This window comes from Denticeps clupeoides, chromosome 2 (assembly GCF_900700375.1).
Source record: "Denticeps clupeoides chromosome 2, fDenClu1.1, whole genome shotgun sequence".
In the NCBI taxonomy this organism is placed as follows: Eukaryota; Metazoa; Chordata; class Actinopteri; order Clupeiformes; family Denticipitidae; genus Denticeps; species Denticeps clupeoides.
In genome coordinates, this window is record NC_041708.1 from 26,277,636 (window position 1) to 26,346,252 (window position 68,617).

At 41.5% G+C, this 68,617-nt stretch overlaps 1 protein-coding gene across 2 annotated transcripts; it reads right to left on the reverse strand.

Moving 5' to 3' along the window:
* Positions 1-546: 546 nt before the first annotated feature.
* Positions 547-13,946, reverse strand: anks6 (ankyrin repeat and sterile alpha motif domain containing 6). Of its 2 annotated transcripts, none has more exons than XM_028967936.1 (16): positions 13,559-13,946; positions 12,373-12,914; positions 6,959-7,003; positions 6,076-6,280; positions 5,640-5,746; positions 4,945-5,093; positions 4,274-4,517; positions 4,040-4,086; positions 3,742-3,948; positions 3,483-3,654; positions 3,178-3,377; positions 2,151-2,334; positions 1,910-1,977; positions 1,507-1,623; positions 1,302-1,398; positions 547-1,149 (listed from the first exon to the last, which is right to left on the reverse strand). In XM_028967936.1, exons 1-16 carry the CDS (start codon positions 13,828-13,830, stop codon positions 1,100-1,102), a joined length of 2,706 nt encoding a protein of 901 aa, XP_028823769.1. In that variant the 5' UTR covers positions 13,831-13,946; the 3' UTR covers positions 547-1,099. The 2 variants fall into 2 exon arrangements, with proteins under 2 accessions (XP_028823769.1, XP_028823770.1); XM_028967937.1 differs by having other exon boundaries at positions 13,540-13,652.
* Positions 13,947-68,617: the final 54,671 nt, after the last annotated feature.

Here is a 68,617-nt window from a genome sequence, read left to right on the forward strand (position 1 = left end):
GTTTCACTTATAAAACATTTTTGTATAATGATTAAATAAAGCTTTTCTGCTAAAAACGAAACCATCAGCATAGTTTTACACTTACACATGATCAGTATCTATGCTTAACTGCATAAGGAGCTTTAACTGAACTGGGTATTCTGCAGGGGAATGGACCCCATCTAGTGGATTCCTGGTGCACAAGATTTGGTTTGACTTGTCTTGGTTATCACACAGAAAAAGAACTTTGACACAAGAACCGTTAGCATCATATATTTTGTCTTTAAAGCTCATAGCATCGATATGTCATTTGTCAAACAATGTTTCCAAAACCAGTAGTCTGCAGAATAATCAGTGGTATGTTTTCCATCGTTCCGGGCACCGTGAACAAATGATGTGCACAATTGTGTGCTTTCTGAATACATTAAATGGACCGTGAAATTGGCACAGTTAAAAAATGATGTTCATATCTTCTGCAATGCCAATAATGCTTTCGGCTGATATGAAGAAAAAAGCAAAACAAAAAAATTCAGATGTCATATAATATTTAATTATGCTCAGGGTTGAAATTACAATCATGTTTGTCATCCACATATGCTTTTATATTTGCTACAAATACATGACTACTCAGTTACAATTTGGTTCAAAATATATAATTTCTGTTCATAATATGTAATGTAAAAAAAAAAAAATTCTTTCATAATTAACATCACCATTATACAACCCACCAAATTACCCACTAAGCATTTCTTTAGCACATTTCTCATCCACGTGACGCTTCCGAAATACCCAAAATGACCTCCCGCCCCAAATTTTATCCAAACATCTGTCATGTGCTCCCTTTCGCCACCTGGTGTCCACATTGGGCCACGACAGCCCAGTCCACCACCACGTTAAAGAGATAAGAGGCTGCACATTGCTTTGTGCTCTGTCTGAGGACGGCTGGACTGGGGCCCTAAGATTCGTCTGTTCCCCCGATGGCGCCCCGGTAAGGATTGTTCTGCTGAGCTGAAGCATCCTCGCACACATCTGCCACACATCCCCGGCTCATGGCCAAGGGTTACGGGACTCAGGTGAGGTGTCTACGTCTGACACCCCTGTCTCTCCTGGCGAGGCCATTCTACCTCTTGTTAGGAGTTCGAACTTGGCGTCTGGTCCACCCTGTTGGAGCTAAAAACAAACAGCAGCCAATTTTACGTCAAAGCTGAACAACAGACCTGACTGTCATTCTTCTCATCTCTCTGCAAAGTCTATGGTCTTTTTTGAGAGCTCTGACGATGATAATATACACTGGAACTGTACAAAGGAACTGTACAACTCACATCGAGGATAGCCTGGTGGCCGGGGGTTGCTGGCGCTGCTCCCGAAAGAAGACTGGAAGTTGTGAATCGTCTCCTGCAAGATCTGTCGCTCTCTTCCCTACCAAGATGACAGTAATGTCAGCACAGGTCCAATTTGAAATGATCAACATGTAAAAACACGCGAACAGACACATTTCAAATGATGGTATTAACAAAATAAACACACCTTTCCGGCGTTCAGTTCAGAAATGGCTGCTAAAATTTGCTGTCGGGGCCCATCAGTCTCAATTCCCAGCTCCTTCAGATCGCCGTCTGTTAGGGTCAGGAAAGCCTCCATGTCAACCTGGAACCATAACAACATCCACAAATTCAACTCAACATAAACATGATGACATAATATGAACAAAATACATGTGATGTGAAATTTCTTTCTTGGTTGTGGAGTTGTACAAAGGAAATCGGTACAATGATTGAAGACAGCTAATATCGACAGTATAAGAAGCTATGTGTTTATATCAAGAGCACAATTTTTTTTGTATTAAGAGTGTTTAAATGGTATCGACGTCACTGTTTGAAAGAGAAAATGCAGTACAGCTGAGGGTTTTAAATGTGTGCTGAGGAACAGCCACCTCCTGTTCTTCAAAGATGGGCTGATATTTCTCCAGGGAGAGTTTCTTCAATATGCCCGACAGCTCATCTGTGCACAGGAGGATAAATGAGGAGACTGAGCAGTGGGAAATAACAGTATATCAGAAAACATGGCACAGTTACAGAGACGTCAGTCACCCACCACCGCAGATTTGTGCATAACCATTCTGAAAGCATCAGTGACAGGCAGCCATTTTGGCCTGGCCCAGTGCTGTGACCTACCCTCGTCGGTGATGGTGCCACTGCTGGACCCACCACTGCTCTTGGACCGCGGGTGAGAGGACGCGGAAGAGAACGAGTCCACGGCAGGAGGTTTGGGAGTTGGTGACGGAGATGGGGTCAGTGTTGGTGACGTGCTCTTGGATGTTGAGGAGTTGCCTGACTGCGGCCGCTTCTTAAAGGTCCCCTATTATGAGAATTTCACTTTTAATTTAACATTAATTTGAGTTCTCCTAGCCTGTCTATGGTCCTGCAGATAGGTGTAAATAGAGTTTTGGCCATTTAGAGAGCGGCGGGTCAGGCGGTCGGATCTGGAATTTGTCCCCCTTTGTCGTCATAAGGAGAAAGTTTAAGTCTCACATTGTAAGTAGCTCTGGATAAGGGCGTCTGCCAAATGCCTTAAATGTAAATGTTTACCTCCTGTTTCTCCTGCTGTTTCCACCCAGAGTAACTCAACCGACCATCATGGCTTCCAAACATGCAAAGAATTCCAATTGCTCGATGATTGGATGTAAAAATTAGCACAAATGTGTTTTTTAGTTCTGTGGGTTTTAGAACTAGGGGGTTCATGATTTTTTTTTCTGGAAAAATGCAAACACTCCCTGGTTGCGGCAAACATTGTAGTTGGTGAATGGTGTTGATGACGTAATTTCCACAAATGCCCGCTCACTTCACCTTTTTCTGGAAGCATGGAAGTCCAACCAAATGTGTAATTTATCAATGTTTAAAAGTTCCAGCATTTCCCATATCCTAATATTATTCAGCCATGCACAAAACATTAATGTGCTTATTGCAACAATATCAGGTAAGGCATTAAGCTAAAAATAAAAATGCAAGCAATGTAGAGAATTAAATTAAGGTTACAACACTTCAGTTTCCTTACAATCATTTTTATGACTATATGTTATACAACATCAAAATATTCAATGAAGGCTATAGCATCAAATACATACTGGCAATCTCCAAAAATAAGTTTAACTTTTCTTCAGGTAAAACTTGCATGGCTATAGCTGTTTCAATCAAGTATTACCCGTCTAGAGTGGATCTCATTGACCACCAGGTTGGAGGTGCTGTGGATGTCTGGCAGGCTGATGTCAGGTAAAGCAGGTAGAACCGGTAAGGGCGTGGGACTGGGTGTCTCCGGAGTTTGGGCTTTGGCATCCAACAAGCCAGCTGCCCTCTTCCTCTGGGCAGCGATCTGAGAGAGAACACTGTCGGCACCGCTGCCCCCTGTGGAAATAACAGGAAATGCATCACTGTTAAGCACCGTTTCAGGAATCAATATGGCTGTGAGATTGTAAACAACGTTATGTCACATTATGACATAAGCTGTACCAGAGCGATTGTGCAAGTCAGCAGCATGTCGGTTAACCCCTGCAACCCCGTTGGAGCCTCCTGAGGAGTGCGGTGAATTGTAGTTCCCAGAGTTCGAGGGTGAAGATGAGGGTCCTTTACTTATGCTGGGGAACCTACTGATGGATCTGCTGACCACTCGGCTAACAGAAGTCTGAGATGCAACAAGACATACACACACATCAAAACCAAGTTACTGGCTTCTTTTCAGTGTCCTGATGTAAAAAGAAGCAGCCCTCACAATGTCTGAGTTTCCGCTGCTGTTAAAGTTGCCCTTGCTGGGTCTCTGGGGCATGGGCAGACGCAGCGGCTCCATGGTCTTCCCCTCCTTCAGCACCCGGGAGCGGTCGGAGTTCCATGGCTCAAAGTTGGACGGAGGCAGGAAAGGTGGGATGACAGCTTTCAGCTTGTCAGTGGGAAGCCGGGTGAGAGGAGCACCATTCCTTAACTGTGGAAGAGGAAAAATAACTGGTGAACATATTCTTAAGTTTGCTATGTCAATTCTTTTCATACAAAAACTAAGAGCACAGCAATGATACCATTGTGGTAATAAGTAAATCGTCTTTTTCTGATGTTCTGCCAATACCTGAAAAAAAACAAAAAAAAACAAACAAAAGGGAAGCAATTTACAAGAGAACAATATCAATATTCCTGTTTATTTTATGCAGTATAAAAATATAATATTTAATGAAATTAATATTTTTGGTAATTTTTAACATTTGGTCATTTAATATACATTCTATAAAAATTTCGAAGAAGAATTTTTTTAATACCGCTGTCCTTGCTCTTGGCAGTCCAGGCCGTGCTTATTTCAGAGCTTCCTAACCCAGCAGGCGGTGCCACGGTGCCATTGGGCCCAGTACTGCTGTTTTTCACGTGGTCAGCCTTCATGGTGGCATCCAGCGATGCTTCCGATTCGTCCGAAAACGGGGCCAGTCGATTGGTAGACAGCCCGTGCCTGAGGGTGTTAGTCAGCTTCAGCCGCCGAAAACGGTTAGACATCCTGTTCCACCAGGACTGCAATATGTAAGAACAGACAACGGTATCATAAAAGCAGGTTTAAGTTTATGACTGAATTTCCATGAAACGCAAGCTTTTACCTTTGAGAAAACATATATACATATACATTATTGTGTGTGTTTTCTATATGAAAGAAAGTTAAGTGATTGTCATTGTAAAAACTGAAGCACAGCACACAGTGAACATGTGTCCTCTGCTTTTAACCATCACCTTTGGTGAGCAGTGGGCAGCCATCACAGGCGCCCAGGGAGCAGTGTGTAGGGACGGTGCTTTGCTCAGTGGCACCTTGGTGGATCGGGATTCAAACTGGCAACCTTCTGATTACGGGGCCACTTCCTTAACCGCTAGACCACCACTACCCCAAATGTGTGTGTGTGTGTGTGTGTGTGTCTCCTCTAAAAGTAGGCATCCTTTTTGTTTTTACCTTTAAACCCCCTCTATCATCAGGAGGAAAAGGCATGTTGAGGGAGTTGCGGCTTTTGGAGCGGGTGAGCGGAGGTTTGCCTCTCTGCTTGATCTTCTCTTTGTCGACTTGCATGCAGACAGATGCCAGTAGCCTGACCAGCTCTGTGTCTGTATGCCGATTTTGTGAAGCAGAGGTGGGGAAGAGAGGAAATGATGGTGAACCGCTGCTCATCTTGTGTGGTCATCAGCATGTTTCCTTTCCATTTCATGTACATGAACTCATTTATGTGATATTGTTCTCCAGAGTGACTGCGTTACAGCAATTCCAGGGCAATGCCCTCTAAAGTGTGTAGTCACAGTGCATGTTTTTTTGGACAGATATTTGACAACAAAGCTAGTCGATGATACTGGTAGTAGCCCAGTAGGTAAAACACTTACCTGTAAACTAGATGTCCACAAAGTGACATGTTTAAAACCCACTTACTAACACTGTTTCCCCGAGCAAGACACCCTGAGTGTCTCCAGGTGGACTGTCCCTGTAACTACTGATTGTAAGTTGCTCTGGATAAGGGCCGTACAAAAAGGAAATGCAAGCCTTTCGAGAACTCATCTAGAAAACCGATATATTTACATCAGGCCCTGAAAGAGTCCCTCAAGTCCTCAAGGATCAACACATTTCTGATTGCTATTTTTATACATTGAACGACATCTTACCGGGATCATTTAACAGCATGACCAAGTCAAAAGCAGTGTGTCCATTTTTGGATCTGAGATTAACGTCCGCTTTCTGGCTCAGGAGAAACTTCACCACCTCTTTATTCCTGCAAGGAATACAGAGCAGAGATTAACACATTGGAGCTCTGAAAATGAAGTGTCGCAGGGCAGTTGTGGCCTAGCAGGTAAGGAAGTGGACCCGTAACTGAAAGGTTGCAGGTTCCAATCCCGAACCCAAGGTGCCACTGAGGTCCCCTTGAGCATGGTACGGTCCCCACAGACTGCTCAAGGGGCGCCCTTCATGGCCCACTGATCACTGAGGGTGATGGGATGAATGCAGAGGACACATTTTGTTGTGTCACCGTGTGCTGTGCTGTGTATCACAATGTGTATGTGTATCACACTTCACTTCCAGAAGATAAGCTCTGCGTGTTACCCATGGTAGGTGGCCTGCATGAGGGCAGTCCAGCCATGAACGCTGTCCTGCTTGTCCACGTCCGCACTTTTTTCCACCAGCAGCTGCACCACCTCCAGCTGCCCGCTGACGGCTGCAATCATCAATGGAGAAGCTCCATCTGCGTTTGCGATGTTAACCTGAGAGGCGTCCTCCTCCAGAATGTCCTTCACCAGCTGGGCATTTCCTACAACACACACACCCTTTTCCTCTCAGTGTTTCTCTCTCCTCTTGTTCCATTAGGACCATCCAATCAGCCATGAAAACACCAAGACTACATACAGGTTACATAATCTGTATCATAGCACAGAGGCATTTCAGTTCCTAACACCAACAGCCATCCAGCAGTCAAGGATTCATCTCTTAAACAGGTACAAAAGAGCCACCATTTGTTTCTTGTGCTTGAATGATATTAACCAATTTATTCGATTCTCTTGCTAATTTAAGTTCATCACCTGTTCTGCTTGGTTAAACTTGGTTGCCTTGTCCTGAGGGCTTCAGCACCAAATGTCTCTACAGCGATTTTAAGACAGTGGCTATAAGGTCTGATTTTTATCTTACTTAACACTACTTTACACTAGGTTTTCTCAATAGCATTAGAAATCTATGCTAATATTCAGTAGATTTACATTTTGTATTAAATTTATTCTACATTTACAGCATTTATCAGACGCCCTTATCCACAGCGACTTACAATCAGTATTTACAGGGACAGTCTCCCTGGAGCAACTCAGGGTTAGGTGTCTTGCTCAGGGACACAATGGTAGTAAGTGGGATTCGAACCCGGGTCTTCTGGTTCATAGGCGAGTGTGTTACCCACTAGGCTACTACCACCCTTATTCTAGCACATACAGTGGGGACTCACCTAACTTTAGAGCTCTGAAGACATCCGGCCTTCTCTTCTCATCATCTGCAAAAATAAAAAATTAAAAGGCAAATCACCATGAGACAATCTGCAAATGATTTAGTGGTCACAAAGCATCTACTGCGTTTCGGAAAAAAAAAACCTATCCGTGCCCCATAAAGCCACAGCAGCGCTGTTATTTTAAATGGAAGAAATGTGCTTAGGCCCTCACAAACCTCCTTACACTGACACGGTGAATGTTCGCCGCAGGAATGAGTAAAATCTTCAAACCAGACAGGATTTCCCAAGACAAACTAGACACTTAAGAAAATAGAGCAGAATTTCTTACTGTACTAGCCGGTCTGTGGTTTTACACGTTTTCTTTTGTCTTGCACCATTTGAAGCCTATTTTGTGTCACTAAAATTATTCGAGGCACAATCAAAACGTATCTACAGTCTGACCCCTTGTTGGCCCCCAGAATCTCTATTTAGTCACAGGCCAGCCCTCCCAACCACTGTGCCCCCCTGCTGAAGTTAAGACTGGGTAACTTGAGGACAGAGGGAGGCCGGGATGGAAGAAATTTGGAAGGTTCTGCTGGTTTGAGTCAATAGAGGCTTTTCCAAAACTATCAGAGAATGGACCACAATCTCACGAGGCTCAGCCTGTGGGGTGTTCAGTGGGGTGATCATGGCCTTTGGATCGCATTGAGAAGTTCATTATTACCCCTTGAACTATCCTTGTAACTTGTTTCTGAGTTTGAATTGCCATGCAGCAACACGACAGTCCCAATACCGCTGTGTTGTGGTTGTTGTTGCCATTAATCCGTACTAGCTGTGAGGTAGCGCTGTGCAGTATAAATACAACTTTGGCCAATGGGAGATAATATCTGCTCCTCGCAAAACCACGCCTATTTGCAGCACGAGGCATTCATTATGGAATGTTTGGAAAATATTCTATATAATCACTTGCATCATACAAATACCTGGTTTCAAAGAATATATATATGGGTGTAACAGAAAGTCACACCCAATATGCCCAGATACTGTTTTATCTGGTATACTGTATATGTGACAATATGCCCAGATATTGTTTTATCTGGTATACGGTTACGCTATATGTTGATGTATCTGTAAAAAGTTTATTATACAACTTCCTGCTGCAGTGCCTTTGCTATGGACACACGTTACCCTTTCAAAAACAGTGACATTTAAATCAATACAGATCAAATTATATACCACAATATATATAGCGTATAGTTCAATTTATACCACAATATGAATTTTATGCCATGTCGCACAGCCCTACTGTGAGGATTATGAAATACTCCACAAGGTAAATGAAAATAAAAGCATTTCTGCAAGAAGGCTTAGTGGAATGTAAATACTACTCCTGATTTTTAAAAATATATTTATCAGCATGTTTAAGGATTCACAGTATAGAATAGTTCAACTGAAAAATATTTTCATTTATGAAGTCAATTCCTGGTTGGGGCTGAAGGTTTAAAATGTTACTTTTTTGAATTATGATCACAACAGATTTTTTTCAAATATATTCGTATACTATTTTGTCTTGTGAAATGATTTCAATGCTGTGGGGCGCATTCGCAGACATGACAGCTGAGGAAAGAGGGGTGTGGGCATTTGGGCCGACATCAGCTGACGGGAGGATAGGGAGTGTTTGGGTGCGGCAGCGCTGAGAGCACGCGGTGTGGTATTAAGTTGGTGGTAAGGGGCAGGCGAGAAGTCTTCGGGGGAAAGTCGGCAAAGGAGAGATCAAGAACACAAAGGGTTAGAGTAGAGGTGGCGTCGGGGGGAAGGTGTGTGGTCACGAACATCAAAACAGTTGGCAGGCAAGGGGCAGATCCAAAAGAGTAGTCAGGTGTATTTATAGTGGATGCCGACCTCTTCCTCGTCTGTTTCTGGGTGGTCTCCGTTGCTGATTGCATAATGCATAGAAATTCATTTGAAATAACTATTTGATCCTCTTTCAATCAGTAAGATTTCTGGCTCCCAGTTGTATTTTATACAGGTCGGGTGCCGACATTGGGAGCTTCTGAACTCATTACCTGTACAAAAGATTCCTGTCCATAGGCGCAATCAATCTATCCAGATTTCAAGTTCTGAACCATGGACAAGAACAAAGAGCTTTACAAGGTTGTCAGGGACAAGATTGTGGACCTACACAAGGCTGGAATGGACTACAAGACCATGGAATTTTTAAGTGGTTTCTATTTGCTTTTGTAGGGCAGAGAAAATATGCTTGTATTCTTTTTGTACTGATTATTTCCCTTTAAAATATCTGGGTTATGGATAATATCTAAGAGAAATAATAGACAGTCTTGTCACAGTTGTCTGTGTGTGTGAGAAGGTGACATCAGTTGGTGCAATTAATTGCAAATGGCAGAACCTTAAAATAACTGCCAAACTTCCTCGGTCTGAAGCTCCACGCAAGGTCTCACCTCGTGGAGTTTCAATGATAATGAGAACAGTGTGGAACCAGCCCAGAACTACTCACCAAGAAAACAGAGAAAACAGTTGGTAACACACTGTGAAGGACTGAAATCCTACATAGCCCTACATAGCCCACAAGGCCCCCCATCTAAAGGATTCAGGGGACTGGGTGAAAGTGTTTTAGTCAGATGAGACCAAAATCAAGCTCTTTGGGATCAACTGAACCCTCCGTGTTTGGAGGAGGAGGAAAGCTGCCTATGACTCCAAGAACACCGTCCTGACCTTCAAACATGGAGGTGGAAACATTATGCTTTGTTTTTCTGCCAAGGGGACAGGACAACTGCACCGCTTAAAAGGGAGGATGAATGGGTGAGAACCTCCTTCCCTCAGCCAGAGCATTGAAAATGGGTCTACCATGATCATAATCCAAAACATAGGGCCCTATGATTTCCATTTTCCACAATGCAGAAAGTGCAGACGGAATCAGGGAATCCAACAAATAAAACGCAACGTTTAGGCTTGGCTCGTTGGAAGACCGATGTCCTCAGATTACGGAATTTGACTCTTAGTGCTAAGTTTAGAGTGAAACAATACAGAAACTATTTTTTTTATGAATCGGAATAACTACTCTTTTGTAAGAAAATATGTGAAATCTTGCAGTCAATAACTCGAAAAGAAGCTAAATATTGCAAGCTAGTCATGTAACAAATCAGATGATTCAAAACGGGATTTTATTTTTCAGTTCATTGTACAAGTGGGCACAACTTTTTGCATTCCAGGTCTCCTTGCTGAACTCCTCTGCCCCCCCATACACTCCTGATAATCACTGTACTACCCATTTTTGCACAATCATTGCAGTGACTTTTTTATAAATATGTTCATATTTATTTTCCATCTCCTGCACATACAACTTTATGTATATACATAACTTATTTGTCCTGTATCCTGCACTTGCTGCTTATTGCACTTCTAGTTAGACCTAAACTACATTTCGTTGCCCTGTACTTGTACATGTGTAATGACAATAAAGTTGAATCTAATCTAATCTAATCTAATGAAGCATTTTTCTCTTACAAACGGAAGAATGTGTAATATTGTGAGATAGTTCGTATTGAAATGTACGTATTATTTACATGTAAATGGTTTACAAAAGCAAAGAGTAAATGTCTTTGTTGTCTTATTGCACTTTGTGTCATATTACAGGTTATTTTTTCCCCACCCACTCCATAATCACAGTTTTTAGGTGAATAAATATGTTTTATTCATGTATGCAAATGAAAATCCCCTCTTCACAGGGTCTCCGATCCCAATGAACTCTGTTCTCCTTTGTTGTCCCTGGCAGGTGGAACAACTTGCCCTCCTACATTTGACTAGCCAAGACTACTACCACCTTTAAGAAGCAGTTGAAAACCCAAGTATTTCAGATTAATCTAACACTTACACATGCACATGCACACACACTGCACAAAATAAAAAAAACAAAAAAACATTTTTTTCTTTGTCGAGCACTTAACAATTTCAGAGCATGTTCTATTTCTGACAAGTTAGGCCTTATCAGGGCTCTTAGTTTTGTAAACTCAAATCTATAGAATTCGAACGAGAATTGCTGGTGTCTTCCTCTTGTAAGTCACTTTGGATAAAAGCGTCTGCTAAGTAAAGTAAAGTAAAATAAAGTAAAGTAAAGTTATAACGGAAAACATGGAATTCGGAAAAATTTAAATGGAAAAAACGGAATTTAGGAAAAAAAACGGATTTCATAGGCCTGGCTCAAGAAGAAGCATATTAAGGTCCTGGTGTGACCTAGTCAATCTCCAGTCCTCAATACCATAGAAAATTGGTGGAGAGAGCAGAAGATCCTAATTGCCAAACATCAGTTACAAAACATTAATGACTTAGAGGATCTGAAAAGAGGAGTGGGACAAAATCCCATATGCTCTGTCCCTTACGGTTCCAATAAAGCAACATTTAAAATGATAGACTAATCATTTCTTTTTGAGTGGAGAAACCTAGGACCCAGTTGAGGAATGCTTTAAGGAGCTGCCGTCATGAGTAGCAAGGTTTGTCTTAAAACTGTTTTATAGCCGGTGATTGCTGTCTTGAGCAAATGAGCAACACATCAAAGTGTGCAGGTGTCTGCAGGCCCAACCAAACGACCCTAATTAACGTTGCTCTCAGTAGGTGTGTTTTCACAAGGCAGACCCTGTCAAACTACAAAGACGTGCCTCTAGCTACACGTCCCTGTCCACCATGCACCTGCCAACTGTGAAAGCCATGGCTGAAGCCTGAAAGGCCCAGGGTTCTCCTCAAATCTCCTGCTTTCGGACCCCCTCGTCTCAAGGCCCACTTCTTGACCTTACAACCTGTTATTTGCCTGGAATTATGAGTGTGTGGAAGTGGCCGCAGATTTTGCATGCCTCATTCCAACTTATTTACCCAATTTTTCACAAAAATCTGCTAACTGCAAAAATCTGCTAGGGGCAGTGGTTGGCCTAGCGGACCTGTAAATGGAAGGTTGCTGAATCACGAACCGCCAGGTTGTGTCACACCGTCACACGAAAGGCGCCCGGGCAGCAGTGTGTGGGGACATTTTGTTTTGTGTTTTGCCGTGTTTTGCACAGTGGCACCTTGGCGGACCGGGATTCGAACCTGCAAACTTCTTATTACGGGGACGCTTCCTTAACAGCCAAGGTGCCAGTGAGGTTCCTGAGCAAAGTAAAGTCCCCACACGCTGCTCCCTGGGCGCCTTTCATGGCTGCCCACTGCTCACCAAGGGTGGTGGGTTAATAGCAGAGGACACATTTCGTTGTGTCACCATGTGCTGTGCTTCTCAATGACAATCACTTCACTTTCACACATTAGAGCCACTATTTTTTAAACTGGTGCAAAGTAAAGCGCTACGCGCTAAAAGTTAAAAACAGTGGGATAAATATAATAACGGACTATTAATTTTGATATCAGCACAGATCAGACTGTTGACACCATACCTGCCTGTGGCCTCACTGTGGTTATGGAGTCCAGGTAACCTTTGACCTCTTTCTGGCCAAGTTGCATGGCCACTTCAAAGGCCGTCTTGGCCAGGACGTTGAGGTGGTCCGGGTCAGCCCCGCGTTCCACGAGCTGCTGGACGACCCCCACCTTACCCCCTATGGTGGCCAGCATGAGGGCACTCCAGCCGGTGGTCTTCTGGCAGAAATTGACATCGGCGCCCCAGTCCAGCAGGAGCCTCACCAGGGCTTCGTGGCCCAGCTGTGCCGCCACCAGGAGGGGCGTGGCGCTGAGGAACTCTCTCCCGCCCTCGCTGGACAGGCACTCTTCGCTCAGGCGGTGATTGTTGTTGCTGTTGCCCTCTGTGAAGGACAGGTGGTCGTAATCGTCCACAAATGCACCCGACTCCAGAAGCAGCTTAGCCACATGCACGTGGCCGCCCCGTGCCGCCATGCTCAGGACGCTGGCACCCATCCGGTTCCGGGCGTTCATCTCTGCGCCATTCTCCAGCAGGATGTGTGTCACCGTCAGATGGCCAAACCTGCACAGTCCGGAACACATTCGGTAAAATTATCTCTACAACAGACTCACGAAGACTTCATTAATATTTCTTCATTAATATTAATAGAACAGCCCAATTCAGATGCACATTTCAGTGGGCATTAGTGGGCATCTAGTGGGTAGCACACTCGCTTATGAACCAGAAGACCCAGGTTCAAATCCCACGTACTACCATTGTAATTACTGATTGTAAGTTGCTCTTTATAAGGGCGTCTGATAAATGCCATAAATGTAACCAAATGTAATGTAAATGTAACCAAAACATTTCTCACCAAGGGTGATGGTTAAAAGCAGAGGACACATTTCGTTGTGTCACCGTGTGCTGTGCATCACAATGACAATAACTTTAACTTAAAGTTGCAATAATGATGCCTATATTACACACTTACATTAGTGTATCGAATCAAATATGTGTTCAAAATGATCAAAATTTGAAATAGGCTAGACCCCGATCAACAGAAGCACAATAAAATGATACAGATATAGTAAACACACACACACACACACAAATATGTGAAAATATAACTACGTAACAACACAGTTGACATAATAATGATGAGCAGATTGAACTTTTTCCCCCAGCTCGGGAAACTCGCGGCACCCACCCCCTCCCCATCCGGGCACCTCGCAGCCTGCATCAGCGGCGTCCAGCCGTAGTTGCTGCGCCCGTCCACCGAGGCCCCCTTCCGCAGCAGGAACCGGACCAGGGTCTCGTGGCCGCCGGCTGCGGCGAACTGCAGGGCCGCGTTGCCCTCCTCGTCCGCGCGGTCCACGGGCACCGGCGGCGGCGCGCCGCACTCGGCCGCGCCGGGCTCCAGCAGCCGCCGGACGGTCTCGCAGTCGCCCTCATCGCATGCCCGGAACAGGAGCACCTCGGGCGGGACGGAGAAGCTCATATCCGGCGCCCCGGCGAACCGTGTCTGAAGGACATGGCGCAGGGGCTCCAAGGAGCGATTTAACGCTCGTCCCGGTCGACACCGCTCGTTTTCTGGGAGCCCGCCGGACGGGAGGAAAGTGTCCAGCGCGCATGCGCAGACATTCCAGCTTCCCCTCCAGCGGTGCGGGGGGCAGAAAGGGGGGGGTTCGGATCTCGGTCGGTGCCAAGTCGGCTGTGGTCTCGTTATTTGAAGTGCTTCTTCAACGATGTCCTCATTGACGGATAACAATAAAAAAGTAATCTAACTTTTTCTCCACGGAGACACAAACAGCCCAACTAAATACGAATATGATATCAATCTGTATAGGTCTGTGGCGTTCATATAACTGGTTCATATAACTGTGGTTTTGGGACAGTTTAGTTGACAGGTTCATAACACATTCATCGTTTATTTATGGGCCAATATGAACACAGTTTTCACCACAGGTTCTGTCATACGCATTAAAATGCAAACGTATAATGTACTGCATCAAACATAGTCAATATCTGCATCAAACATAGTCAAGAGCATGTGCCTTCAGTTTCCAATGGTTACCCAAGGTTCTTCCCACCAGCCAAAGGAATGCTCACTAGGTGAATTGGTGTGTCAAACAGGCCATAAATGTGAGTGTGTGTGGATGTGCATGTGCTGCTGTGGGCTGCGGTCCAGTTCTGTCCTAAACTGAATTACTAAAATTATATTGTTGTTGCTTATTTCTCCGTTCTACGCAGAAACAAACCCCGACAGTGGCTGTGAATACATTTACATTTACATTTATGGCATTTGGCAGAAGCGAATTACAACGTTCTTTCATTTTACCATCAGTCAAGTAATCAGTAATAATTTTATTCACTCGGTTGTAGTTTTTCTTCCATAAGTCTAGATGAGATTCTTCCTCGTACCTTCAGTGGTGGAGGGACCAGGCGAGCGGTACTGGAGGGCCGGAGAGTATGAGGTATAATAACGGCTCTGATGTAGGATGGTGAAACTCCAGCATCGATATTTTGATGTGGGCAGCTACTGGGAGCCGGTTATTTACTGTACACAGAGTCTCTCCAGGGTCTCTGGTTCATTCTTCTCTTCATGATGGAGATCAGTAAACAGACAGCGTTGTCTGAATCTTGGCTTGTTACATCATTCTTTTGAGTCCGTTTCATTTCAGTTCGGTGAGCCCTTCCCCTGAAATGCACATGCTGGGATTTATTGCCAGCTTATCTGAAGTCGGGCCTTACACAGAACCTGGAATTCAGTAGTTTGATCAAGCTTTTGGTTTAATTAGGTTTAAATAAGGCTGGCCATTTTTTTCAGGCCAAATATTGTGGCCAGACTGTACAACTGTACAACTCAACAAACATTGAGCTCTTGGGGTTTTGGCCTAAATCAATAAAGGCATATTGATAATGCTTATTAATGTAATATGAAATGACATGACATGACAAGATCTGTTAGAAAAATAGGATTTTCATCTGATGACATTTTGCTTCTGCAGTCTTAAAACTGAACACTAGGGGATATCCAAACTCTTCAAAAAAAAGTAATTGCAGCCTTTACCCTGCCAGGGAACACACTTCCCTGCCTCTCCGAAATTGCTCCACCACCTTGCTCGTGGCTAATGCAGTTAATTTAATGTGTGACATCAGAGGATGACTACACTGGCAAACGCCCAAGAACAACAGCCCGACGCCTCTGGTTACGGCCTACGGTCTATTACCTTGTCAGAAATTGATGCACTGTCCACGGCACATACCACCCGCCTCTGCAGGACACCATAAATAAAAAGCGTTGAATGAACAATAGCAATCGATTGCACTAACAAAAGGACAGGCCTTCATTCTCATGTGACTCTGTGTGTCCTTAACCACACTGTTGTACTCTGGGGGTTTTCAGAACTGCCCCAGTTCAATGACACCGATCCAAGGGCATCGAAAACCTGAATTAACTTTAATTAATATCGGTTTTGCGGTTTGCTACATGTGTACCCTAATAAATCCGTTGTTAAAATGCCAAATAAATTATTCCTAGATGGGTCTGTTTAAATTCCCCTAGTGTTTTTTTCTCATATGGGATGCAAAAGTAAACAACTCTGTAGAAAATTAGTCATCGCTCTGTGACATTTAATTACTCTTGCACATTAGTGCGCTAATTTTCTTATGTAAATTGCAAATGTAAATGAACTGTTCCTGAAATGCCTTCTCCTTATTGGCAGGTTAACACATGACCTTCACACCATTTCACCATCTTGTCATTGCCACTAGCTGGACACTGAGTCAGAATCCCCAGTAATGTCACCTCCACACCTCTACAGGCCAACGATTTTATTGAAATCCAACAGTTGTGTTCCTTTAATTATGCAGTTCTGCCCACTGTAGTGTACATTTTTCATCTCTCTGAATCTCAGACACACTGCAGGGACGCGTGTCCAATCAATTTTCTACCTTTTACGATTAGAGCTCTTGCAAGCCACGTCTCTTGTTGTTCTCTCAAAACTAGTCCATAGACACCTCAGCTGAGAATTATTAAGACAAATGACTGTTGACAAGTGAGGTTTTTCCTGAGCCTCTCAAAGTGAATTAAGCCGGGGATAATTGTGCTGACGCTGATGAAAGGGATGCGATGGGGGTGTTGCGGCAGCTCGGAGCCCACGGCTCATCTCCTGAAGTCTGTGGGTGTGAAATTAACGTTTATGCTCCTTCCAGACTGCTCGCTCGAGTAGGGTTTAGACCTGTTTTGTAGCACATTGGGAGTCCTGCCCGTACAAATGAGGAGCAGGATGAAGATGCAGTGCTCTTGCTTTGGCACAGTCAAGCACCTACATTCCAATGCCTTCGTTCCACACTTTTCTATATTGAATGAAACTTTGCAGCGCCTTCAAAACTGTTATTTTGAACAAATGCCTGTCTAAATAAGATCTACACGTTAAGCAACACTGTATTCTCATAACCAGTTTAAAACAACAATGGCAACAAACAGTTGGATTTGTTCAGTGGCAAATGCACCAAAAGCCATGTATACATTGCTAAATATGTCTCCAAAATATCCTAAATTAGTATATCCCACTTCAAGAGCTTTTAAATACACGAAATGTAAACATGATGTAATCTAATTAGCATTGTCAAAATTAATGCATTAATTTTCAGGTGCACTTAATCGAACGCGATAAAGTAAACCGATGCCATTAAGGCAGCTGCATTTTCTTTACTGACCCTCACGTTGCATCAACACTTGTACTTATTTTTATGGCCTGAGACTCCCACACTTTTCTTAATAATAGTTATAAATTTAATACTATATGATTCCTATTACTAATTAATCATTAAGTTTATCTGCCTCTTAATATTAGCCTGTGGTAGTTCAGCCTAGGTTTCTTGTTATTATTTGAAGTAATGAATGATGTGAATATTCTTTAATCTTGCTAAACAATTTCGTCATGGCTTGCAACCATCAGATGTCTTAATTCGAGGGAAATTGGGCCTCTTGATGTTTCTGAACATCATTCAAGGCCTGTTTGATGTACATACTGAGATTTTGGGTCATCATTGCTGATGAGAGCTTGTCCAACAATTGCAAAAATCTGAAATAGTTTTCTGTTGGGAATCAAGTCAAATCATATTGCAAGAAATACATTTTCAGAACAAATAAGAAGCAAAGATGCCACTTACAATACAGTAGGTATTAAGAAATATATTTCACAACCCTGAACTCAAAACCTTCAGGGTTACGCAAGGCACTATTTCTTGGGTAATCTATGGACAATTGTTGCTGGACATCATGACCCCCTCTAGAGACTGATATTGCCAAACGTGTGCCTTTATGAATTTAACAAAATCATAAAAAGCTTTTTTTCTCAACTGTGTGTTACCACAACCATAAAAAATAGAAGCCAGCGGCACCTTACAACTGGCACTTCATATTTTTTTATAGCTCAGGGGTTCAGGGGAAGAGGAAGCTCCAGGGATGTCCAGTTATATCCAACGTACATAAATAAAGTGGAGCAATATTGGGAACACATAGCCCAGAACGACTACTTCACAAGGTCACTGTCAGCAGCATCGCATCTGGCAGATGGTACCCCAAGGGGCACGTCCATCACTGGCGGTGGTGTGGAGCCAGCATCGTGTTGGCACACTTGTGTCACGAGTAAAGGTTACTGCCCTAACGCTAGACTAGCAGCGGCCAAGTCATGACAGGTTCCCTGCTGGTATGGAAGCTCATCGTTCTGCATTCATTATTTTAACATTTGTATGGGGAGATAAATCTTGTTTTCCCCCTTTTACCAAAAATGAGTGGAGTGTTTCCCTTTTCTTTTCCCTGTTTTTCCTTTTCATATCTGTACTTTCATCTGAGATCAATTTCATGCATGTTCCTTCTATTATCTCATCAGAGTCACTTCACACAGTGACCGTTGACTATGCAGCGACCATTGCTTGTCATATTAAACTTTTAAAGTTCTCACTCGGAACAGAGAATCCAATTAGGAACTCAAAGGCATACCGCAGGCTTCATTCAAAAGACAAGCTGGTAGATATATTCAGCAAAATCTCAGAGGTGGTGGGGAAGGCAGCCTGTTATACATCTTGTTATGTTTCGGTGTTTGTAATAATTGTCTAGGGACATTGTCCATTGTCAGCAGTCCATTACATCAAAATGTTCCGCTGGAAGGAGACAAATTAAAGATGCAAGAAACAGTTAAATGCATTTCAAAAACAACAGAAGGGATGTGACTCACCTTTAAAGTGACCCAGAATTTGAAGCAGTTAAACCAGTTGCACAGTGCAACATGACACTATGACAATTGACAGTTTATTTGCAATGACAACAGGAAATTAAGGCTTTCATGGCTGAAAGTGGTTGGCCCAGTGGGTAGCAAAGGGGACCCATAATCAGAAGGTTGCTGGTTCGAGTCTTGATCCGCCAAGGTGCCACTGAGTATAGTACCGTTCCCACACACTGCTCCCCGTGCTTGTCATGGCTGCCCACTGCTCACTAAAGGTGATTGTTAAAAGCAAAGGACACATTTCATTGTGTCACTTTGTGCTGTGCTGTGTACCACAATGAGAATCACTTCACTTTCTCTTTCATTACATGTGATCAACGCATATGCTCGTGACTCACTTATTCTCATGAATATCATGAAAAAGGAAAAGTAATTTAAAGGGTAAGTCTTCATATATGCAACATTTGGAATGGCACGGCACAAGATAGATGCACAAAGTTAACATTCAGTGACAGAAGAGTTTATTGCCCAGATCTGACAAAGAGATTAAAAAAAAAAAAAAAAAAAGAAATCATTGACCATAGTCACACACACCCTGACACACATTGACTAGAAACAGGTAGACTAAAGACAAAGACAAGACATGAGGCGGGCTGGTGATCTGTTTACTGGTGAAGGAAAGGTCAGAAGTTCATTTGTTCATCAGTCAAGGGCATGAAAACATTAAACATGATGGATGGCAGCTTTTACCTTTTTTATGTTGAAGACTGCAGCTGTGGATAAAATAGCAAAACAACCTGGTTTAATTAGGGCTGTCAATCAACAGGTTCAGAATTAATTCAATTATAGAGCAGGATATGATACCTACTTTCTGTGTGGCACTTTTTTTAGACCAAATGAGACCAATGATTCCATGGCACCATGAGCTGTGTAATGAAAATCATGTAGTCCTTTTGAATGATCAGTATAAATCAGCATCATTATCTTCCAGCTGGCACAATCGCAAATGAAAAAGAACTGCTCCTAAAAACTAAGCAGTATGGGGAGAAAGTTAGACAAGGGCGGTAAGTTTTTCATTCATTCAACATCCAGGCACAGATGTTTTATTGCCTGGGCAATAAAATTTTATTTTTAGTGCTGGAAGGCCATGCAAAAACAGATTTCGTACAGCCCCAGCCCAAGCTGGCTGTTGTCTATCTTTGCTGAAATCTGTAGGTCAAGAAATAGTCGACATAGCTATAAATGGTGCCATCACGCCAATCTTCATGAAACTGTGATGAAAAACAGCTAGGGAAACAAGTAAAAGGTTACACATCACACACTTCCATCAATCAGAAGAAAGATACCTGGTCACGCCAAGAATTAATGAAGGACACAGACATAAACAAAGCATCTCCTGCAAAGCTCCCCTATAATTTAGATCCAATGATGAATCTCAGACACTTTAGTGCCAGTCCTCTCCATCACTGTTCATTTTATATTTCTGATTCTATATCTCTCAACACTCCTATGACCCGTTCCCAGTAGTTAATGAATTAATAAAATAATGGTGCTGGTCCCAGATGAACTGTTCAGTTCAGTTCAATCAGTCATTAAAGGGAAACTTAAAGTCATTTATTTTTAAACATTGTACACATTCTAGAAAATTAGTTGTCATTATAATAGTCTTTCCATCACTTTCATGTTCAAAATTTTTGGGGTGGCACAAATCATGGTTCAAGGATGCACTGCTTTGCCCTTACAATTTAAAATGACTAAAGCCAGGTCACAAAAGTACCACCTGCCAACCCCTGTGACAGAATAGAGCATATACAACATATACAAATATAATAATATACAAGGTGTCATGCTACAATGGCAGGAGGAGGCACAGGCGCATGACATAGTGGACATAGTGAGGGTTGTAATATACAAAATAAACCCAGCTGTCATGACCATCATCACACCCCCGCTCCACTAGGGGCCACACGACTGGCGGACGAGACAGCCACTTTGTTGAATTTCTCTTTATTGACACTCATCTTATTAATAGTACTGACTGCCTTGAAAAAATTACCCTTTGCCTGCTTTTCCGACCTCAAGTTTTGAATGTAGCAATCACGACCGAATGATGCCGACACATTGCTCTGCCCCTGACAACCTGATGGCCACAGTCTCTGAAGTGAAGTGAAGTGAAAGTGAAGTGATTGTCACTTGTCATATACAGCAGCACAGCACACGGTGCACACAGTGAAATTTGTCCTTTGCATCCATCACTCTGAGCAGTGGGCAGCCATGACAGGCGCCCGGGGAGCAGTGTGTGGGGACGGCGCTTTGCTCAGTGGCACCTTGGCGGATCGGGATTCGAACCGTCAACCTTGTAATCACGGGCCGCTTCCTTAACCGCTAGGCCACCACTGCCCCACTAGGCCACCACTGCCCCAAATCTGATGCCAACGTGTATGACCCTTGCCTCTGCCTTTTCCTTTCACAACTACACACTCAAATAAAGACACCTATTGGCAATCAGGAAAAAACATGCACAGGGCTTGCTCACTAGTGCAGAGAAATGTTACTAACTTCATGGTTTTAAATGTTTATTCATTCAGGTTTTATTTAAACTGCTTGCCACAAATTTACAAGCTGTGGCAGTGATCATTTTATCAAAGTGGAGTAATAAAAAAAAGGTAATACCATTTTTGAGGCACTTATCCATATTACTGTGGCCCCAGAGTAATAAAGTTCAGTTGATTGATATCATTTTGGCAACAGAGACCCCTCCTTCCCAATGTCCCTATGCAGCGATGTGTCCTGTCTCAGGTCAGCAACTTTTGATCTGTAATGATGCTACACCACTCTGATAATGCAGGTTTAACAGGCAATTACTCTGCTGTCAGACCACTTTTATGGCATGCCTGATTCACTGTCATCTAAACAGATTCTTTTGTTGGAGGAGGAATGTATAAATTAAGAGTAATGCATTCTGTCCCCAGATGCTGATGGATTCTTTCTCGGGGCCAGAAGATGCACAAACAGCAGTTTCTACTTTTAGATACAACAGCCTAGTTTAATGAAATAAATGGATGTTGTACTGTTCAGCAAAATTTTTTGTCCATACAAATTACCTCGTACAGCAGGCACATGTGCCACCAATGTGAATTCACCAAGCAAGGGTAGTAAAAATTGAGTTTCAGCCCAGCAGTTTGTGAAAAATTAGTTTTTTGACCTCATACACCTCTCAAATGTCAGAATAAACCTGCTACTATTGTTCAGTTCTCTGGTCCATATACAAGGAAAAATGAAGCACAAAAAAACATTTTCCTTCTTTGCCACATAGAACCTATTTTTTCAGTCAAAAAAAGTATTTGTTTATTATAGCTTAGGGTAATTGGGAGGGTAATTGAAGCATTTTAAGGCCTTCAGGTAGTAATGGATGAGGTTCCCTTCATTAAGTCCTTTAGAAACTGTCACCTTGAACTCCAGATATCAGCACCACAGACAGCTCCTTGTTATATTATCATATAACTACATACAATTATTCTGAAGTACACTCACTTTCCATAACTGCTTATTCCTAATCAGGGTCCAGCTGCTGGATTCCTTCCTGTGTGAAAAAAGTGAAGTGTGGTGAACATGTGTCCTCCACTTTCAACCATCACCCTTGGTGAGCAGTGGGCAGCCATGACAGGCGTCCAGGAAGCAGTGTGTATGGATGGTGCCTTGCTCAGTGGCACCTCTGTGGCACCTTGCCGGTTTGTGATTCGAACCCGCAAAATTCCAATTTTGGGTGTGCTTATGGGTATGATTTTCTAGTGTAAATTTGTTAGTAATTTTGGTAGCTTGTTAGTAATAAAAAAAAGGTAAAAATGTTCACAGACAAAAACTGTACAGTTTTCAATTTTATTTTTGATAAAAAATATCTGTAATATGCATTTCTGCACCAATCTGCTTTGGAACCCATCTTTGCAACATTGGATCCCTGCCCTGTCATCACTGATTTGTCACTACTTCTCTGTTCTGTCTCAGGCATGCAGTACTCTCCATATCTCAGCATGCAACGGGTACTCATAAAATCCCTGACATGATTAGCCAAAAAGAAGGAGAAAGAGACCTTCAATACATACATCTGTTCCAAACATCATGCAAGAACTTACAATCTTTGTTGAATAATGGATCATTGTAATCAAGGGCCTTTATGTATTTTTTTTTTTGAAAAGCATAAATATATGCACACATATATTTCAGTGTGTACTGAAATTATTCTTAAACTTTTCACTCCTTCACTCTTAAAATCAAAAAGTTCATTCATTTTCTCATTAATTTACACACAACAGCCCATATTGACAGAAAAAAGCAGAATTGTTGAAATTTTTGCTGCTTTATTAAAATTTAAATATGACATGGTCCTAAGTATTCAGACCCTTGAAGTGGGTGAAAAATATATGAGTGTCCCGTTGCTGTGACAATATTTACCTCAGGTTCTGTCCGTTTCTTCTCATCATCCTTGAGATGGTTCTACACCTTCATTTGAGTCCGGCTCTGTTTGATTATACTGATTGGTGTCAGAATTGGGTGCACCTGGAGATGCACCTGGGACCAGTTATAAGGTGTTGTTGAACCGCCCATCGGCGGCTGCATCATTTTTGTGTACCATACAACTTAGATGTAGTGGTGCTTCTCCTCTCTTGTTTCCCCTGTTTTCAGCCCTCGTGCCGATTTGTATTGTTTAATAAATCACTGTTACCATTATGTCCCGCCTCTGCGCTTCCTTCACCCGTCAGCTCGTGGACGTGACAATTGGACTTGATTAGGAAACCCACACACCTGTCTATATAAGACCTTACAGCTCACAATGCATTACAGAGCAAATGAGAATCATGAGGTCAAAGGAACAGCCTGATGAGCTCAGAGACAGAATTGTGGCAAGGAACAGATCTGGCCGAATTTACAAAAAACTGTCTGCTGCACTTAAGGTTCCTAATAGCACATTGGCCTCCACAGTCCTTAAATGGAAGACGTTTGGGAGGACCAGAACCCTTCCTAGACCTGGCTGTCTGGCCAAACTGAGCTATTGGGGGAGAAGAGCCTTGGTGAGAGGGGTAAAGAAAAGCCCAAAGATCACTTTGGCTGAGCTACAAAGATGTAAAAATGACAATGCAAATTGTTGCAAGAGTTGAAAATGATCAGTGCTGTGTTATTAGCAAGGGACTTGTTCACAAGTGCAAGGAGAGCATTTACATATTTCTTGAGAGTTCAAAATTAGAAAAACCTGAAGACTGACAGCTCTCACACATGTTACTTCCTCATTCGGGATAATTTAATTTACCATGTGCAAACATCATTAAAGATTGTGCTTCCTTCTTGTTGCATCTATTTATTTAAACTAAATCTTGAGGATTCCCTAAACTCCACTAGCATGCAATCCCCACACACACCAGTTCGAAACAGTCGAATGAGAGAAATAAAAAGAGAGAAAGTTGTCCTGCATTGTGCATCCATTCAAATCGGCTTATAAAACTTTCTCCTGGATATAAGAAAACCCTGATTTATCCTGGAAACATTACCAACCCATGCATGATGCTACAAACCCTCAAAGGGGGAAAATCTTGTCTAAATGAAAGTCACGCCACTGACGGCAGATACAGGGAAACATGTTTTCCTTTATGCTGCTGCCGTAAGCCACAGAATTGAGAAGTCATTCCATGCAACAAATGCTTGAGGATTTGTTTTGCACTTACGGAAAGATAGCCCAGCTTGGATGGTGTTGAAGCAACCAGAAGGCAAGCTTATGGCACCCAGCGCCAATCTGTCCCATTGTCTCCACTGAATTTTCATTATTTTTCCTTCTGGACAAAAGCCAGTCATGAGAAGAAAGAAAGAATGTGAATAATTTGAATACAAAAGTTGCTCCATGCAGGGGGACTGTCCCTGAAACTACTGATTGTAAGTCGTTCTGTATAAGGGTGTAAATGAATAGAAAAAGGATAATTAAATTGTTTTTACCATGATTTTTACATTTTCATTTTACAATGAACCACGCATTAAAGTGAAGGTATTTATGATAAAAGGTAAGAGCCGATACCACAGGGACAACTGGGAATCTGTGCAGAATTGACTGTCCTGTGGCAACTCTGTACTCACTTTTATTCCCACCAATGTGGGAATAAAACATACATGTGAAAATAATTATGACCTAAAGAAATGGACTTTTCTGTGTCAATGGGATAACATGCATAAGTGCTTTGAATTAAGAAAGGAGAATGCAACTTAAGTTGGAGAACATCAGCTCAAGGATTCAAATTTAGTGAAACAACTGATTCACCATTCCACCCCCTTACACAAACCAAAAATCCAGTTTCTAGATGGTCACATGACATCCAACAGCACTGTCAGGATAGGGACAATATTAATTTTAATGATGTGCATGTGTAAGTGTGTGTGTCACATGGTAAGATGCAGGGTTGCAATAAACATTAACTAAAGAAGAAATTTCTCAAAAAGGCTGAATGCCGGGACTCAGGAATGTGCAGATCGTTTAAACATTTACACACCGAGATGTGGACGAAGCCATGGAGGGACTGAAGAAAACTGAAAGGAGGTGGACGTTTCCTGCTGTGGCCTGTAGTGGTTGAGGAAGGAACACAGTCACAGTGGGTGTTTGGGTGGGGTGACGTAGTAGCATGTTCAGAGGTTGTCCCTGCCCTCATTGCTGAGACAGATTTCATGTGGTCAAGTGGCCCCAAACAGGTTTAATGAATACAAAAATTGTGTAGCGATTTGGTAAAAAAATTTCCCAAAATCCTAAAATTCAATTTTGCAAAAACTTAAGTGAAATACCCCAAAGTTGTCCCATTCAGTCAAGCAGGTTGGATTTAGATTTACAACTCAGCAGGGGTCTATATCATTTGTTGAGGAAGATGAAATGCCTTTCAGTCACTAGAGTTTCACATCGAGAACATCCTGACCTACAACTGGGGCTGACATCAAGAGCAGGCTGTCAGCAGTGGTAAACACGGTTGGGAAGATCTCAGGGAAGCTACAGAGACAGCTGTCTGAGATATGAAGCAGGTCTTGGGGGATACTTAGTAGGTCTTTTTTTATTTGACAAGACCCCAGGGGAAAGAACTCTTAAGTTTTAGAGTTGTTAAAAGCAGCCACCTTTTGACTCAACAGCTTTGTAGACTCTTGGCAATTGCTCAGAAACCTGGGATTCTTCCCCGCCAGAAGGAGTTCCCGCAAATGCTGGGTGATTGTTTATTATTATTATTTTTTGCAGCAGTGTCCAGTCCAACTCAGTCCAAACTCAAATCTCTGCTGATCTAAATATTCTCTAAAGAGGAAGGTCTTGAGCTGCCTTTTGAAAATACTCAGTGACTGAGCTGTTCTGACCTCAAGGGGAAGTTCATTCCACCACCGAGGGGCCAAGACTGAGAAGAGTCTAGATGAATGTCTTCCTTTTACCTTCAGAGATGGAGAGACCAGGCAAGCAGTACTGGAGGCTCGGAGTAAACGAGGTGCAGTGCGAGGTGTAATAAGGGCTGTGAGGTAGGATGGTGCTACTCCATGTTTGACTTTGTAGGCCAGCATCAGTATTTTGAACCTGATGCGTGCAGCTACTGGGAGCCAGTGGAGGGAGTGTCGCAGAGGGGTGGTGTGGGAGAATTTGGGAAGGTTGAAGATCAGTCGTGCTGCTGCATTTTGTATGAGTTGTAGAGGTTGGATGGTGCATAGTGGTAGACCAGCTAGAAGGGAGTTGCTGTAGTCCAGTCGTGAGATTACTAAGGACTGAACCAGTATCTGGGTGGCCTGTGTTGACAGATAAGGGCGGATTCGTCTGATATTGTAGAGAAGGAATCTACATGAGCGGGAAAGATTGCTGATGTGAGTCGAGAAGGAGAGTTGGTTGTCTATTGTTACTCCAAGGTTGCGGGCTGTTGTAGAAGGAGAGAGCTGTGAGTTGTCCAGGTAAATAGCAAGATCCTGACATGTATCAGCAACATCTAAACATGTCTGTCTCTGGGTAATTTATGAAAAAATGGGTCCACAGCTAGAGCTCAGCTGCAGGGAAAAAGGTGGAAATGTAAAACTCTTTTTAATTCTAGCAACATGTAAAAAATTAGGGTTTGCATCATTTTATTTTCCATGCCCTTGGCTTTTACCACCGCCATTCACACCTTCCGCTTCATCAGCTCAGACAAATCTCCCACTACTATAACCTTTAACTATGTGTTAACTGTTAAACCATATGCCAGGGTCACATGGCAGGAAAAGAAAGCAGGACGCAAACTCACAAACACAGAGTTCAAACAGGAATTAAACAGAAACCTCACAAAAGAAACACTACACATAAAGACACAAAACAAGTGTAAACTAGCGAATGACGGAAGGAGGCTGGGACACGGCAAGGATCCATTTATACTAATAATCACAGATACACACAACCAGGTGATCAGGAGCACAAGACAGAGAGAGATGTTAGTTAGATACTCATATTTGTAATGTAACTATATATGTATATACATACATACACACACACACACACACACACATACACATACACACACTTATATGTAACTAATATTTATTGACATGTTGCTGGCTTCAGTCATACACTTTTCCCCACACTTTTACTCATCAAAAGTGGGTCAGCAGAAGCCTTGAAACAGCAGCCTTGAAAGTGTGTGTGCTTTGAATTGTTTAAGTGTTTATTTGGAGATTATTTAAGATCTGCACTGCTTCTGAATCTCATTAACAAGACCATCCAAGTGTTAATCATTTGTAAATGTAAAATGTTGATTTTTAAAAATAAAACAAAAACATAAGAAGCGCTTAGCATTCATGGGCTCAACTGCCACTATGCAATCCATTACAAAAGCTAGAAAGAAGCATATTGATTCCCATCAGTGGCAATTTCTTATCCGCCAAAGAAACAACATAAACTCTGTTTCATCTTGCATGCTGGGCTTTTTCTTGACCTGAAAGCTAAGTGACTAATCTGTTAAAACCACCAGTCAGAGGATAAAACCATGCTTAGGCCAATTCATTACTCACATCATGTATTGATGTATGATTAAACTGAACATCAAAACTGCTTTAACAATAAACATATTGATGGCATTACTCTTGATATGTTTATACACTGTGCATCATTCAAGATAATCTTTATAATCTTTGTCATAATCCCTGTAGGGATTGTGAAATTACACTTGATTTAGGGCTTGTTATGTGACTGTGTTTATTGGCCGACCTCTAATGATCATACTGTAGAGAAAAAAAATTGTCCATCCATCCGAGGGATGATCCTATATCCCCATGTTGCTGTCCAGCCCGAAATGCACTGCTAACAAATAGGCCGGGACGTGACATGTTTGACTAGACCCTAGATTTATTTCAATCTGCCCTCTAGCCAAGAGTAATAATTCAGGCATTCAGGTTTAATTCAGGCAACGAAGCAGCAGTTGTGTATCAGTGGATCGAGCGCTAGAGCTATACTTTGCACAAATATTTGAAGAAAAAACATCAGAGTTAATCTTACTCCTAGACAGGTTCAAATGCCTTCATCCATTGGGACTTGCCGCTGAATCTCTGCAAGAGCCAAGAGGCTTTTTTATGGGCGGAATCTATTGATACACCATGACCCAATACTGAGTCTGACAAGCACAATTGGCTCTTTTGAAAAAGGGGAATTATATCATAAATCATTTAGGACTCTCCAAGTACTTGTGGCAGATTCGGAATCAAACTGTCTCCAAATAGTGACTAAAGCAAATACGTTCACTGCATTTTAGAACTGTGCATTCACAAAGTATTCACAGCACATAACTTTTTTCACATTTTTTACAGCCATACTCCAAAATGGATTAAAATGCTGTTGGATGGTATTGGCCAATCATATGAAACAGGCCTGATTGATGGATTGCTTCAGAGATGGTTGTGCTTTTAGAAGGTTCTCTTCTGTCCACAGAGGACCGCTGGAATGATCATCGGGTTCTTGGTCACCTCCCTAACAACGGTCCCTCTCAGTTTAGGTCAGCTCTAGGAAGATTTCTGGTGGTTTTGAACTTCTTCCACTTACAGATGAGGAGGCCACAGGGCAAAAAGTGTGGAACTTTCAAAGCAGCAGAAATTTTTCTGTAACCTTTCCAATCTTGTCTTGGACAATTCCCTTGATTCCCGTCATGTTTGATATGTGCTCTGATATGAACTGTGACAGGTGTGTGCCTTTTCAGATCAGGTCCAATCAACAGCTCCAATTAAGCTGCAGAAACATCTCAAGGATGATCAGAGGAAACAGGAGGCACCTCAGCTCAGTTTTGAGCATCATTGCAAAGGGTGTGAATACATATGTATATGTGATTTCTCTTTTTTTTTTATTTAAAATTGCCAAATCCTCAAGTAAACTTTTTCATGTTGTCATTATGAGATGAGGGGAAAATGAATGTAATCTATTTTTGGAATAGGGCTGTAACATAACAAGATGTGGAAAAAGTGATGCACTGTGAAAACTTTCCGGAGTGTATGTTTCATGGCTAATTTGGTACATTTACATTATAATTATGGCATTTAGCAGACGCCCTTGTGTCATGCTCCAGAGTGACGTACTTGGTACAAATGTTACACCTCTGTACCCCTTCATAGCGAACATGTTTTTGACCTTGAACACATCAGCTCACATTTTTGTGGTATCCTCAGACTAGAGCTGTAAATCTTTGCCAGACCCGGGTCGGGTTCAAGCTTAATTTATATAATTTAAAAGCGCTTTCACACAGGCTTTGGTGCACATCGATCGAACACAACTTCACTTTACCCTTGGTGTGGTTTGTTTCGTCCAGTGTGAAAACGGTAATCACACTCAGATGCGCATCAAAACAACTTCGCTGAGACCTACAAAAAGAGGTAAAATCAAATCGAAACACTCTGGTGTAGTCCGCCTGGTGAGAACATGTACCGAACCAAAACAGCACCAAATGCTCTCACATGATTTGCTAACAGTAAATTATTGGTAAATTTCGGTGTCATTTTCTCAGTTTTTTTTTAATTAAAGCTACTTTAGTCAGGAGTGGGTCATATTGGGTTGGGTTGGGTTGGGTTGACCTTGTGCGGTAACTGTGCGGTCAGAAAACACTTCTGGTTTGTAGTATATAGTATAGTATATAGTATAGTACCTATCCTTTCTGTATGATGCTGCTTGTAAATTTGTTTCGGTGATTGGTTAAAGTGTTTCGTATGTTTGTTTTATGAAATGTTCATTTTTTAATGAAATGTTCATTTGATTTGCAATTCTTGGGCACCATTGTGGAAGTAAAATAGATGCTAGTCTCCCATCACACAAACAAAGCTTTTAAAAAGATGCACTTGTCAGGCCAGGTTGGGTTGGGTTCAGGCTGGGTCAGGCCTAATGTTTCATGCCTAATTACAGTTCCACTTCAACTGTTCTTGAAGTTCTACTTTTACTTACAGTTCTATGACTTGTCGACTTTTCGAGGCATCTGATGTCGACACTTTGACAAATAGTTTTTTCTGTTAATGCCTTAGTAGTGACAGCAGCTTCTATTATTGGGGAAACTCCCAAGACACGCTTATCAGTCAAGTTTGCAAGGACTGCAGTGACTGGACAAAATTTCAAGGTTACACAAAACTCACATTACTTCATTTTGCGATTGGGAAATCTTAGGACTGATCTTTTGTTGCAATAACCCCTTGAGCCTATTAAGCTGTTGGCTCCAGATTAAACTTGAAAAAATTGCTGAGAGTTGACAAAGAAATTTGTTACATGAATGTGTCTTTCATCAGCTGTGACCATAAATTAAGAAAATGGTGTCAGAACCTTATTTTTCTTGTCAGTATTCTTTTGGGGGGTTAGAGCAGGTTGCAGCAGTGTGGTGGGTAAAATGGACTGGTGGCTGAGCGGACCATGAGGAACAGATGTTTCCTTTCACCCTGCACAGCTGCTCCTCAACTCACTTCGGTCGTGATGCATGTCAGAATGCTGGTACGGAGCAGCCCCTCCTATCCATTGTTCTTTTTTCATCAAGGACATTGAGATATTTCCCTTTATTAGCTTATTAATGATGCTCTCCCCCCATTGTGTTGAGTGATAACGGTTATTGAATGTCGAATTTTATTTAGCTCAGTGGCCATAGCAGAGAACAGACTGACAAAAATTTAAATGAAAAAATCCCAATTAAGTTCTTATGGTGGATTTTTTAGTGTTGTTGCTGCCATGGAAAAGAACACATCCCAGACAAATTCAAAACCATCAAAACCAACAGCTTACACTGCTACAGATAAAAATTATATTTGGAAGTCTTTCATACAGGACACACAGAAAATCAACCAGGACAAAATCCTGATATTTCACTATAAGACAGTGGAAGAATTGGAAGAAACCACTCGGGTATTTCCATAATTTATTATATAAGGGATAATCCACAAAGGGGTGGGCAAGACACAGAGACAAAGAACCATGTGACTTATTATAGAGGAAGGGCCCTTGAATTCTGGATGAACTTTAGTAGATAAGAGGAAGAATGCTGCTCTGTGACGTGTGGCTTGCCATTATTTAAACTTATGGCTAAAACACTGGAACCCAGAATCCACATACTCCTTCAGACAAAGGTAATATCGTGTAAAGCCACTTCATTCATAACTTGGGATATGATTTTTTTTTAAATAATTATTGCATATGTTACTGCAACATTGTTAATGTAATGCCTTTTCAACAGGTGAACTATGGGATTGGCTCAGGGGATATTTATTTACGTCCTCATGCTCCAGGGTCCATTGACATTTCCCCAGGAAGGGTGAATGGCCTCGTGCATGTGGACATCCTTTCATCTGCTAATGTCTTAAGCACATGCAGCTCGAGTGTCCTGCTTGTTAAAGGTAGCTCAGAGATTAACATTTAATCATCCTATCATAGCTGCCTTTATCCAAAAATATCTTTCACCATTTCAGGATTCTGCTTTTCCATGTATTTATTTGGTATTCCATTACATGGGTTATTTGAGATTTATGAATTAAGAGATATTTTCACACAACGTTATTACAACAAATCCAAATCCCAACCTTTTTGGAACAACCTTTTGGAAATGCTTATCACATTCCCAGATATTGCCCAAAACATGAAGTTTAATTTCTTTCAGCAATTTATTTATTCTGACAGATTAAGAACCCCAAGTGGCATCTTGGTGGTCCATCTGATATCGATCCATAGACATTTTCCACTCAACTGAATCCTGAAAGCTGTGTGCAAGGCTGAATTTGACTGCTTAGCCTTGGACCAGAGACCGGCTAAATCACAGAAATCAATGGCAAAACGAAGCTTTTGACTATTTATAAAGTGCAGACATACTCTTGTTTACGGGTGTTATTCTCTGCATACCAGGTTTAGAGTGAACAAAGTGGTTCATTGTGTTAATAATTCTGCAGATTTATGCAGACACAGAAGACACTTCTGCTTGACAATAATGTGGTCAAACAACACAAGATCATCGGCAACAAACTATTGAGAGGGTAAGTTGATGCTTTTATTATCTAGGCACCAGACGAGTGATTATTGGCAGAAAGCAATTATGTTATAACTTTGGCTTTTTCAGATGCAATTTTGCTATTTCTATTTCCTACCTGAGCCATTTTAATGTAATTCTCCTCCAGTCCACTGGCACTCCTATCAATCTGATCCCAGATCATGTAAAAGCCCACCCAGGGATTAGGACATACAACAAACAGACCGGTCAGTGTAGATATGCCAGTCCCTCAGGGAACATATGAACTGTGAAAAAATAGATCCATAGAGGACTTTTATTACATCAGCACATTGGTGTTGTGAGCAAAAAACACACTGATTATTAGAAAAATTGGACTGATTAGTCCCAGGTAAAACCCTGTAGACTATACATATAATAACTGGAGGAGACTATTTTAAAGATCCTATTAAGTAATTTCTGAGGAATCCTTTGCATTCCCTCATATCCCCTTGCATCCCAGTTTCAGAACACTGTGCCTTGGTGGGATTTTAAAGGGTGCACTTGGTGACAGAAAAGTTAGGTGGCTGAGATGCTGCAGGGTGCATTGTCTCATTTAACAAATGCAGTCCTCAAAGATTCTGTCCTAGCATATAATAAGTATGCACCAACAATATGCAATCTATAGGTTTTTGAAAGTGAAACTTTTCTATATGGAGCTCAAATGAAGCACTGAACACAAATATAACTGGATTTGGGTAATAGGAATTACTTTTATTGAACAAAACTCTTTACAACTGTATGTTACTACCTTTTTAAGTTAATTCACCCCACTTTATGTACACAGAAAGCTAATTAAAGACCTTTTAATAATGGAGAGAATTCTGTTGTATCAAATCTTGAGAAGAAAAGTAACAGAACAGTGCCTGTGTGTGTATGTATTTGTGGAACTGTGTGCGAACTGACAATCTGTCAGTCTGTATCCACTCTTATAGGCGGTTGGAGTTCTGAGCTTCTCTGTTTGGCAGTGAGGGTGGAGCCAGACACCACTGGATCTTCCAGTTTCCATCTGCAGTCATTGTGCTTTCACACAAAATTTAGAACCTTATTCTGAATTTTGAGCCAGGTGATGAAGGGTATTAGAATGTAAGTTGTTTTTCACTCAAGTATTTAGTAAATATTAGTTACTTCTAATCGAAACAATGGAAACAAGTCGTGGTTATTACAGTTTTATTACATGTTGACCCTGGTTCAACAAAACCATAGATTTCATATTCTGTGTTTTAAAGCAGCTATATAGAATTGATTATTCTATATAACTCCACTGATAACCTCAGCCTGACTCTATTTCTGGAAGGGTCTTCGACACATTTTGTGTCACAGTATAAATGTAGTCATGACCACCAGGGAGGATAAGTGTGAGCACTTTCGCCCATTTCAGACTCCAGTCTTGCTCAGCGGCTCTTTGTTTCCTTTGAATACTCGACCACTCACAAGGGCCTTCTGTATGACTGAAAGTCACCGTCCAGGGCATTAAAAGCTTTTTCACGCTGTGCTTATTGTTGAACTGGAATGCAGTTGTGTGGTCACAGGTCCAGGTGGTTTCAAATTGAAGGATGGCTCTGGAGAGTCATACGGTTTTCAGAAAGGAGAAAAGGCTCTGATGTGATGTTTAAAAGCCCCCCTTTTATTCTCTCTCTCTTTCCCTCTCATCTCTTTCAATGACCTTAGGCACAGTTTTGTGAGTAGGCGCCTTTGATTATCCTCCTATTGTATCACCCAGCAGCTTGCTCTTTTTTATTTTTAAGGAAGTAAAATCACAGTTGCTGAGCATTTTGCGATGCTTTAGGCAGTGAATGCGTTTTTGATATAACAAGGTGGCAGGAAAATGTCGCATGGTAGAAAGACAAAGTTTGAGATGTGGACACTCAACACCAGTCCAGACCATTACATGTCACTGTCAGCCAAGGTTGGTGAAATAATAACAAATATGGAGATATTCTTATGAGTTACATCTCTCTGGTCAATTTAGGCATCTTCATTACTTTCTGTTGTTAATTCTAACTTTAAAATAGTTTTTCAAATTCCCCTCTATGCCTACAGCATCTTAGTGAAGGACTTGGACAAACCAGTGTACAGGAGGTCATGGGTTTTGATTTAAATGCACCCCCCCCCTTCCTGTATGCAAATTAGAATCTTACACATGTTGACTTTGGCACTCTAGCATTATGAAGGGGTACGGACCTGGGAATCTTGAAGCCACTTGACTGAAAATTGATTTTGTTAAGACACTTTCACATCTCAGCCAAATGACAGAATCAGGCCTTCAGTGTAAACCTGGCAGCCTGCCGTCAGGTGCAAATTTAGGTCAATTGCTTGACCTATTCTTAAATTACTTTTAGAGTTCTGAAGTCCAACATAAGTACCCTAGAGGGAAAACTGCTTTTTCTGTTATAAGTCAATAATAGAAACAAAGACAATATTTATCTAGATAGGAGCTTTTTTTTTACATTCAGGATAATTACCCATGGTGTCACAATGACTAAGTCTCTGATACCGTGATCTCTAATGCACTTTATGACTATACAAAATGACAAGGTTCTTTGATAGGAATAATAATTTATCCTTCCTCTGTTGTCACACAACAATGACATTGCAAATAACATTTTCATTATGAAATGTCACACTTTCAGTGATAATTAAGACGTATGATTCAGCCCTACAATGTTATTTTGTACAGTTTTGTACAGTTGTTGGTCCAAAGCTAAGTCAAAGCCTGACAAATCAGTTAAGGGATTTGAGGGCAATATCAATTATTCATTCCTTTTTATGTCCTTCCATTTTGTCACCATAAGACCAGAAAGTGTTTCTAGGCATCAGCGTGACAAAGATAATTAGAACTTCAGTGAAGTAGAAGTCACCAGGCTCAGATGAGTCACCACCGCGCTCTGAAGCACAGACATGTTGGCATAATGAATACTGAGGGGAATTAACACTGCCATGATGCTGCTCGCGTCTATATTTATATGTTTTCAATCTGAAGACATTTCAAATATATGTTCTATGTCACTCACATAGCTGTGGATGCACAGATACTGGTGTATAGTTAACTTAGTTTTTGTTTTAGTGTAGACTTTAGTCTCGACTAAAAGTCTGAGCATTTTAGTCACATTTTAGTCAAAATTATCCATGACTATTTTTGTCTAGTTTTAGTCAACGAAAACGGATCACATTTAGTCAATAAAATTGTACTTTAATTTCTTTTTTAGTAATGCAATTCTGTTTAATCAAGTCAATATAGTACAAGCACCTAGTCGAACAGACAAAAGCAACATTTTCTTTTAGTCAAACTAATTTCATAATTAAGTTGTCTTAATATTATATTATTGATACCTTATAGACTAAAGAAAACACTACATTCATTCCAGATAGATGCTCTGATTTGTTTCATGTTCCACAAGTGTCCCGCATATTGCGGAAGTGACATCATGTGTGCAACCAGATGGGATGACTGAGCAGCTGACAAGGGAAGAAGATTAGCTTGATTTGTGATTGAAAATATTTGGGGCGGAGCTGTCACGTAAGCATGAGCTGTCACGTAAGTCCATCCATGTGACTGGGAGCAACACAGAGATGAGGTAACTCCCATTAATTGGCAAGATGGCCACTGTCAGCTGCTCAGTCATTGATTGGCATTCGTCAACTCAACTCGGATCTTTTTCCAGCTCAACTACGTAAGATTTACTCTGTTCATCTCCACACCTCTCAACTATTCCCCCTTCCCATAGTCAATGTAGAATGCGAACGTCAACATCCGTGTGGTGTTGCGGCACACGCCGGCTCTAGTTCGCATATTAAACTGGAGGAAATGTACCTGCCTCCTTGGGTCCAATTGCACCGGGGTCTCTCGTTTCTTTCAAGACTCACTTTCTGGTACCGTGACATGAACATTGTTCGGTTCACAATGCTGATTTTGGAACTTGTATATGGAGCAAACCTTAAGTTCAATTTCAAGTAGGTTTATTGTCATATGTACATAGTACAATGTATGCAGCACAATGAAATTTTTACTTGAGTGCCATTTTTACAGACAAGACATATAGGTCGTTGTGAAGTGGGAAATGTCAATTTCTTGCACCTGTGTTAGACGTCCCATTGCTGTCGAAAGAAGAACAAGGGTTTGACTGCATATTGATGTCCAAAGGGGGTTATAATTAGATGTCAAATTAGTGGACATAGTTTGCACAAAGTCCAGAATTGGTCTTGGACCAAAGGACACAATATAGACATGATCTGCATGTCCATAAGATGTCTATTGTTTAGTGGGATGGGACTCCTCCATTATTTAGTCAAAACAAAAATATTCTATGCATTTTATATCATCCATCTTACGTGTTTTTCTCTGAAGTTATAAAACTGATCTAAGGTGTTGTCAAGTTACAATATAATATTTTCAGATGTATGCATTTAATTGCCATTATGATATATTGTCAACTAATTTATTAGAAATATATAAGGACTGTATGGATGGAAACATTGCAAGAATTTGGTTGAGAAATGAGATCCTGAGAACTGGAAGGTGAATAAATGTCATTCGTGATTATTAGTTACACATTTCTCCTTCATTATAAATGTGGGAATTATGTAATTACAAATTTGTAATTATGTAAATTGGCAATGACCAAGTGTGCACACTGCTCCATTGTTCCATTGCATGTTGACTGTGGAAAGTAGAAAGTGGAGAGGGAGTAGATTAAGATGGGCATCTTGTGGAGGCATTGCTCTTGATACCACTTGACATCCCCTCTCTATAAATCATGAGCCCATCAGCGTTACGTGTCCAGGGGTGGGAGGCTTGCCCACATTGTCTTGAATAATGTAGAGGCCTGGGAGGTAATATGATTAGGGATTTATATTACGGAACATCAGTCACAATTATGGCAGAGCAGGGGTAAGTGAAAGAGAAAGCAGACAGGGCAGATGATCTTCATGCATATCTAATATCTAATTCATGCTAGAGCATTTATAGTTCTTCAGGTTCTGTACCTTTTTGTATTACATATCATAAGCATATTATCAATGCAGATCAATATCGACTAAATGGACATTTTGACTTACAAACTCTTCTCATGGACATTCATTCATCACTCCTGGGAAGCATTGACTTTAACAGAGGAGAGATGTCCCCATCCCCAGGCCCGAGAGATAAAGAACAGTGGTAGCCTATAGTGGGTAAGGAAGCGGACTCATAATTGAAGGATTTTGCAGCATCAAGGTGCCACTGAGGTCCCCTTGAGCAAGGAACTGTCCCCAAACTGCTCGCTGGGTGGCTTCCTCAGCTGCCCATTGCTCACAAATGGTGATGGGTTAAAGGCAGAGAACATATTCAGTTGTGTACGCCATGCAGGAATGACACTCTTCTAGCAACTGATTCATTTATCTACATTTACATTTACATTTACAGCATTTATCAGACGCCCTTATCCAGAGCTGTCTTGCTCAGGGACACAATGGTAGTAAGGGGGATTCGAACCCGGGTCTTCTGGTTCATAGGCGAGTGTGTTACCCACTAGGCTACTACCACCCTATATTTATCTGATATGAGGTCTGTAACATGATTAGATATAAAAGGAATGCCTTAGAGAAGTAAAGTCTCTCAAAAGTACAGCTGACCAATCTTTGAAAGAGGGCATAAAAAAGATTGTGGAAAACTTAGCAAATCTCATAACCTGCATTGAAGAATATAATCAAAAATGTATGGAACCTGTAGATTTCTCTGTGCATAAGGGACAAGGCTGGAGACCTTTATTGGATGCATGCAGTCTTCAGGCCCTCAGATGACGCTGCATTACTCATCGGCATTATTGTGTCAATGACGTTAAGTAAAAAGTATACTTCCAGAAGCAAAAAACTCTACTTTATAATGCAAAAAGGAAGGCATATTTGAACATTGTCTAGAGGTGCCATTGTGTCCTGTGGGCCAAGACTCATTTCAAACGGACTGTTCTAAGAAAAAAGATGATCCTTCATTAGCCCCACAAGTGGGTAATAGTCATGGTACATTGTGGGTACATTGTGGGCAGAAAGTGGACAGTACAAGATAATAGCAGAAAAATATTAAACAGCATAGACAATATGCCGACTGTATAATATAAAAAGTTCACTATACGAATAATAGTGTAGAAGAAAAAGTGAAAACCAGTGGATGAGAGTATTAAAAATACCTGTATGTATAAAAATACATTTGTGTATATCTGAATACATGCAATATATGTAAGTGTGCACAGTGGATACAAATATAAAACAAACACATATTGCACATGAGAAAAACACTATGGTGTACTGGATGTGTATGTATGTATGTATGTGTGGCAGAAAAGACCTTCTGAATCCCTCCATCCCACTTCATGGGTGCCGCAGCCTGCCACTGAAGGAGCTGCTCAATGCTTTAAGTGACTCCATGGTGTCCAACAGGGATGACAGCTTAGCCACCATTCTCCTGTCACTTCTAAGGTCAGATGACCTTGACCAGACTTGAAGATTTTGTTCCTCTTGCAGTCATTAGCCTTTTGATTAAAGAATAATAAAAAAAACAGCATATCTGATGGTATTGGGGGTGCATAAATGCATACGTTGTGGGCAGCTTGCACATTTTGGAAGGATCTATGAAGGCTGAAAGGTATATAAAGATATATAAAATGTCTATTTCAGCATGTCTTCTTCATGATCCAGTGAATTGTTTAGCGTTATTTTGATGCTTTTATTACTGCAGCTATTGTAAAATCCAGAATCACTAAATTATTACTTATTTGCATTTCTAAAACAGATAATATGCAGTGTTTGTGTGTCACAAGTAATCTTCAGTCTGAGAAAGTAACCAGAAAGGCAATCTTTCTCCCACCAGTTTCACACATGCAGTTTGCTGTATGACTGCAGCAAAAAGAACCTTTAAAACTGTAATCATAAATCCCTCTAGGGACAGAATTGCTGCATCAGTCATTGGTCTCTGGAGACTCTGACACAGAAAGGAGAAATCAGTCATTCTGCAAGACTCCTGCGCAGAACCTCAGAGATGACTAAAGGAAGAAATGGCGAAATTGTGGGTCAGTAAGCTTGGATGGTTCTTATTATTTCATACACCAGTCTACTTCTTTTTTTTTAAGGCCGTTTATTGCAGGATCCAGTTCCTGACAATATCTGGAACTGGCAATATAAGAACTATATAAGAAAGCACTCTAAAAATGGTCTTAAACAGTATTACAGAACAAATATATTGTACCTCTATAGACAATGAAGTAGAGAGGATTTTTTTTGTACCATATGACATATAATTTGAACGTAAGATAAGATGATCCTTTATTAGTCCCACAAATAGAAAATTTACATTGAAAGAAAGTGGAAAGTACAAAATAAAGCAGCAAAAAAACAATAGCACAGACAATATGTCAACTGTATAATATAACAGTTCAATGTACAAATAAGGAAATAAATAGTCCTAGAAAAAAAGAATTACATTTACAATTACCAGATGCCCTTATCCAGCGTGACTTACAATCAGTAGTTACAGGGACAGTCCGCCCCTGGAGCAACTTAGGGTTAAGTGACAAGTGTGTTACCCAGTAGGCTACTACCACCCTGTTGAATTGTACAAATAAAAAATATGTTAGTATCTACATAAAATATATATTTGTGAAATTTTACATAAATATATTGCACATAAAAGAAAATTAACTTGGGAAATTCACTTTTCATTTAGTTCATTTAGTTGGGTTCAAAAAAGGCCTTGGAAATGTGTGAATTTATAACTTGATTTAATATGCTCTACCACAGGCCAAATATGCTTTCGCTAGCAGCATATGGTCCTCTGTCAATATGTTGCAGCCTGGAAAAATACAAAGCAAGCAAAGAGAGGATCCAGATCCGACATGATGAATGTTGAGGCATGACTGGCATCCAGAGCTCATAATAACAAAGCAGGCATTCTGCACCCCAGCCTGATTCCCTTCGGTAGGTCCACATGGGCCCACATACCTAATAATGAGCTTACATGTATGTTGCAATCTTTAATAAAGAATCTTTAATGTAAATATAAAAAATGTGTAAAATACTTTGTCATTGTTATCACATTGATATGATACGTGGAGGGCTAATTAATTGTAAGAATATTCAATATTTTGAATCTTGCTTGTGCAGGAATATGACTGAATTGCTTAAACATGTTATTCAGTTTGTCCTTGTTTAGTGTACAGGAATGTTTACAGTATTTTTTATATTCTGTACCGGTATATTAGTTTTAGGTTAAACATTTTATTTTGTAAATTCGTGTGTAATGTATAATATTTGTATATATTTGTATATATTTTGCAAAACTGTAGAGAATAGTACAAAAACTCTCTCTACACACAAAAGCACTGTATTAAAACCATTACAACTTGATTTTACCTAGCAGAAAGAGGCATGGCACAATAGAGGTTAACAGAATTAACAGTTTCTAATTTATTAACACCAGTAAATTATTATTGCAGTCATATATAAATATTGTGTGTAAAAAAGGTACCAATATTACAGAGAAAACCAAAATGAAAGACAGGAGGAAAAGATAGATAAAAGACAGAAAAGCCCGAACCAAGCTTCAGCGACATGGTGTGGTTGAGAAATGAGATCCTGAGAACTGGAAGGTGAATAAATGTCACGCCCCCGGTGTCTCCCATCTGGGCCAGACATAGAGAGTGGGGGATCTCGCAAACACATGGCTGCGCTTCACACCTTTTGGTCGGGGGAAGGCTGCTAAATGCTGTAATGCCGTTTGACAAAGATATGGAGAAGAGGTGATGGCCACTCCACATGACAAAAGCTGCAGAAGTATCGTGGTCCTGCAGAATGTCCCATCTTACAATTTCTTTCTGATCTCACTATGGGGGGTTCATGTGATTCAAGATAAATATAAATAAATAATAAAGTGAAGTGATTGTCACATGTGATACACAGCAGCACAGCACACGGTGCACACAGTGAAATTTGTCCTCTGCATTCAACCCATCACCCTGAGTGAGCAGTGGGCAGCCATGACCGGCGCCCGGGGAGCAGTGTGTGGGGACGGTGCTTTGCTCAGTGGCACCTCAGTGGTACCTTGGCGGATCGGGATTCGAACCGGCAACCTTCTGATTACGGGGCCGCTTCCTTAACCGCTAGGCAACCACTGCCCTCAGTAGTATAATGTGTATACTGTTGTACTGACAATACATTTCTCTTGAAAGAGGCTTCTGAAGCATATATGGATAAAAGGTGCATTTCTAATCAAACTTTTAGAATACTTAAGGAAACGCACACAACCTTACTTTAGATAAATCCTGTGATTTAAGGCGTTTATCGCAGTCTTCTGTCTATATAAAGGCACTAAATCTTCTTGACAGTGGGGGATACCTTTTAATTCCAGGCTAGAATTTTAACAAATGTGACCTTGCTGCTAGAGCTTCAGCTGATGCTTAATTTATACATCAAGCCTCTAACAGCCTGCCTTTTCCTAAAAGTACTCCATTGATTATAACATTCTAACTGATGTCTATCCCATTAAAGATGCAATATAACCCTTGATTAGGGTGGTGATATATTTCTCCTCCTTTCCTAACCACCCTGCATACATCCAGTGGGGGCAGTGGTGGCCTAGCGGTTAAGGAAGCGGCCCCGTAATCAGAAGGTTGCCGGTTCGAATCCCGATTCGCCAAGGTGCCACTGAGGTGCCACTGAGCAAAGCACCGTCCCCCCACACTGCTCCCCGGGCGCCTGTCATGGCTGCCCACTGCTCACTCAGGGTGATGGGTTAAATGCAGAGGACAAATTTCACTGTGTGCACCGTGTGCTGTGCTGCTGTGTATCACATGTGACAATCACTTCACTTACATACTCACCAGTCAAACCCACAGTCATTGGTCATCCCATGAAACTACATACACTAGATTCAAGATGTCTGCACCACCCACATTCCTTTGCAAAACGTCAATGGAGATTTTAAGGACAATGACTGACTTACCGGATGTCCGTCCAGAACCCCCTGCCAATTCCCCGGAGTGCACCAACCCTTCCTGTAGTCCCATTCTGAGATAAATTCAGCAGTTCAGGTAGTCTGTCCCACTTTGAGTGCAAAGTTGAGAGAACTCAAAGCTCTGGTTAGATTGTCTTGCAACTGTATCAGTAATCGAGCTTAAAAATGAACTGGAAAACCAGTATTTTGCAGGTAAAGTGCAATTTGCAGGTAAATCTAATTACACAAAATCATAAAAAAGGCTGGTGAAATCTTTTAAAACTTAAATTCACATTATAAAAGTGGCTTCATGAGTTTATGCTATTGGTAAATGTCATGCATTTATTCCAGACATTATTAAAGATTCAACATTATAGATACATATTATTAACTATGTTCCCTTTTCATATTTTCATTTTACTCAGTTAATTTCGCAGAAATAAAGTTTTCCTTGATCTTTTGTTAGTTTAATTCTATTATGAACTGGGCAAAGTGAAAACTAAAAAAAAAAAACATAAAAAGACAAAAGTTAAAAGCATATCCTTACACTGAGCTATTTGGGAGCACACAGCCATACTGATTCACCATTTTAATGTAGTCCTTTATTTGCAATGCTCCCATGGGTGCGTGTTGCATCAAAATTTCTTCCTGTTCTGCTCCGAGGAAAAAACTCAGCACCACAGGCTGTCAGTTCGGCGCACAAATAAAATTAAAAACAGGCCATTTGTCTCAATTTCCCTTCTTGACGCTGCAGCTCTAATAGGAGTACACAGGAAATTGCCGACATTTATTTTCTTAAGTCCCCAAAGGGGAAGATTTCAAAGTGCTTCTGCATCTCAGCCTGTGGACATTTTTCCATAAACCTCTCATTTCCACCCTATTATGTTTCTGTAATCTCAAACTTTTGTGTTGCCATTTGCCATTTCGTTCGCATTGTTTCCCCCGCACTGTCCGCTTCCTTGGGGTGAGACCTTCCCTCTGGCAGAAGCAACCCTTCATCATCCACGCTAATGGAGACTCTGCCCTGTTTAGCAAGACAGAAGGAAAAGTCCAGAGGGCCGTCAGCGGCACGTGCAGACGTCTGCATCCTGATCCAAGGCCCCTGCTCTGTACTGATAACATCTCCGCGTTGCTTTCAGGCCTGAATTTATAACACAGATTTCCTCTCCGAGCCACAGCACAGCCGGGTCTCGACCACGGACCCCGCGGCACTTCCCAGAACAATGCTGGCCGCCTTTCTTTGACCGTGGTTGACCAAAAAAAGTAGGCGAAGAGGAGAGGATGTGCAAAGGGCCGCTAAATTTAGCTAGCTTCTGCTCCGCGAACGCGCTCTCCGAGGCCTGGAAAGTATTGACAGGAAGCGGCTCCCACCGGGACGCAGCGGGAGATGATGCATGGTGGACGGCTGGGCCGTGTTCAGATTGAAGGAGGAGGTATTATGCATTGCCTGAACGTATGCACCATAGCTGCCTTCGTCTTCACATTTCTCATGGTGCTCATTTATTTATGGAATGATTTAAAATAGGATTTTATTATGAAAAGCCTACCTTTTCACCCTTAACACCACATTGTGTCCTTGCAGTGATAAAACCAAAAGCTGTGTGTCTAAATGATAACTGTATTTAGACAGATTTAATAAAAAAACTGAGGAAAAACATATGAATATAGATTCTTGGAGTGTGAGCTTGTAGATTAGCTCACTGACATGTCCAGAAAATGCACCACTGTCCTTCAATATGTTCTTTATCCATATTGGGTGTGTTTTGGGAAAAAATGAGATGATGCTTTGTCAGGTGAATGCAGCTGTCCTCTACCTGCATATGCAGACATGATGCATCAGCAGAACGGCTTAATGCGCCACGCTGCCTGTGTCAGACTTCACCGGGGCGCTGTCCCCATTCATTACGCCACTGACGTGATTTAGTGTGAGGTCCCTTCAGCTTGGGGAGATGATGAGCTTATTATGGTGATGTAGTCCCACTGTCAGCATGAAGCGCTGCGCTTATTCCATGCTAAGGACATCGTTGTCGTGATTGTGTGGATTGGTTTTGCAACGGCTCCACTGCTGTGCACAGTTTGAAGCTCTTCAGATCGGAAATCTATGCATATCACATCAAGGCTATCCCAAACTCAGAGTCCCGTCTCTCCTGGATTCTGGAAAAGACGGCCCGGGCCGTCGCTGCACAGCTGTACAATTCAATCGGCGCCACAGCTGGTAGCTGCCAGAGCGGCTTCCTGTTTCCCAAGAGACTGAGTAACATGTGGGACAGTGCCCTTTCCCCCGCCACTTGGGGGTCAAAAGGGTTTTATTTATTTTACTAGTGAGGAGGAGCGGTTTGTTTTTACGCTGATGGGTAAGCTGAATCAGTGTCTCTGAACTGAAATGTCATGAGGACCGTCTCTGAGCGCTTAGTGTCTCTGACTTTTAAGTCATAAACACAAGCCAGATGGCGACTGAGTTTTTTTTTTTATTATTATTTTGGATCACAGTGACCCAGAATTATCTGCTGTTCCTCCCCATATGATTTGCCAAGAAACCAGTCAAATCCAAAACACCGGAGAGGGTTTGAATGCTTCACTGTTAAATTTGCAATTCTGTAATAGTTTCACTTATAAACTAACTTTTTTCTGTACATTCTATTGCAAATGTGATTAACATATATGGCTTATGCCACAAATTAAATGGCTAATTTGAATGATTGTTACAATTGATCACAACAATTAGCAAATTATTAATGCTGTCTGTAAGATCATTTTGAAAAGGGACAGCTGGTATTACGTTACATTGAATTTAGCAGACAGTCTGACACAGAGCAACATAAAATCATTGGTTATAAAGAAAATCCCTATGGGAGCAATGTTAAAGGACACAATGGATGTTGCAACTTGTGGTTCATGGCCAAGTGGGTTAATCACTTATGGCAGCATTATTACTTTTGTCTTTTTCATCTGAGCTAGCTAATTTAAACTGATATTAAAGGCAATTTAGATGTGTAGTTAATCCAGTTGTGTAGTTAATCCAGTCTAATATATTGGACAGTGAAGTGCAATGTTTTACACAATCTGCCAGGCAGCTGGGCATCACAATTGCAGAATTTCCTGAAGCAGATTTGAGTCATTCCGTTAATATTCAGTTTCTCTCTCTTGCAACCACCAAGAACTTGGCTGATGAGTCCTCAGTCACTTCCACTCCTTTGATCTAAAAAAAGACAATTGCTTTGCTGCCACATGGCTGCTCTATGATGCTGTGCTAACTGGGTCAAGCTTTCCTAAAGCTCTAAAAACAAAAGGCTGTAAACAGACTGTAAGTTGAGCTGTTGTGGCTCTTGAAAGGAAAGACATAAATGGACACCTACACAAGTCAACACATGCCATGGTCATGTGGCCACCTCTGTCTCAGAATGGTTGGGGTTAAGGGTTAGTAAAAGTAAGTAAAATTATTTTTGCTGAGCACATTTAGCTACAGAGTGCAAAACAGACAGATATTTTAATATCATACCATGAAATGGTGGGAGTGTCTTTTTTATCAGTTGATTCCATAAACGAGAGCAACCTCAATCTTTTTGTCTCACACGGGAACAGGACATATGCAGGAGTCCCTTACAACACAACCTGAGAGACCTGGAGACCGTGTGTTGGTGTTTGAGGTCAGAGATGTAGAGTGGGTAAAACTGAAGTGCCAGATAGCAGTCTCGGAGTTACAGTAATCCAGCAGTGATGTATAATTACAGTGCAAATACCATGTAAAGGGGCCTGGATTTTGACTTAAAAGTGTCTCTTTCCCGCAGCTCTCCTGTTGCTGAGGCCCCAAGATGTTCACAGATATAAAAAAATTCATACATTAAAATAAAATTTGGTTCACTGACCTGGAGGTTAGTGTCCCAGCATGCTTTGCGGGTGTCACACTGTCAGGGTGCAGCAGAGATGTTTCATAATACATGTTTCAAAACGATATAAAAAGATTGCAAAAAAGGGGCTGAGACCCAAAAGGCAGTATTCCAGGATGTAAAATATAGAATAAAGATGTCAAGGAAAATATAATGTCAAGGCATGAAACGGAAATATGGAAGAGGTGGCAAGGAGCAACGTAATTGGGCAACAATAATCAGGCTACTAATAATCAGGACAAAAGAAATAGGGGCTGGGTTGTGGCCGCAGTTTTGTTTTGTTTATCTTGTACACCATGTTCTGTATTGGCCTGGAGATCAGGGCAGTTCACTGCCTGTGTATGGGGAAAGAGCCGCAGTAGTGGTCATCTTGTTTCATTTCATCCGGGTGGGTTTTATGGTTAATGTGAAGTATAAATGACATCAGGCCACATGCAGAGACCACTGTATCAGTACAGCTAATACTGAAGGTTATGGTGACTAGCTTGCTCCATGCCCCTGGGACGCTAAACTTGTCCGTCATCCAGCAGATGTATAATCTGATATCCCATTCTACATTGTAAAAATATTGTTTTACAGATTAATGACGCATTTTAATAGACAGCTGTTCTTTGTTATAATAAGTGAATTAACTACATTTATTTTGAAAGACGGATGTTGTTAATAGCTTAGCTTAATAAAACGTGCTTCTAAGAGGTGGGGAGTTTTTCCCTGTATTTTATGGTTCTTGCCTCACTGTGTCTGAGCACCAGCTGTCTACATCCAGCCGACTTCCTGGCTCTCAAAATATCCATCCATTCTTGACAGGACCCACATGGATGCAGAGTCAACATCCCTTCTTCATGCTCCATGTGAAGAAACTTTCCCTCCGGCCCCCAGTGTGATGATTAATGGTTTTACACCCCAGCACTGGCATTATGACAGCATCAGCTGCATCCCTCTCTTCTTACAAAACAACAGATTCTTACAATTTGTAAGTGTGGCCAATGACGACTTTTCTATCCATATCACTTCTTTCATTTTGTCTAATCCTGCCATACCCTGTTATTGCTGCTCTCTCGACTCCATGCTCTATCAAGAGAAGCATTCAGCCCTATAATATACTGTTTAAATAAAGCAATGCAATGTGAGAGGCTGTGTGTTACACAATAAAAGGATATTTATGGTTGTTCGGCATGAGATAGTTAAATTGAGTTTTAGGGCAGAAAAAGTAATAATACATGCTGAGCTTTTTTCCCCATATGCAACCAATGTCATGTTAATATAATCAGATTTTACAGCTAGAACCAACCAATTCATGAACATTATCTATTTAATTTGTCTATTTTTTAAGTTTGCCAAAAAATGCACAAGGTTTTCATTTGGTTTTCAAAGCTGTGCATAACTAAAAAAGAGAATGTCATCAGAGGAATGTCAATGCTAACCTTTTGCTATTAAAGATCATTTGATGCTTTAATGCTAAATTTCAAAGTTGCCTTGAGTAAAGAAACACAAAATGCCAAAGCATTTTTTTGTTTTGCACTGAAAAAAGCCAAATTTCTGCATATGGGCAGAAATGATGTTACAGATGCTACTGTTGTGCAAAAAGTTATTTAAAAAATGTAATCAAAATTTATTTACATCTCTAAAAACTCAGCTAATCAAGTTTTATTTTCATTTTGGAATAACATCTAATGAAATTATTGCTGCTCTTGCACATAGACATGGGATTCTAATCAGCCGGAATAATTTTCTGAACAAACCAGAAAGATAACAGGCTCAGCCGACAGAAGGACATCGCAGACTTCCGTGGAAAATGCATGGTTATAGATCAATGTTCACAAAGTGTGTACCACATAGCACTGCACCTAGAACCAGTTTGAAAATAGTGCTCATTGTGTTTATCTCAATTTATGTCAAAATGTGCCAGGAGGTGTATGTGAAGCCACAGATTCTTTTGTATAGTAATCACTGTTTATCACACACACACACACACACACACACACACACACACACACACAAATGCACATGGACACATAATAACTAGACATCATTGCTCAAAGAGCTAGATTACCTAAACATGTCCTCGGCATCTTGGGGAGATAAGGCAGTAGGACGTCTCAAGCTGAGCTGCCCGAGTTGAAGGCGATCTGTGGGAAACAATCCAGGTCGTGCAACACGCTGCTCCGGGCTTTGAACTTTCCCACAGAGGGAGCCTGTAGATGTCGAGATGGGACAGCAACTGAGGGGGGGTAAAAGGAGCATCTCAGAGATGAACAGCCAGGTGAATAAATACTCTCTTCATGGGTGAACATCCTCACAGACTCCTGTTAATAATGGAATAGGCCATATGAGGCAGGGCGGGGAAATTATGTCACAGTGAAGAGAGTTAATGTTGCATGACAGGAAATAAATCATACTGAAAATACAATTAATAATGAAACCGAATCATGTCACATATTTGGAGTTCTGTGGCTTTTTTATTGTAAGGTTCTTGTTGCTGTGAAGCCTGGTCTACTTGTTAAGTGTCACATTTTATAGCATTTGGCACTGGCCTTGATGTTTTTTTTTTTTTTTCAAACTATTGTTTCATTAACGCTGCAATTGTTTTAAAAGTTGCATTGTAACAGGAAGCCTGTTTGCCCCATAGCTTAGTGTGAGACTTGATGCCAAAGCAAATTTTCCACTCAAATGCACTTTTTTCATGCACTCCCCGTGGGCAGTCCAATTAGGCATTTGGCTCAGAGTCAAAGGGAAAGGTAAAAAGTTCATGGATTTGTGATGGTAATAATGTCATAACAGAAGTTGTCGTTTCTGAGGTTAACGCCACCATTAGATTTTATGAGTAGGTGCTACGGGGATTTGCAAATGAGTCTCTGATTTCTAAGTGCTCCCTTTTGCAGAGATGCTGAAGATTCATTCAAGCTTCTGCTCACGTGATGTTGTTCATGTCAGGCCCCCCTCCTTTGTACCAAGTAGAAATGCTAAGGGCTGCAAATGAGTGCAGTGGCCTGTATTGTTGTCCTCAGGATTGTTTGGCATCTGCTGCTGTTTTCCTGTCCTGGATCTTCACACGTGACCTCCGACTGACACCACATATCGAGGCTCAGTTATACATTCCCCGCAGTGACGTGCCAGGAACTGGGTAACAACAGCAGCAGATCTTACATGCAGCAACTGGACACTGGGGTGAGGATTTAAATTGTGGCAGATGCATCCAGTTGAAAATTTAACCTCTCGCTGTATTGCCAAACACTTGGCTGCATGAAAAGGATAAGCTCAACGTCACACAGGGAAACATTCATTTTGCCAGGCAGAGAGGGGTAAAGGGGTTCTGATGCTGGCAAATAATTGGCTGGTGCAATGTGCCAAGACGGTGGGGGTCAGATTTAATTAATTACTTGAAGATGTTTTAATGAGGTGTGCGTTGCATAAGAAGAATGCTTCAAAAGGAAGTTTTGATTACATGCCACGTAGTCCAGGACTCACTCAGTCACTCTCCCCCACTCCGCTTACTCAGGGGGGTGGCTGCCTGTCCTGGGACACTGGGTGCAGGGCAGGGTGCCTGCATAGCGCAGGGCAAAAACACACCAACATTTTTCCCTAACACACACAAAGCTGGGATTCAGAACTCCCAACCTTGGAGGTCTGAGGCCATGTTGCCATGCCACCGTGCAGCTCTTGCCCAGGACTATTTTTGTATTATAATATTATGACTATTGTTGTTGGAAATATCATTTTGAATGAGAAAACTACAGTATTCTTTTATTTTGGAAAGGCTGAGCTTTGTATATTTTCAAAGGCCATTGGAGTCTGTTGTGTTTGAAAGTTTCTTAACAATTTGAATAATCCCATCATGAAAGAATAACAGCAAATCAGCTTGTTTATATTCACAATTAATAGCATTTCATTGTGGATTTTAAGAACTAATTGGACAGATCAGGCAGCAAAAACCTCTTAGAATAAATTTCAAGTCATGACACAGTGGTAACCTAGCATCGTAAGGTTGCCGTTTCTTTTTTTTACCTTATAAATGGTAAGGTTTTCTGGGGATTGGCACCAGAAACCACTTATCTGCTAATTAGCATTTAATGCAACTTAATTGTGTGAAATAAATACATGATATTAGAGTCTGAGACAAACAAAGGGTTCTTGGAAGATGCTGATTGATCATTTAATCAGTGAAGTTCATTTACTACATGAAATTCCCACAAAATTCTTGATGGTGCTCATTAGGAAAGAACAGTGAAGGAACATCATAACATGACGCTTCGATGCAAGGAGGTCTGATTCAATGATGAATGAATGAAATCATTGAGTTTGTACAAGCATTCAGGAATTGTCCCTCAGTTTCCTACAAGTTGCCACATATCTGATGGAGAATGAATCTGACTGGCAGCCACAGCTGTAGAGTGGAAAAGCTCAAAGTGTGCTGCAACGATTGGTGTAATTCTTATGGTGATAGGAAAAACTCTGTCCTTCTGTTCTGTAATGAGTGTGCGATGTGATTTTTTTTTTTACTTTTATTTGTGCTTCAAACTAATGAGGCGGACTGGAAATAGTCTCCAGTCCAGTAAATCATTAACAAGAAAAAGCTCTACATCCACCTACATTCATAATATATTGTATTTTTGTTCGTTTTACACAAACCGTTTTGGAGAAGAGACGGTTAAGTAGAGTGTCTAGGGACAGACCAGTTGGCACTTCTGAGGACTGTCATTGCTGGTAATTTATCAAAAGCTTCACTGTCAATTATAGTTAAGGATGTACAACAGATTTTTATATATACCATGTGCCCTATACTGGATCTGCACTGCACTCTAATCTGCATTAGAAAGCAAGAGGATCATTTTTCGTTTTTGGTTGTTTGCTTTCTTCAAACTCATAGGTCACATCGCTGTTTTAAAATGAATATAATTGCTGTGGTGCCTCCCCCATTGTAGAAAAACGGATGAAATTCCTGCCTACCATCTGTCCAGAGCTTTCAGACGAGAGGGTCTTGCCGTCTCTTTATGTGCCACAGATGAATTTCCTGATCCAACGCCCCCATTTCCTCATCTACTTACACACTCAATATGATGGAACACAATTAACGAAGGAGGCAGGCAGACTGCTCGGTGGATTTTAAAACCAGAACGTCTTGACGGAATATTGATGAAATTGCACACGTGCACACAGATGACTTTGAGTTCCAGGAAAGGATTAGTGGCAAAATTGAATTTCTGTTCATCAGTATTATCAGTGTTTGCATAACTACTTATGGCAGATATGTAGTTTATATAATAAACTTAATTCATATAAAGTTGCTTTCAGAAGAAAAAAAAAACTTCAAACTATTTATGTCAGTGGGAACCGACACGGAATAACTGCTGTTGCGAGATCGGTGAACCCAATTGCGGAGTAACGCGAACTGATAACCAAACACCCTGTTTGCATTTGAGCTGACATTAAGGGGGAGGAAGATGGCTTATCTTATCTGTTTGTGGTGAGAGTGTGAACCAGAGGTTGGATGAGGCTGAGAAGATGAATTGGGGTGCAAGGAGAGATGGATTGCAGTAGTGAGTTGAGTCGACTACCTCATAAATACAGTACAGGCCAAAAGTTTGGACACACCTTCTCATTCAATGGGTTTTCTTTATTTTCATGACCATCTACATTGGTAGATTCTCACTGAAGGAACTATGAATGAACACATGTGGAGTTAAGTACTTAACAAAAAGTGGAGACCTGGCCTCCACAGTCATTGGACCTGAACCCAATCGAGATGGTTTGGGGTGAGCTGGACCGCAGAGTGAAGGCAAAGGGGTCACCAGGTGCTCATGGAGAGAATGCCAAGAGTGTGCAAAGCAGTAATCAGAGCAAAGGGTGGCTAGTTTGAAGAAACTAGAATGTAAAACATGTTTTCAGTTATTTCACCTTTTTTTGTTAAGTACATAACTCCACATGTGTTCATTCATGTGTTTTGATGCCTTCAGTGAGAATCCAACAATGTAAAAGGTCATGGTCAAAATAAAGAAAACACATTGAATGACAAGGTGTGTCCAAACTTTTGGCCTGTCCTGTAAATGCACTCAATGACTGATATGACTCACTTGCAGACATGCAGGAAAGTGGTGAAAATGGCGCAGACTAAGGGGAATCAGATTCCCAGCGCTTGGAACGGGGCCGGGAGCAATGAACAGGAGACATGGGTTACTCTGGAGTGCATGTATCTGAGTCTGTCAGTTGCGGGGCAAAGAGTCGACAACATATGAGATCGTTGTAATAGTCAAGGAATATCCAAAATAGTCGTCAAAAGGCAGGTAATGGCCATGTGTCAATCAAAACCAACTGCTGTGGAATCCACCTTAACGTAGCATCCTGGTACGGCGGCTGAACTGCATGTGACAAAAAGGCTCTGCAGAGAGTGTTGATGACGGCACAGAGGACCATTGGGACACCACTCTCTGCAATAAAGTACATTTGCCTCAGAAAGACAAGACATGGAGGACTGTAGCCACCCTGCACTGTCCTTTTCTACTTTTCTTCAATCTGGAAGGACACACATGCACAGCACGTTTTAGAAACGTAGGATGTCATAGGATGAGCTTTTCTTTCTCTGTTCTAAGCAATAAAAATTCTTTCACTTCAACACTTTACATGGGACTTACACTTTATGTTATGTAGCTTACTATTTTACAAACCTTTACTTACTTTCATCGTGCATGGTACATTGTACTCTGTACATTTAATTACTTGAACTTGAATTTGAATGTGACAATTTAATTTGAATGTGACAATTCGTTACACTTCCAAGGCTGTGGGTTTGGATCCCGCGGATTTTGAATGAACCTCCCGTGATGGTGCGTGTTTCCTCTGTGTTCTCCGGGTTCCTCCTTTCATCCAAAAGCATGCACACAAGGAATGAATTGCTGACTCTGAATTGTCCCGGGATGAGCTCTGGCAGCCAGGACCCTGTATACAGCAACAACAACAACATTTATTTCTTATATAGCCTAAAATCACACACAGTATGTCTCAATGGACTTAGATGAGCCATACAGTTGACACACTCGACCCTTCTGCACACAAGAAACACTTCTAGCTCACACTAAAGAACTCCAGGAAAGAGAAAAAAAAGGAAGAAGCCTTAGGAAGGAGTGATACAGAGAGGGATGTCCTTCCCAGGTAGAGTGAGCCTGCAATTGGCGTCAGTGCAGGGTTGGTGATGATTTGTCCAGGAAAAAAAATAGTCCAACAGGTGTAGTGGTGGAAAAGTCCAAAGTTCTATATACAGCATGTGTCCATGTATGGAGATACTGAAGAGTGCAGAGTAGGTTGTAGTCCGGTGCCATGGTCTACACTGTACGTCCATTATAATGCTACTGGTCCATTTGAAGATCCCTGGAGCTGTAGCCATTACAACGCTGTGGTAACCCTCTCGTACATTTCATGCTGGGACGTCTTGTCAGAAGCTCATTGCCAGGAACCAGGATCTAGAGTAACTCTGAGAGAAACAGATTAGACTCGGGTGGCTGGGACTGAGTGGTAGGTGCTTGGGTACCAAAGAGATGCCCAAGTGGACAATCTAGGACAGCCTAGGTGAGATGAGCATCATAGTATATGTATGTTTTAACTAATATGGAATGCTTGACTAAAAAGATTAGTCTTCAGTCTGAACTGAAATATTAATGTTTGAGTTCCGAACATTAGCAGGAAGGCTGTTCCAAAGTAGGGGAGCTTTTAGCAGACAGCTCGTTCACCTGCTGAGAATTTGTTAATTACCAGTAAGATTTAATACCAGAAAGAGCCCGGAGTCTTGTAAGTGTATAGAACTAAGCAGTTATGCAAAGTGACTGAGTGAATTGTAACACATAATGATATATCAGATATGACATATAGTAGTTTAAGTAAGATAGTAAGATATGATTTCATAACTGCATGACAGTTGGTTTAAACTCTAAATGGGGCAATGGTTGGCCTAGCGGGTAAGTAAACAAACCTGTAATCGGAAAGAATAAATTGCATTATTATGAATCATTTGTTGCATAAATAATATGTAAATGTTCAGCATATGGAACCACATATGGTCAGGTACTCATATGATTTTCAGAAGCAGGAAAATTAATTAACTAATCCTGTTAATTGTGCAAATTCCAGACATTAATGCCAATAGCTGTGCAGAATCAGTTACTTTAAAGTTGCTGAACAAAGGGAGTAATTTCTTCTCACCCATCCCCCCAGGATGGAACAACGGGATGGATGGAGCTGAGATTCATGCTCCAAAAGGGCAGAGCCTGAAGGGAGAGCCCAACTGGTTCTGCACTGGATCTCTGGGAGTTCTCCCTTTACACACACACACACACACATTCAACAGAATTTTACAGATGGGAGTAGGAAAGAGGCCAAAGATTGCATGACTCTCAAAACCAAGTGATGTTTCTATGTTTTTTTTTCAAAGGAACACTTTTTATGTACATTTATTTATTTTGATTGTATATGCATCTTTACTGGACAAAGATGGGCCGCCCTTCCAATAGTAAAGAAAGTGTATTTCCCTAGAATGGAAGAACAATGAATCCGCAACCCAGAGACTCCGGGCAGACTGATGACAAGTCTGCCAGCAATGTGATATTTCTCTTGAGCAAGGATTTCTCCCATGATGTTGGTTTATTGCGGCCAAGCCACACAGGCAGGATGTGGGTCAATGGTCAACCAAGACAGTTTTATCTCCCTGTGTACAGAGCAAATCTCAAGAAGCCAACAACACAAAGAGCAGACAAGAGCAGTAATTCCACACTGATTTCAGGCGGTGGCTGGTACATGGAATTAAATAATATTCTAGCGAGTGGGCCATGGCCATTTTCTCTGTTCATGGCAATAGTGAAAAGCCATCCTCTCAAATTGAGAGGAAAGAAAAACGCGTCTTGTGACACCCTGCTTGCTCCCACTTGAGACTACTTGAGACAGGGCAAATATGACCTGTTCAAATAGACAGAACATGGCTCCTCCACAGATTGATTGTGTTTAGGCTGGACGCTTACTGTATATTTAGTGTTATCAGTTCCTGACAATCGACACACGCCTTCGATCTTTGGGTGAGTTGGTTGAGAGAGTATGAGGATGACGACAGTGGTGTGGAGGCTTCATGGGCGTTGGGTGCAGGTTGCGTCCCCCATCGTGCATGTTCTGTTTGGATGGGACCTCTGTGCTCTTCTTCAGCACGTCCAAACAGACTAGGACAAAACCGACAATGACAACAAGCACCAACAAGGATTTTCGCCTTCCATCATGCATGTTCTGGATTGTCACGAGCTCTGCCTGAGCCCATGTGACTTCCAGGTGTGTGAAGATGGCAAGAGACAGGCAGATGGCGAGGAGGAGAAAGACGGCTGTGCGGGTAAGAGCTGGGCAAAGGGGATGGTCTGCCGGTCCTGTCTCGAGGGGAACCTGTCTCTCTAGCGCCAGTCACAGACACATCCCCCCTCTGCACAGATAATCCAATGCAGGTTGGCAGCACAGCAACAGCATCCCAACCCGCTGCAGCAAATGTCTCCCCTTCCCAACAGAGAAGCAACGGGGCTGGATCCTCCGGTAGTTTTGTTTCACTTTTCACGTCAACCCAGAATCAACCCAGAAAACCTCTCCATATGCACAAATTACTTTTTATTTAGAAAGTGAGTGGATATATATGAGTTATATATGGACAAAATGGACATCTACAGCAATTTTCATACATGGCAAAAAATGTGGTTTTGCACCAAGCTCGGTAACAATCCTTCTGTTAGGATCAGGGTCATTAATACACAGTCCCTTGAATGAGACACATGTTCTATGCTTTAAGCCACATGATGGATTGAGCATAGTAGGCAGGCCTCAAAGCAGGCTGGTGGGGAGTGAATGCATCCTCTGAAGGCTTTTCTGCTTAATCTCATGATTATTTCTTCACCCACAATCTCAGCCAAAGGGGGACAGTCGTTCAACAGAGTTGCGATGGAGCAATGCTGAAATTTTCACTCCGACAGGAACCATTCAGAGATGTGCTGGTGCCTGAAACAGGCTGGTAAAGTAATTTTCCCCTCTGTTGCCACTGTCACATTGACAAGGTTGATGATGGAACTTGTGGTGGAACCAACTTGATAAGGGTAGATACTGAGGCTAAAATAAATACATGAATAAATAACACAAGGAAATTTATTGCAAATATGTCCTGTTTTTTGGGCTGTTCTATGTTCTTTTGGTCCTGTAAATATACACACCACCATCTGTTTAAACACACATGGCATATTTATGCTGAACATTAGAATCCACATGGGGGGACTTCACAATTAATGTAAATGTGGACATTGGCAGTTTTTGCAAATTTGCCACCAACTTGTGGCAGTGTCAGCTTGTTACCTATTTACTGAATGAATGATCTATATTGCAAAACAAATATTTTCATATGCACAAAGAGGCAGGGTGAGAGTCTGGAAAGCATTCAGAACCAATTGCATTTAAAATCTCTGACATTTATAGAGTCAAAACTAGTAAAGAGTGTTAAGGCAAGTGGTCTCTGTTGGGGCTGCAAATCTTAGGAGTGTTTCTGCATGCCGTTTGACATAAAAGAGTGAAGCTTTCGTTTTGGTCTATTATACAACACACATAGCATAAAAAGACATGAAATAAAAAATCTTCTCATTATCCCTGAGGGGGCTCCTTAGGGATGTGTGCTGAGCCCCCTTCTCTTCACTTTGCTGACCCACGACTGCACTCCGTCACACTGCTCCAACCTCTTCATCAAGTTTGCGGATGACACGACTGTGGTGGGTCTCATTAGAAACAGGGATGAGTCTAACTACAGAAGCGAGGTGAACCGCCTGGCCAGGTGGTGCGGAGACAACAATCTCTCTCTGAATGTGGAGAAGACGTAGGAGATTGTTGTTAACTTCAGGAGAGGAAATACTCAGCATGCTCCTCTGACCATCAACGGTGCATCTGTGGAGAGAGTGAGCAGCACCAAGTTCCTGGGTGTGCACATCACTGAGGATCTCTCCTGGACAAATAACACCACTGCACTGGCCAAGAAAGCACAGCAGCATCTCCACTTCCTCCGCAAACTAAGAAGAGCAAGAGCACCAGCCCCCATCATGTACACATTCTACCGAGGAACCATCCAGAGCATCCTGTCTAGCTGCATCACTGTGTGGTTTGGAGCCTGCAATGCGTCCTGCCATAAAACTCTCCAACGCATAGTCAGAGCAGCTGAGAGAATCATCGGTGTCCCTCTCCCCTCCCTCCAAGACATCTACAGCACACGTCTCACCAAAAAATCCCTCTTCATAGCAGCCGATCCCACCCACCCAATGCAAACCTTCTTCAGCCTGCTGGCATCAGGGAGAAGACTGCAGAGTCTCCAGGCCAGGACCAGCAGACTGAAGGACAGCTTCACCCATCAGGCTGTCAGGAAGCTTAACTCTCTCCCAGCTCTCCCCCCACTCCCCTCTTCTGTCCCACAAACTTTTTGATTTCTAACACACACACACACACACACACACACACACACACAAACTGACCTGCACCAGTCACTCTGTGCAGCATTGGTCTGCCAACTACCTCACACTACTCACTACTCAGACACTTTTTACACTTTACAAGCTCTGTTGCACTACGTTGTTCACATTGTTTACATGGTTTGCACTCTCCACCATGTGCCCTTATTTGTATATTGTGTTTTTAAATTTTATATATTATGCTTATTTTTATACCTTGTCCTGTATGTCCTGTACATGTGGCAGAATTGACAATAAAGCTGACTTTGACTTTGACTTTGATTCTTCTTCTTCTTATAATTATTATTATTATGTTCTTTTATGTTATAATTATTGGTCCCCTGGGATCAGCACCATGGACAGCTTCTCTATTATTAAATAAGTACCTGCCATAAAAATGCAGTAACTACATTGATCAAAATCATGGAATGGAATTGATGGATTATAAAATAAATAAATAAATACAAATAACATTCCATTTCCATGGCAACAATTCCATGAACATTTTTTTCTTCAACATGATGAGCTGTAGATCTAATCAACTTAATGTTTTAACACTAGAATTACTGTCTTTTTTTTTCTGGTGCAAGGCCCAAGGTGTTATTTACCCCTGTTGAGATTTTCCCAGTTCTTCAGCTTGATTCTCCTCAATCTTTTGTTGTGCAAACCACCCATTACCTGTGAGGTCTGGTACATTTGCATTTGCTTTTCTAAGAACGCACATCAGAATGGCCTCCGTATCACGGCCACGCAGGAAGAACCTCTCCATGCAACAGGCTTTGGTCTTGCTTCAGGAAATTGACAAAGCAGACTCTGATGGAGGAGAGATTTCATTTGTCCAACAGGCCATGGATACCTCTGAAGAATCTGAAAAGGAGACGAAACAAGAACCCAACATGCCTCCACGGAAGATACACCGTGGTACTGGGAAGCCCTGTCTGAACCAGACAGCAAAGGATGGCCCTGTGTGGGTAGAGGAGACCATTGGAGTGCCCGGTGCAGTAGCAAATCACTCGTGCTTCACTGCGCAAGTCTGCTAAGGTTTGTCATTGTCATAGTACATATGATATTTATATAACCCTATTTAGGGTGAGGTTCATGTAAATCTCAGAACAGAGCCGGACTGGAATTTGGCAATTCATGAACTGATGGCATTCCTTTCAATTCTGTTCAATCATTTGTCCCGTTGGTGCCATTGTGGATTGCTGGTCAGAAAACCTTCTGGTGCCAGTAATCAAAGAGACAATGCCCCGAGATAGATTCATTTCAATTATGCAACACCTTCGATTTGATGACACACAGGCAGAACGCTTCAAGAAGAACTGTGCTGAGAGTTTCACTCCAGGAAAACACATGACCATAGATGAACAGCTGTTCCCTACCAAGGTTTGTTACTTTACTTTACTTTACTTTACTTTACTTTACTTTACTTTATTTTTTATCCAAAGCGACTTACAAGAGGAAGACACCAGCAATTCTCGTTCGATTTCTATAGAATATTGAGTTAAGAGCCCTGATAAGGCTCAAACTTGTCAGTGAAGAGCATGCTCAGAGATTGTTAGGTGCTAGACGAAGAAAAATTATAATGTATTTATATATTTTTGTATTGTTTGTGCAATGTGTACGCATGTGCGTGTGTAAGTGTTAGATTTGTCTGTTATATTTTTTGAACAAGAGGGTTTTCACCTGCTTCTTAAAAGTGGTGATAGTCTCAGCTAGTCGTGTGGAGGAGGGCAGGTTGTTCCACCAGCCAGGGACAACAACAGAGAACAGAGATGATTGGAATCGGAGACCCCGTGAAGAAGGAATTTTTAGTCTCCTTTCGTTTGCTGATCTGAGGGAGCGTGCAGGAGTGTAGCTAGGTAGTATTGTGTTGATGTAGGAGGGCGCAGTTCCATTTACAGCCCTGTAGGCAAGCATCAAGGATTTGGAGTGGTTTTATGGTGACTGCAGAGGCTCCAGCCAGGAGAGAGTTACAATAGTCAAGTTTGGAGATGACCATTGCCTGGACGAGGAGCTGCGTAGCCTGTTGTGAGAGAAAAGGCCGAATCTTGCGAATGTTGTAGAGAGTGAACCTGCAGGATCTGGAGATCGCAGCAACATGATGGTTCAAACTCAGTTTGTCATCTATCCAAACTCCAAGGCTTTTTGCAGATGCCGTGGGTGTTAACAGTAGCGAGCCAATTTGAATTGAAAGGTTTTGCTGAGGGGAATTGTTGCCCGGAAAGATCAGAATAGATTGAGTTAGATAGATTGAGTTGGAGGTGTCGCTCAGACATCCATGCCGATATGTCTGAGAGGCAGGCCGAAATTTTTGTTGCTATAGTAGCATCTTCTGGTGGGAATGACAGGTAGAGCTGGGTGTCATCAGCATAAGAGTGATAGGAGAAGCCATGTGATTGGATGATGTGACCAAGTGAGCGAGTTTGTTGTCCATTCACACAGTATATCGCAACCAAGCCAGACAAATTTGGGATCAAGTTCTGGATGTCCACGGAGTTGGAGACCAAATATGTCTGCAATGCGGACAATTGTCACGACGGACAATTTCTTTACTTCAATGTCACTGCGTGTGTCACAGGTGTGAGGTGACAGACTGCTGCAGCGTAAAGTAACGCTATTGGGCACGGTGAATAAAGTCCGACGTGAACTTCCTCTACTTGCAAAAGACACTGAACAGCAAGAGGTATTCTCCACTTAGAAGTGGTAGTGTCTCCTTTACTTTGGCCTGCCTTGGTTTTAAGCTAACAAATGCAAATGTGCCAGGCCTCACAGGTAATGGGTGTGTTTTCAGAACAAAAGTAAGAGAACAATGGAGCTCAGCAGGTTGCCAGGAGGTGTGATGTCCAGGGAATTTACGCAAATTTGTGAAGCCTTAGTAGCTATTGTTAGGAAATACTGCAATGGACATTACCCTCATATTCCATCTGGTTTTGTCTGTTGAATCATTATTATGAAGTATTATTATTATAAGTATTATTAGTACAAATGTAAGTATAAACTTGTTAGAATTATTGTAACATTGCAGTTAGATTTTTTGTTACACTGTAAACAATCTAAATTCATTTTTTGGATATCAAATGCAATCATATTATTAGCCTAACAATTGGAAAAATACATGAAAAAAACATTTTCCTCATACCGGTGTGGAAAACAGGAAAGTTACAGAATTGTCATGGCCGTCTTATCGACAGTGTTTGTGTGAATGTGTTGCTGGTGAGGATTTAATGCTGACTGAGATTTTGGACAATCACATCCTTTAGCCAGGAGCATCTGGCGAGAGTTCCAAGGGGAGTGTAGGGGAGTGTAGGATGGATAAATATCTGCTCAGCAAGAGACAGCAGGCTGGGGCTGCAACATGGGGTCACCTAGAAAACAACCAATATATCAATGGGTAATTACACAGCTATTGACATTTTAGTAAAGTGAAGTGATTGTCATTGTGAAACACTGCAGCACATCACACAATAATGTGTCCTCTGCTTTTAACCATCACCCTTGGTGAGTAGTGGGCAGCGATGACAGGAGCCAGGGGGGCAGTGTGCTTTGCTCAATGGCACCTTGGCAGACCAGGATTCGAACCCACAACCTTAAGATTACGGGTCTGCCTCCATAACCGTTAGGCCACCACTGCCCTGCTAGGCTTCCACTGCCCCAAAAGCCATTGTGATTAGCCTGGCGGCTATACACCTTTGAGGTATAACTTTACCCCATAAAAAAATATGTTGTGTTCAAATGCTTGGTCTGCTGACATGCTCACAAAACTGAGAGAACTGTCAGTTTTGACAGTTGAAGGAGAAAATGCAAGGAAATATGACTCAGCTGCCCAATGAGAACTGGAGAGATGGACTTCAGTCCAGCTGAATAGTCCACACCGATGGCATTTATGTAAAGCTGACTTGCAGAACTGCCTGAGACACAGGCATAGGACTCTCACAGTGTCTTGGCGGGCCTTGCACATCCAAGGTTAGGGGTTCGAATCTGGTTCCTGATTTTTTTGTTTGTTTTTTGTGACTGGTACCAACAACACAGATGTGGATTAAGCAGTTACTGAAAGGACTTGAATAAGTGAGAATGTGGTTTCAACAAGCTCGTATTCAGAAAGGAAGATATTGTGCCTAACAGTTTGATATAAATCTTAAAACCGATTAAAATTGTAAGAATGGACATCACGGGAGCCTGCTTTTGCCTTGCATAACAGATGTCTGCAGGGGGAAGTGTGACATTCCTGTGTCGACGGTTGTGGGTGAAGATTCGACACCCCGGTTTTTACATGCCTTTTGTCCAACGTCAACGTGTGAAGTATCAGCCGTCAGGACCGCCCACCCTTTTTGTCTTCCCCAAATGGGAGGCACCGGGGGCGTGACATCAGAAACAACAGGTTCTGATTGGTCAGTGACAACTTCCTGTAGGCCAGAGACAACTTCCTGTAGGCCAGTGACAACTTCCTGTAGGCCAGGGGTATAAAAGTCTGCTCACATGTGGAAAAAGGGACCTCTGAGCTTCTTGCTCAGGGGGGTTTCCCTCGGAAGCTGGAAGGCTTCTGAGACTTTATCTCCCCCTCTCTTTCTCTTCTCCCTCTTTACTCTTTCTTCTCATGTTTATTTTCTCTGCAACCTTGGTACCTTTTTACATTCAATATTCACATGTAACTACAATAATTATTTACTGGCGTTAATAAATTAGAAACTGTTAATTTTTAACCTCTATTGTGCCATGCCTCTTTCTGCCAGGTAACATCAAATTCGAGTGGTTGAATACAGTGCTTTGTGTGGAGGGAGAAAGAGTTTTTTCTACACACTCTATTCTCTTCTCCAACACCACATGGTCTTTTTTACAAAATCAAGTTGTCAAAAAAGAAAAATACAGCAAGAAAATGAGAAATTCAGCCATGGCAAACCCCTGCCCACTCTCTCACTTAGCATCTGCTGGAAAAAGATGGAAATCACAACGGTGCATTAAAAAAGAACAGAGCTGAAGAAATTTGTATTTATGATATACTTGAGTGAGGAGGTCTGAATTTTATTTTAATTAATTTAGCTAAATTGAAATTCAGCCAAATGTTCGCAGCCTTGTTTTTTCTGTGCCGCTGCCCATGTTCTGTGACTGCAGGAGTTTATGTATGTCTGGTACATTCAATGCTAAAATAATTGAAATATTACATATTTAATTTACAATAATATTTTGTCATTTTGAGGGCAGTTTTGTCTACCAGACATAATGTACTTGCATGTCCAGGATATAAAATCATAAGTTGATTTATTTATACAAGCTCTAGAAAAAATGCTACAATTCAGTCATTTCATTGTTCTTGGTCTGCTTGATGTTTGATCCTTAATTATGTGTTTAAAAAATGGCTTAATCATGATGGCTTGAACAGAATGCTTTACAGATCTTGTCCTGATGGCTCGACATGGCGAGGAAAGAGGGCTCATATGCACGATGTCACAAGACAGGGGATTTAATAGATGGAGCACACGGCAGGAAAATTGTCACCAAAACAACGACCTGACAGTGAACAGACATGACCAGGGCAGCTTTATACAGACAGACACAGGTAGGAAACATAACATGAACAGGACAAACCCGAAACTCCGGTCCGACGCCCCGATCCGGAGAATACCCCTTCCGGACCAGGTCCTGAAAGATCCTGAGGGAAATTAAGGGCAGAGGACGCTGTTCCTGAATTGACCATGAAATGCTAATATTGTGCTAATAACAGGTGTGACAGCTTCAGGGCTCAAATAGTGGGGGAGACATTGATCCACCCGCCATCCCCCAGGTTCTGAGCTCAGTGGGCGAACAGGAATGTAATGACCGGCTGCAAACAGAATAACGGGTCATGAAGACCAAAGGCACCACAATCTAGAGGCCTGCGCGGCAACAGGTTCATTTCCGCTAACTTATCACAAATTACAAGACTCCCGGAGAACCTGTCTGGATTTAATAAAGAAAGCTTTATCTCCCGACCTGGAGCCCCCAGAGGGAAGCTGATAAAGACACAATCAGTCAAGATCACCCGGAGAGATATAAGGGACACACTCGCGCATTACAGACCCTGTGATGGATGTTGAGATAAATTCATAAATCTGTCAGTGTGCCTGCTCTACAGTTTGGTTTTGCATGATTTATAAGGACAACCATTGTCAGTCTAGGGTGACCGCTTTAGCCGTGGACTTTCATTTCTTTCGGCTGGACGGCCTCCAAGAATATTGGATCCTGAAATGAATGCTGCCGCTCCTGCAGTAGGAGCTTTGAAAATATGATCCACAGAAGATAGGAGTTTTGTTTTCTTGCTCTCATGTATCTGTGGTGACCAATTTTGAAGCAATTTCTTTGTCTGAAACGCAACGAAAGAACGGTACGAGGGTAAGAAGATTAACACAGACATGGATGGATGGCAGTCACATTGAGGTTAAAACAGCCTGCTCCGACTGCTCTCGTCTCGAGGCGAGCAGCTGCCCACCTTAATGAAGTGGAGTTCAATACTGACAAGATGAGAAAAGCAATCCCAGAGCAGAGCCCAAACAATTGACGACTGCCCCTCGGTCCAATCGTTTTTTTTTCATGCATAAAAGCTTGTGCCACATGCATAAAGCTTGTATCACATGCAAAAGTGCACTCCCAGACACACCTACTAGGATCAGGATTTTAGTTTGTATAGGTTGTATAATAGAGTTCCCTGGAATGCTTTCAAACAATTACTGTCAGACTTATGCATCTGTCTGGTGATTTAATGGTCTTTATGATGGAACGTGAGTCAAAGGGACATTTACAAGTGAGTGATTTGGTATTACCTGAGGCCAGCTACCACTGCTGTAAAGAAAAACATAGTACACGGCAACGCAAGCGACAATACATTTGCTGAGAAGCGTGCCGAATGGGAGATTAGTAAAAGTGACTCATGATTGTATAAGAATGTGTTTTCTCCCACCCACCACCCCCACGCAAACCAGGACAATGTTCCAGCTGTATTAAATTACCGGCTAATTTACTGTATTACTGTATTACTGCGCTAGTGTGCAGTTCTAGGGACTACAGTTTAACCCGGACCACAGATGTTCATTCCATCACAATATTGCATTTATGCCCTGTGGTTAAATGTTTGGGATTTAATTAAGTCACTGTGTGTGTGTGTGTGTGTGTGTGTGTGCTCAGATGGCATGAATCTTTAAAATTCATGCAACACAATTTAGGCATTTCCTACTTTTACTGCCACAGTGGAAGTAATATCCACCTCAATGAAAATTGACAGTGGGTCACTTTGCAGCAGTTATTACACTGACAAGCATGTTTCAGCCGATAAAAGATATTCCTCCGGCCTCTGTGGCTAACATGGTTGCATAAAACAATAGCTGAGGAACACATGAAAAAACATTGCTACCTTTTAGCAATGTCTGTGCCAGTTAATATTTTTTTCCCATAATCAGACATCAGTCAGCGCTGTCTGTGGAGACCAGTCAGCAGTGAAAGATCATGTTGTCTATGACCAAACCCACAATTTTTTGGTGCTGAAACAGGGTTTGTGTTACTGTACTACAGAACCATCACCCATCTGACCCCTCAGAGCACTACCGATATATATTCCTGTTTCGTTGGATGTTTAAGGTATTATTTTTTTGCCGACTCACCTCATACCACTTTTCTCCTGAGTGTTTCTCAGCCAGCAGCTCTCCTATTAACCCTTGGCGGTCAAAATGTTAAATCATTCACTGACCTATGCTAATTCAAGTAAAAAGAGGATGACTTATCATTTTTATAATTTCCAAAGCAGGACGGCCTTATGTAGCTGCTTGACCCCTCCTTTCAATTGTTTTCTCATGGCACAATTTTATAGTTTCATAATTCATGTAAAGCCAATTGTCAGAAGTATGGACACACCTACACCTTTCTATGTTTACTATTTTTAGATTGCACTATACATCTTAAGGCCAAAATCTATGAAATGACCCATTTGCAGATTATGTTTATGTATAAAAACACTTACACGGTTGTTTTGTCTTGAAATCTTGAGAATTTTCAAAATATATATATATTTCAAATATATTTTTATTAAAATACCCCTATCCAACAACACAAAAAGTATGGAGATGCAGACCTGTACAGAATCATTTAAAATATATAACAAAATAAACAAATAAAACAAATAATATGCAGTTATGGTCAATTTTTGAGAATGACACAAAAACAGGTTTTCAAAAAGTTTGCTGCTTCTTTTTTATTATGGCAATTTGCAATTTTTCAGAATGTTATGAAGAGTGATCAGATGAATTGCAAAGTCCCTCTTTGCCATGAAAGTGAACTTAATCCCTCCAAGAACATTTCCACTGCACAAGTGAGAGTGTTGACGATCACAAGGCTGGAGATAATTCTTTCATGCTGATTGAGTTAGAATAGCAGACTGGATGCTTTAAAAGGACGGAGATGCATGAAATCATTGTTCTTCCTCTGTTAACCATGGTCACATACAAAGAAACATGTGCAGTCATCATTGCTTTGCGTTAAAAGGGCTTCACAGGCAAGGATATTGCTGCTACTAAGATTGCACCTAAATCACATGAAGATGAGAAGTTCAAGTGTTGTGAAAAAGGCTTCAGGGTGCCCAGGAAAGTCCAGCAAGTCCCAGGCCCGTCTCCTAAACATGATTCAGCTGTGGGATCAGGGTGCCACCAGTGCAGCGCCTGCAGCAGGCAGGTGTGAGTGCAAGTGAAGACTTTTGGAGAAAAGCCTGCTATCAAGAAGGGCAGCAAGAAGAGGCCAGTGGACAAACAAAAACCAACAAATTCTGACAATCTCTAAGCACTGATTATGAAGGAATGAGTTGCCATCAGTCAGGATTTGGCCCAGAATTTGATTGACAGTTGATTGAAAAAAAGGGCCAACACTGCAAATATTCATAAACTTGATGTAATTGTCAATAAAAGAATTTGAATGCTTGTAATTATACTTCAACACACCACAGAAACAACTGACAAAATGATCTAAAAACACTGAAACAGCACTGTTTGTGTCATTCTCAAAACTTTTGATCATGACTGTATAATAATACATCATTAAAGATATTTAAATAATTCATTTAAAAGCAAAAGAAACATTGTCCAACAAATGTTAACTTCAAGTTCAGATGAACTGCTTATAATTTAGCAGACGAAAGTCAAGGTCTCCATTGCCTCAAACTATTACTATGAATTCGGTGGTCAAAGATCAAGGTCACAGATGGTTATCACTGAGGTGATGGTTTTCTGATGCTCAGTTGGTTTGCCGAGACATTCGTCAAGGGGGCAGCACTTCTATTAGTATGAAACATTTTAAAGCTCAAAATTAATTTATTTATGATCCGGGGACGTAATCTAGGACAGGACCGAACCGAATCTACAAGCAACAAGAGTGTCTTGAGGCTGATTACATCAGGCTGGTGGTGATGTAGAACAAACACGGTCCAGTGGGCACCGCAGAATTCTGTCATACTCATAAAGTGTGTGTGCTAAACGCCAGTCTAGCACATTGTCATGTTGCTGACATCCGCCCTGTCACTGGAAACTGACCCTTGGAGTCTAGCTTCCTGCAGGGCCAACACAATGGGCTCCTAATATTAGCGACACTCTGTTTTTATGCTTTAACTGTTTTTATCCTGAATTGTTTCAATTCAATGGCCCAGTGGACCTTTTTATAAACCTAAATCATATCTCATGTGAAAATCAAGCTGTAGCTGCAAGCCACCCTGAAAAAAAATTAAATCCCTAATTTCCAGCAGTTATTGACTTTGCCTGACCAGGGACTGTAACAAAACCTGTGAACAGAAAGGAAGTCGCATTGTACACCAGGAGGGTATGGATCATTATTTCAGTCTACCTGAAGAAGGATGAATACGCACAACATCACTAAACAGGGGTTTAATACACAGTGAAAAGGACAGGGGAGACATCAAGTAACAACGACACAAACTGAGCAGATTTATACAATCAGACACAGGTGAAAACAATCAGGAAACATAATAACACAGGACCAACATGAGACTCCAGTCCGAATCCCACCCGGAGTTGCCCCTTCCGGACCGGATCATGACACTACCTCAGGCTGTTAGGCGGATAGTTATTTCCCACACTTCATTTGTTGCTTTTTCATGGTCTTCCCCTTCGCTTTCTATTTCTATTCTGATCCTTTTCCAGCTTCAAAGTATTAATCTGGTGCATTCTCAGGCCTGTGCTGATATTTTCTGGCATCATTTTGTATAACAATATGGCCTTTGAAAAACTAAAAACTATCTGATTGTTGTGCCGTACTCATTTTTAACAAATTAAATGTTTTACACCAAAATCATGAAAACATTTTGACTAATTATGAGCAGGAAACAAAATGCTAATTCGTTTCTGTGGATACTTTGTTAACGTCCTTATGTTTGACTGAGATTGACGTACATGGGTAAAAAAAAGTCCATTTATCCTTCTATGAATTAAAATTCTTCTGTGAGTTTGAGGAAATGAACCATTTTGTAAGAAGCTTTGAAGAATAAACATTTACACCTTCAGGGTCTATTTCAATCTTATTTAACCTGGAAAAAAGTTTAGGTTAATGAACCACAACTCAGTTTAACTGCCAAGAGTGGTTTCAGCATTTGGCCTTAAGAAGTAAATTTGCTGTACTTTCCTTTTTTCTGGTGAAGGTGTAATATTAAAGTTCCCTCCCTCATACCAGCATGTACTAAAAATGGCCCCCATAAAAACGTCTAGAGACAACAGAGAAATTAGCATGCAAAATCTTCTTCTGCTGTTAGTTGCCCGGCAACACAATCAGAGCTTTGGTTTATTGGTCGCTGACAGAGACCAGGTGAGGACAAGCCCGGTGGAAGTGGCAGCGTGGGGTCTATCAAACCCACCTCTGCCCTGCTGTCCTGTGCAGTGCTGTTTTCTGTCATTTGTCGACATGCTGATTCATTCCTTGGGAGGCTGGGTTGAATGTTGCTGCTGACCCACGGTAATTTGTCCCTGTCATTGTTAGGCCTGTCATCCTGTGCTGTGCGGAAGGCAAAAAATAGCAGGGACTCGATCTGTGATACGGGTTTTCCTGTGGAAGCAATCCGGCTCAGTTACAAAGAAAAATATTTTTAAAAAATACACATATTTTTTGGTGTAAATTGTTTTCCATTCTAATTTTGCAGCTGGACATTTTCCACATTTAACGCACAACTTGGCCATTTAATCAGACCTCCT

Excerpts from the sequence above, each read along its gene's own strand:
- anks6 (XM_028967936.1), bottom strand. The coding sequence starts at position 13,830 with ATGAGCTTCTCCGTCCCGCCCGAGGTGCTCCTGTTCCGGGCATGCGAT. Across the intron at positions 6,281-6,958 it reads CTTCAGAGCTCTAAAGTTAG|GAAATGCCCAGCTGGTGAAG; the intron begins GTGAGTCCCCAC and ends TGTGTGTTGTAG. Across the intron at positions 5,094-5,639 it reads CATGCTGTTAAATGATCCCG|ACACAGAGCTGGTCAGGCTA; the intron begins GTAAGATGTCGT and ends ATCGGCATACAG.